The sequence below is a fragment of the Budorcas taxicolor genome, chromosome 23 (assembly GCF_023091745.1).
Source record: "Budorcas taxicolor isolate Tak-1 chromosome 23, Takin1.1, whole genome shotgun sequence".
Lineage (NCBI taxonomy): Eukaryota > Metazoa > Chordata > Mammalia > Artiodactyla > Bovidae > Budorcas > Budorcas taxicolor.
The window spans coordinates 10,304,169-10,376,257 of NC_068932.1; the positions used below are offsets into that span (position 1 = coordinate 10,304,169).

The 72,089-nt window shown below is 37.7% G+C and overlaps 1 protein-coding gene and 1 pseudogene across 1 annotated transcript; both read left to right on the forward strand.

Moving 5' to 3' along the window:
* The first annotated feature begins 1,571 nt into the window (after positions 1-1,571).
* Positions 1,572-53,974, forward strand: LOC128068057 (gastric triacylglycerol lipase-like). Its single transcript, XM_052661208.1, is given in 7 exon segments — positions 1,572-1,580; positions 1,791-1,908; positions 2,947-2,980; positions 2,982-3,041; positions 6,766-6,878; positions 53,232-53,368; positions 53,951-53,974. Coding segments are annotated over 7 exon segments (495 nt in total).
* Positions 53,975-63,303: 9,329 nt separating this feature from the next.
* LOC128068058 (gastric triacylglycerol lipase-like) overlaps positions 63,304-72,089 on the forward strand; it is a 9,294-nt pseudogene continuing 508 nt past the window's right edge.

Genomic DNA, 72,089 nt, shown 5'->3' on the forward strand with positions numbered 1-72,089 from the left:
ACTTATTAGAACCAAGGACTGAGCAGGATGCTCTATATCTACATTGTTACCTAGTCATTCTTCTTTTTGAATAAGTCTAAAGTTTCAGTTCACCTAAGGGATTTTAAGAGCAAACATGTAGGCTCTGAGTCGACCAAAAGTAAAAGGGACTGAGAAATGCATGGACATTACAGGTAAGAGAGCAAGTAGAGAGACCTGGTGCTGCTGAACTATCACTAGATTATATGCACCTCAAAGGCAGAAAACATGCCATTCCTTCATGTATCCCTCAGGCTAAACTTTTTCCTGGTGAAAAAATAGGCCAGGTTTAGAGTAGAAGACTGTGGAGCAGGAAACTAAATTTCTAAAACTTTGAAAAATTATTGGGCTGTGAATGGACACAGCGGAGCATTTCCAAGGTGTGGGTGAGAGTGTGGATATGCTTGCTAGTGCAGGTGTCCTTTGGGGAAACTATTAGAGACAGGTGAAGAATTGCTGTAGATCTTTACAGTGATATGCATCATGTATTACAGTGAGTGAAACATTTAATAGGTCATTTTGAATCCAGATATTTTAAAGCAGAAATACAAAAATTTATTTGTTTTGGCAGTGTTTGAGTAACATTTGGTCTGCCTTTTTGAGGGGATTAATGTGAGTTCTCACATACAAAGCAGACACTAAATCAGGGATCACCTTGTTTTATTCATAAGTTCAACAAAGATCAGTCCAGGTTTTAAAACTCTTTCCCTTCTCTGACAAGATGGTTTTTCATTTTCCTAGGACTTAAAATAATAGAAGCTTAAAATAATAGAAAATTATTATCTCACAGTTCTGGAAGCTAGAAGTCTGAAATCAAAGTCTTTGCAGAACTATACTCCCTCTGAAAGAGGGAGTGAAAGAATCCTTTATTGCCTCTTCCGAGATTCTGGTGGTTTGCTAGCAGTCTTTACCATTCATTGGCTTGTAGCTATATACCTCCCACCTTTGTCTTCTCTATCACATGGCATTCTCCCTGCATGTCCTTGTCTTCATGTGGTAATCTTCTTATAAAGACTGGTCTTATAGTATCTGAGGCTCACCCTTCTCCAGTATTACCTTAACTTAAATAATTACATCTGCAATAACCTTATATACATATGCAAAAACATTCTAGGGTATTGCACGTTAGGATTTAAACCCTTTTTCAGGGGGTGTGGTGCAGAGACACAGTTCAGCCTATAACAAATAGTAAACGGTAGCTCTGAAATCAAATCTACAGGTTGATAGACAAAAGGTCCTCTGAGGAAATATCATGTACACAACTGAAAGAAAATAACCAGGAAAACAGAAGTGTTATAAAACCATCTAATAGGCAAGGCAATAAAACAAGAAGAACCAGAGGATATGGTAACAAACAAAAGCTCTGTGAAGCAAATAGCAAGGCAACACAAGAACCCTGACTTTATATTGAAACATTTACTGCATCACGCTAATAATTTTTTTCCTTAGTAGGTTGAAAATGTGGTGGTTACTTAAAACAGTGTGTGTCCTCCATGTGTTTGGAAATACACTTTGTTTTCCTTGGGGAAAAACCTAATAATCCTGAGGCCAATATGGATGTTGTAAGTCATTACTATCACTAATTAAGAAAACACCTCCAAAGACTGTCACTATTACTTTCATTCATTCTTTTAAAATTTCTTTTATTATAAAATCTGAAAGCTCTCCTTACATAGTATATGAAACCTACCAATATGAAATTCTACCTTAAGAATCATAAAATTGGCCAAGTAAACTCATAAAACTAAACGGTCTGTCTTTTCTCCATTCAGAGTCAGATAATTTCCTACTGGGGTTACCCAAGTGAAGAGTATGAAGTTATCATTGCAGATGGTTACATCCTTCAGCTCAACTGGATTCCTAATGGGAAGAATGGTGCTAATTATTTAGGTAGGATTTCTGTGATGGAAAAAGATGAGTATCTCAAATCTTGAATCAAATACAATCCAGTCAGATATATTCTAATCACAGAATATGAGATTAATTTACTCATAAAAAACATAGAAACTTCTTGAATATTATGCTGAGGGTCTGAATGACACTTGATTTACATTGGATTCTATAACAAAGTGGAGCACACACTGGCCCATGAATTTGATTTGGTGAACTGGGTGGAAGCCTCTGGATAGAAGTCCAACCCAGAATTTTCAACCAGTTTTTCTCTGATATTCTTCAGTTTACCCAAGTGTGGATTATCATTGCTCTTCCTGGTATAATAGCATAGTTCTGGTTCACTCCTCTTTTCTGCCTTAAGTGCTTACAGCAAGCATTAGTCAAGCTTAGGAGGGTATCTTTTTTTTTTCTTTGATTATCTGCACATGAGATTTTAAAGATCCAAAGCATTCCTGTTTCTGGAGATTTCTCTTTCATTTTTTCATGAAGTGTAAACTCTTTATATGGATATATAAAAAATATAAATTGTAAGCCCTAGAAATTAAAATCAGTAACTAAGGAAAAGTGTGCTCCAGGAAGTGGGATAAGAAGAGAACATGGGACCCCATAGATGATGTTGTAGTTCTTTCGCTCTGAAGATTAAGGAAAAATATCAGTATTTGGTGTGTGTGTGTGTGTGTGTGTGTGCACTCAGTTGTGTCTGAGTCTTTGTGAGCCCATGGATTATAGCCCACCAGGTCTCCCTGTCCATGGTATTTCCCAGGCAAGAATACTGGAGTGGGTTGCCGTATCATTCTCTCGGCGATGTTAGCATAAAATAAATATAATGAATTGTTAGCATATTTCTTTTGGATACAATCCAATCAGTCCTAACTATATTAAAGTGACTTGAAGACCTTTGTTATACTTTCAGATATATTTTCTGCTATCAAATATTTTCAATGCTTTCTTTTCAGTCCAAAAGCCAGTTGTGTTCCTACACCAGCACTTGGGTTTCCAATCTTCCAAGCAATAGTCTAGGCTTTCTTCTGGCAGATGCTGGTTATGATGTGTGGATGGGAATGACAGAGGACTACTTGGTCCAGGAAACACTTATACCTAGATCAAGATTCTAAAGAATTCTGGGCTTGCAGGTAGGAGAAAAAAGTTTATTTTATTTTGACATAAAAATGTGTTGAATGTGTTTTTAAATTAGTAATATTGATATAATTTTGTAGAACTCGGAAGGTATTTCAGTGGAATGAAGGTATTTCATTAACAAATGTAGCTTAAATAATATTTTTAAATATTTTAAATGTTTATATGTAAAAGTTATTCTAGATGTTAATTTGTCTGGTTATTAATGAGCCTAAGAATTTCCTGAGGGTTCTGTGGTAAAGAATCCACCTGCCAATGCAAGAGGCCTGGGTTCAATCCCAGGGTCAGGAAGATCCCATGGAAAAGGAAATGGCAACCCACTCCAGTGTTCTTGCCTGGGAAATTCAACAGAGAGAGGACTCTGGAAGGCTATAGTCCATGGGGTTGAAAAAGAGCCTGACACAACTTAGAGGCCTAACAGCAACAAGAATTAAAATGAAAATATGTCCAAAAACATCATTTCCTATTATTCCCCAGATTATAAAGAATTCCCCAGCTTCTCTCCAAAAAACCTGTCCTTTTCATCATAGGGGACTGGAATGCAAAAGCAGGAAGTCAAGAAATACCTGGAATAACAGGCAAGTTTGGCCTTAGAGTACAAAATTAAGCAGGGCAAACACTAACAGATTTTTTCCAAGAGAATGCATTGGTCATAGCAAATACCCTCTTCCAACAACACAAGAGGCGATTCTACACATGAACATCACTAGATGGTCAATACTGAAATCAGATTGATTATATTCTTTGCAGCTGAAGATGGAGAAGCTCTATACAGCCAGCAAAGACAAGACCAGGAGCTGACTGTGGCTCAGATCATAAACTCCTTATTGCCAAATTCAGACTTAAATTGAAGAAAGTAGAGAAAACCACTAGACCATTCAGGTTCAATCTAAATCAAATCTCTTGTGATTATATAGTATAAATGACAAATAGAATCAAGGGATTAGATCTGATAGACAGAGTGCCTGAAGAACTATGAACAGAGGTCCCTAACATTGTACAGGAAGTGGTGATCAAAACCATCCGCAAGAAAAAGAAATGTAAAAAAGTTGTCTGAGGAGGTCTTACAAATAGCTGAGAAAAGAAGAGAAGTGAAAGGCAAAGGAGAAAAGAAAAGATATACCCATCTGAATACAGAGTTCCAGAGAATAGCAAGGAGAAATAAGAAAGACTTCTTAAGTGATCAATGCAAAGAATTAGAGGGGAAAAAGGAATGGGAAAGACTTAGAGATCTCTTCAAGAAAATTAGAGATACCAAGGGAACACTTCATGCAAACATGGGCACAATTAAGAACAGAAATGGTATGGACCTAACAGAAGCAGAAGATATTAAAAAGTGGTGGCAAGAATACCAGAAAGTCTTAATGACCCAGATAACCATGATGGTATGATCACTCCCCTAGAGCCAGACATTGTGGACTGCGAAGTCAAGTAGACCTAAGGAAGCATCACTATGAACAAAGCTAGTGGAGGTGATGGAATTCCAGCTGAGCTATTTCAAATCCTATAAGGTGATGCTGTAAAAGTGTTGCACTCAATATGTCAGAAAATTTGGAAAACTCAGCAGTGGCCCCAAGACTGGAAAAGGTCAGTTTTCATTCCAACCCCAAAGAAAGGCAGTGCCAAAGAATGTTCAAACTACTGCACAATTGCACTCATCTCACAGACTAGCAAAGTAATGTTCAAAATTCTCCAAGCCAGGTTTCAACAGTACGTGAACTGAGAACTTCCAGATATTTAAGCTGGATTTAAAAACAGCAGAGGAACCAGAGATCAAATTGCCAGCATCTGTTGGATAATAGAAAAAGCAAGAGAATTCCAGAAAAACATCTGCTTCATTGAGAACGTTAAAGCCTTTAACTGTAGAAAATTCTTGAAGAGCTGGGATTACCAGACCACCTTACCTGCCTCCTGAGAAATCTGTATGCAGGTCAAGAAGCAACAGTTAGAAATGGACATGGAACAACAGACTGGTTCAAAATTGTGAAAGGAGTAGGTCAAGGCTATATATTAACCCCCTGCTTGTTTAACTTATATGTAGAGTACATCATGAAAAATGCTGGGCTGGATGAAGCACAAGCTCGAATTAAGATTGCTGGGAGAAATATCAATAACCTCAGATATGCAGGTGACACCACTCTCATGGCAGAAAGTGAAGAGGAATTACAGAGCCTCTTGATGAAGATGAAAGAGAGCTGGCTTGAAACTCAATATTCAAAACACGAAGATTTTGGCATCTGGTCCCATCACTTCATGGCAAATAGATGGGGAAACAATGACAGACTTTATTTTCTGGGGCTCCAAAATCATTGTAGATGGTGACTGAAGCCATGATATTAAAAGACACTTGCTCCGTGGGAAAAAAGCTTTGACAAATCTAGACAGTGTATTAAAAAGCAGAGATATCACTTTGCCGATATGGGTCCATATTGTCCATATAGTCAAAAGCCAATATAGTCAAAGCTATGGTTTTTCCATTAGTCGTGTATGGATGTGAGAGTTGGGCCAAAAAGAAGGGTGAGAGGCAAAGAACTGATGCTTTTGAACTGTGGTGTTGTAGAAAACTCCTGAGAGTCCCTTGTACCGCAAGAAGATCAAACCAGTCAGTCCTAAAGAAAATCAATCCTAATATTCATTGGAAGGACTGATGCTGAAGCTGAAATTCCAATACTCTGGCCACCTGATCAAAGAACTGACTCACTGGAAAAGACCCTGATGCTGGGAAAGATTGAAGGCAGGAAGAGACGGGGATGGCAGAGGACAAGATGGTTGGAAGCCATCACTGACTCAATGGCCATGAGTTTGAGCAAGCTTTGGGAGATGGTGAAGGGCAGGGAGGCCTGGCTTGCTGCAGTCCATGGGGTTGCAAAGAATCAGACACAACTGACCCACTGAACAATAACAACTCCAGTTTTCCAAATGTTCATCACTTTGCGAACCCACCACTACTTTTTTGCTTTAGTCTTTTCAGAGAAATATAGAGAAGAGAGGAAAAGGCAAGGGTAAATGTGTCCATGGTTACTTTTTACCACAGTGTGCATGCATGCTCAGCCCCTAAGTCGTGTTTGACTCTTTGTAACCCCATGGACTAGTCCCTACCAGACTTCTCTGTCCATGAATTATTCAGGCAAGAATACTTGAGTGTGCCGCCATTTCCTCCTCCAGGGTTTTATCACAGAAAAGTCAAACAACACAATAGCATCAACTCTCATCAGTTGCCAAAAATAATTTAAGTTTCTACTTTTACTTCTGTATACCTGGACATTATTATAGCATATTGCATATTTTAGTTTTCCTGTCACTCACTTGACAGTGATTTTTGTGCACTACGTATTTTTAAATAGTATGTTTCTTGTAATTCTCTTATGTGAAAGCCATATCTTTCCTATTTATCTTAGAAGTTGGGCTCTAGAACAAGAACACTCTGAAATTTAGTCTATCACTTATTGGTTATACTCACAGACCCATTTACTGTTTCCTCTGTTCTAGAATGTCCATAGTTACTTAGGTCAAAGGTATTTTGTGAGCATGGAATGAAGTGGTGCTTAGAAGAAGGTAACATGGTAGTAGCTAACAAATAGGAAGTGTGAAATCAGTGTTAGTTCTTATGATCCAGGTGTCCTTACAGAGGGCTTTTTAAGTCCATAATTTAAGGTATGAAGATAACTTTCTTATTATAATCAAGACTTAAAACAAGTTTTATTCATTTTGTTTCATGCAATTTGATGAAATGTTAAAATGTGATCTTACAGCCAACATTGATTATATTGTGAAGAAAACAGGACAAAAGCAAATTTATTATGTGGGCCATTCCCAAGGAGCACTTACTCGTATGCTAAGAAATAATGAAATGTGATTGTGCTATAGTCTTTATTTTTTAAATAACAGAAAACTTTTCTTGTTAAAAAGAATTTATTTTAGAAAGTATACTTATTCATTACAATTATTTAGAACATACAGACAAGCCAAAAGAGAACAATATTAAAAGACAGTGAGTATTGTTTTATTATGGCATATAGGTATATGATCCTTTAAAAATGGTTAATGGATATCATCATCTATTAATGTGATCTTTCCAATCATACTGCACATTCTAAACAAGATGTATGTATTAGAATCACCTAAGATTCTCTACAACTGGCATTGCCAAGACTGAAGACTTGGCATGTGTGTTTAAATTTTTTTTTTCCTTTAGTGCTCTCTTTTTTTAAAAAAAAAAAATTTGTTTATTTATTTATGAATGTGCTGGGTCTCTGTTGCCGCACGGGATTTTCTTTAGTTGTGACAAGTGAGTGCTACTCCCTATTTGGGGTGTGTGAGCTTCTCACTGTGGAGGCTTCTGATGTTGCTGAGCATAGGCTCTTGGGCATGTGGGCTGCAGAAGCTGCAGCATGTGGACTCCGTAGCTGTGGCTCCTGGGCTCTAGAGCACAGACCCAGTTGTTGTGGCACACAGGCTTAGTTGCCCTGGCACGTGGGATCTTCCTGGATCAGGGATCCAACCTGTGTCTCTTGCATTGGCAGGTGGATTCCTCACTGCCGAGCCAGCAGGGAAGCCCTTACAGTGTTTTCTTAACAGAAGGTTGATGTGTTGATACTCTTTAGAAAAAGTCTGAAGTTGCTTGGTATGGTTTCTTTGATCAGTGACATTCTGCTGCCCAGTGAGTTTTGTTTGCGCTTTGCCTGGGATCCCATCTAGGGTAGTATGCTACTGCTGCTGCTGCTAAGTCACTTCAGTCGTGTCCGACTCTGTGCTACCCCAGAGAGGGCAGCCCACTAGGCTCCCCTGTCCCTGGGATTCTCCAGGCAAGAACACTGGAGTGGGTTGCCATTTCCTTCTCCAATGCATGAAAGTGAAAAGTGAATGCCTGCAGCCTGCAGCCTGCAGCCTACCAGGCTCCTCCATCCATGGGATCTTCCAGGCAAGAGTACTGGAGTAGGTTGCCGTTGCCTTCTCCGAGGGTAGTATGAGGCATATTAATTTACATCCTGAAAGACCAGATGCTTCAAAACTTTTCAGTTGGACAGTAAAACGTTTCTAATTACTTCAGGTAGTCATTCTTTAAATGTGCAGTGTATTTACTATTTGAAATATACTTTGTTGGCTATTATTTGCAACATTATTTGGTATTTGCAATGTATACACTAAAGAAATCTCATTTCCTCAAAGCTCACAATCTAATAAGGCAAAGTTTGTCTCCCTCATCACTACTGGTATTTTGCTGGGGGTCAGGGTTGGGGCTTGCCTGTGCATAGTAGGATACTCGCACCGCCCTCTTCTGTCCTGGCAGTTATGATAACCAAAATGCCTCCAGACTTTTTCAGATGACCCTTGGGGACAAATCGCCACTATGGAGAACTGCTGCAAAAGGGATGATGCTTTCAGCAGGCTTATAGTCAGTCGAGTGAACCAGAATGAGGAGAGCATAGAGGAGAGAGTTAAATAACTCAGCATAGGAGGCCAAGCTCCTAGGGTTCATAATACTTTATGGGCACCTCAAAATAGTTAATTACTTTCAAAATCAAAAGAGTAAAGGAATATAACTCATTTTGGATTATGTTCATGTCAACACAGTCACAAAACATGGTTTTTACATAGATTTTGGGGTAGGAGTGGGGAGAAAGGGACCTGTGAAGGCAAAAGTGTCTGGGCCTTGAAAGTAATCGTGTGGCCATGGAAGGAAACATTTCCTTCAATCAGAGTTATTAGGGAAGATTTTGTGATAAAAAGAAAGAGTGTTGAACTTCACCTTGAATATGGATGGTTTTTGAAAGAAAGATGGCCCAGCCTCTGTTTTAGAGAAGAGGCCAAAAGAGGAGAGGAGGTATCTAGGCCCTCAGTAAGTGTAAACCACATTTAAAGTGATCAGTGGAGTCAAAAGCAGGTGAAACAGCCCAGAGGGGAAACTGTCCTGTGACCTTGCAATTCTACTCCTGGGCATTTGTAAAGAAAAAAACATTGTAATTCAAAAAGATACATGTACTCCAATGGTCCTTGCAGCACTATTTACAATACCCAAGATATGGAAGTAACCTATATGTTCATCTCAGATGAATGGATAAAGAAGTTGTGATACATATTTACAATGGAATATTACTTAGCCATTGAAAAGAATGAAATAGAGAGACCTAGAGATTATCATACTGAGTGAGATGTCAAATAAAGACAAATATGATGTGGTATCACTTATACATGAAATCTTAAAAAAATGCAAATGAACTTATTTACTGAGCAGAAATGGACTCACAGACTCTGAAATCAAACTAATGGTTACTAAAGGAGAAAGGTGAAGGGGGAATGATAAATAGGAAGGTTGGGATTAACATATACATATTATTATGCATAAAATAGAAAATCAAAAAGAACCTACTATAAAGTGCAGGTAACTCAGATCAATACTTTATAATAAGCTATATGGGAAAAGAATCTGAGAAAGAATATATATAAAACACTGAATTACTTTGCTATACATTTGAAACTAACACAACATAATAAATCTACTACAATATAAAATCAAACCAAATGAAATTTTAAAAAATAATCCTGAAAGCCTAAGGGAAATTCTTCAATGGGAGGAGAAATGGTTCATTTTACCCAGATTTTTTACTAATGAAATAAAACAACAGGTGTCACTGAATATTAAATTATGGATTTAGCAACCACAGGCAGATTGGGAAAAAGACAAACAAAATGAAATTCCAAGAAATTAATCTTGTGTTAGTGTGCAGAGTCAGAGAAGGCGATGGCACCCCACTCCAGTACTCTTGCCTGGAAAATCCCATGGATGGAGGAGCCTGGAAGGCTGCAGTCCATGGGGTCGCTGAGGGTCGGGCACGACTGAGCAACTTCTCTTTCACTTTTCACTTTCATGCACTGGAGAAGGAAATGGCAACCCATTCCAGTGTTCTTGCCTGGAGAATCCCAGGGATGGGGGAGCCTGGTGGGCTGCCATTTATGGGGTCACACAGAGTTGAACACGACTGAAGTGACTTAGCAGCAGCAGTGTGCAGAGTAAATTGTAAAGGAAATCTTTAGAGACCACTTTGGAATATATGGTAAAGATAGCAACCCTATTATATAATCATAGGTAAACTAGCCAAGTAACAACGAAACGTTGAGGCAAGACAGAACTCAAGTAAACTAGTCTATTTTCTTGTTTACTTTCAGCTTTTGGAGAATTTTCAATAAATCCACTACTGGCTGAAAAGATTAAAATTTATTTTGCACTGGCTCCAGCTACTTCTATTAAAAACACAATTTTACTGCATCCTCTTACTTTCACCAAACCAACACAATTAAAGGTTTGTGACTCATTATAGCATATGCTTATAGTTTCCAAAATGAGGAAATGTGAATAATACTGAAGAAGAGAGATGCTTACATAGGCTCCTGCTGGATTAAAATATTCCATTTTCCTCCCTGGCTTGGGTATGTAATGCAGCGTTCTTTGGAATTTGATGATGCATTCTGCATTGTTTTCAGCCTTGCATCACCCAGTTTATTTTACCTTTTTCCTTATATCTATCATCAATCTTTTGAAATCATTATTAGTCCTTTCCTCATATGTAAATCCATAATCGGTATTTCTCTTTCAAGTTTTGTGTGTGTCTGTGTTAGTTGCTCAGTCATGTCTGACTCTTTGCGACCCCATGGACTGTACAGCCTGCCAGGCTCCACTGTCCATGGAATTCTCCAAACAAGATTACTAGAATAGGTAGCCATTCCTTTCTCCAGGGGATCTTCCCCAGCCAGGGATTGGTCTCCTGCACTGCAGGCAGTTTCTTTACTGTCTGAGCCACCAGGAAAGCCCCTTCAAGTTTTACTGTCATGTAATTTCCTTTTAATTTTACACACTGAAATTTCATAAGGTTGTATGGGGTTTTTCCCCTTTCAACTTCCTTTCTGTTTGCTGCCACCTTGCCTCTATCTACGTTGGTCATAACTTTCCTTCCAAGGAGTAAGAGTTCTTTAATTTTATGGCTGCAATTACCATCTGCAGTGATCTTGGAGCCCCCCCCCCCCCCAAATAAAGCCTGACACTGTTTCCACTGTTTCCCCATCTATTTCCCATGAAGGGATGGGACCAGATGCCATGATCTTCGTTTTCTGAATTTTGAGCTTTAAGCCAACTTTTTCACTCTTCTCTTTCATGTTCATCAAGAGACTTTTTACTTCCTCTTCACTTTCTGCCATAAGGGTGGTGTCATCTGCATATCTGAGGTCATTGATATTTCTCCCGGCAATCTTGATTCCAGCTTGTGCTTCTTCTAGCCCAGTGTTTCTCATCATGTACTCTGCGTATAAGTTAAATAAGCAGAGTGATAATATACAGCCTTGATATATTCCTTTTCCTATTTGGAACCAATCTGTTGTTCCATGTCCAGTTCTAACTGTTGCTTCCTGACCTGCATATAGGTTTCTCAAGAGGCAGGTCAGGTGGTCTGGTATTCCTCTCTCTTTCAGAATTTTCCGCAGTTTATTGTGATCCACACAGTCAAAGGCTTTGGCATAGTCAATAAAGCAGAAATAGATGTTTTTCTGGAACTCTCTTGCTTTTTCCATGATCCAGCAGATGAGCACCGAAGAATTGATGCTTTTGAACTGTGGTGTTGGAGAAGACTCTTGAGAGTCCCTTGGACTGCAAGGAGATCCAACCCGTCCATCCTAAAGGAGATCAGTCCTGGGTGTTCATTGGAAGGACTGATGTTGAAGCTGAAACTCCAATACTTTGGCCACCTGATGTGAAGAGCTGACTCATTTGAAAAGACCCTGATGCTGGGAAAGATTGAGAGCAGGAGGAGAAGGGGATGACAGAGGATGAGATTATTGGATCTCATCACCGACTTGATGGACGTGTGTTTGAACAAGCTCCAGGAGTTGATGATGGACGGAAGCCTGGCATGCTGCAGTCTTTGGGGTCACAAAGAGTCAGACACAACTGAGTGACTGAACTGAACTGATGTTTTCCAATGTAGCTATACCATTTGTTATTCTCACCAACAGTTTATGACCATTCCACATCTTGGCATTTATTATTTATCTTTTGATCATAGCCTTGAAAGTTGTTATCAAATATTATATTACTTCAGTTTTGTTTTATTTTGCATTTATTTAATGACTAATGATGTCTTGGGCTTCCCTGATGGCTCAGACAGTAAAAAATCTGCCTGCAATGCAGGATACCCAGATTTGATCCCTGGGTCAGGAAGATCACCTGTAGAAGGGAATGACAACCCATTCCAATATTCTTTTTTTGTTTGTTTGTTTTTATTTTTTAAATTTTAAAATCTTTAATTCTTACATGCGTTCCCAAACATGAACCCCGCTCCCACCTCCCTCCCCATAACATCTCTCTGGGTCATCCCCATGCACCAGCCCCAAGCATGCTGTATTCTGCGTCAGACATAGACTGGCGATTCAATTCTTACATGATAGTATACATGTTAGAATGCCATTCTCCCAAATCATCCCACCCTCTCCCTCTCCCTCTGAGTCCAAAAGTCCATTATACACATCTGTGTCTTTTTTCCTGTCTTGCATACAGGGTCATCATTGCCATCTTTCTAAATTCCATATATATGTGTTAGTATACTGTATTGGTGTTTTTCTTTCTGGCTTACTTCACTCTGTATAATATTCTTGATTGGAGAATCTTATGGACAGAGGAGCTTGGAGGGCTACAGTCAATGGGGTTGCAAAGAGTTGCACATGATTGAGCAACTAAACACGCAAGGGTGTCTTAAATTGTTTCATATGTTTATTGGCCATTTGCTTCTTTAAATGTCAGTTTAAATCCTTTGCTCATTTGTTAATTATTTGTCGATTTATTGTTGAGTTGTAAGACTTCTTTATACATTTTGAATATGAGTACATTATTAAATATATGATTTGCAAATATTTACTCCCATTTTATGTGCTGTCTTTTCTCTGTCGCAATGGTGTTCTTTGAAGCATAAAGGCTTGAATTTTGAAGAAGTCTAATTGATCATTTTTCATTTGTCTCTTATGGTTTTGGTGTCTTATCTAGGAAATCATTACCTAAACCAAGATCAAGAGACCCCCGGTGGCTCCGCGGTAAAGAATCCACCTACCAATGCAGGAGACATGGGTTCAATCCCTGGGTAGGGAAGACTGTCTGGAGAAAGAAATGATAAACCCACTCCAGGTTCTTGCCTGGAAAATTCCATGGACAGTGGAACCTGGTGGGCTAGAGACCATTGGGTTGCAAAAGAGTTGGATATGACTTAGTGACTAAACAACAAACAAAGCAACCCAAGATCAGAAACATTTCCTATTTGCCTTCTAAAAGTTTTATAGTTTTACTTCTTGTGTTTAAATCTATGATCCATTTTAAGTTAATTCTTGCATATGGAATGAGGAAAGAGATCAATTTTATTTTTGATGTAAACATCCATTGGTTTTTGCAAAGAATATTCTTTGCTTATTTAATTGCCCTGCATGTTTGTTGGTAATCAATTGGCCATAGATATATGAGTTTACTTCTTGCCTCTTATTTCTGTTCCATTAATCTGTATCAGTTCAGTTCAGTTCAGTTCAGTCGCTCAGTCATGTCCGACTCTTTGCGACCCCATGAATCACAGCACGCCAGGCCTCCCTGTCCATCACCAACTCCCGGAGGTCACTCAGACTCACATCCTTCGAGTCAGTGATGCCATCCAGCCACCTCATCCTCTGTCGTCCCCTTCTCCTCCTGCCCTCAATCCCTCCCAGCATCAGAGTCTTTTCCAATGAGTCAACTCTTCGCATGAGGTGGCAAAAGTACTGGAGTTTCAGCTTTAGCTTCAGTCCTTCCAAAGAAATCCCAGGGCTGATCTCCTTCAGAATGGACTGGTTGGATCTCCTTGCAGTCCAAGGGACTCTCAAGAGTCTTCTCCAGCACCACAGTTCAAAAGCATCAATTCTTCGATGCTCAGCCTTCTTCACAGTCCAACTCTCACATCCATACGTGACTACAGGAAAAACCATAGCCTTAACTAGACGGACCTTAGTCGGCAAAGTGATGTCTCTGCTTTTGAATATGCTATCTAGGTTGGTCATAACTTTTCTTCCAAGGAGCAAGCGTCTTTTAATTTCATGGCTGCAGTCACCATCTGCAGTGATATTGGAGCCCCTAAAAATAAAGTCTGACACTGTTTCCACTGTTTCCCCATCTATTTGCCATGAAGTGATGGGACCGGATGCCATGATCTTCATTTTCTGAATGTTGAGCTTTAAGCCAACTTTTTCTCTCTCTTCTTTCACTTTCATCAAGAGGCTTTTTAGTTCCTCTTCACTTTCTGCCATAAGGGTGGTGTCATCTGAATATCAGAGGTTATTGATATTTCTCCCTGTAATCTTGATTCCAGCTTGTGTTTCTTCCAGTCCAGGGTTTCTCATGATGTACTCTGCATATAAGTTAAATAAGCAGGGTGACAGTATACAGCCTTTACACACTCCTTTTCCTATTTGGAACATACCACATAATCTTGATTATTTTATGTTTGTAGTAAGTTTTGAAATCAGGAACAGTGTACCCTCCAGCTTTTTTCTTCTTTATCAAAATTGTTTTGGCTGCTTGTGTTTATTTACTCACTAAGTCATGCCTGACTCTTTTGCAACCCCAAGGACTGTAGCCCACCAGTTTCTATTGTCCATGGGATTTTCCAAGCAAAACTACTGGAATGGGCTGCCATTTCCTTCTCAACGGGATCTTCTTGACCCAGGGATCAAACCCACATCTCCTGCATGAGCAGGTGGATTCTTTACAATTCAGCCACTAGGGTCTCTTGTATTTCCACATGAATTTTAGGAACAGTTTACCAATTTCTACAAATAAGGCAAATGGGATTTCTATAGGGATTGAACTGAATCTGTAATTGGATTATGTTTCCTACTTAAATCTATTCTGCTGACTTCTTCCTCTTGACTGGAGTATTTAATCCATTTAGGAGTAATGTAGTTTCTGAGAAATCAAGATTTATTTCTCCCATTTTATTATTGAGTTTCTAAATGTCTCATGCCTTTTTGTTCCTTTATTCATTCCTTACTGATATTTTTGGTGCTATGTAGACTTTTTAACGTACCATTTAATTCTGTTGTTGTTTCTTTTCTTTCTTTTTTGATTAAACAATGACATTGCTGCTTCAGTACATAGACAAATTTATAGAACTAAGGCAAAGGCTGTAGATGACTCCTATTTTCAGTTGAAGGGGAAGACTCGTTTGGTCTTATGATATCAAGCCAGTCAATGATTATGGTTCTCAATCAGAATAAGAAGCAATTTAGCATTCTTATCCTTTCTATTCCACTTGAGATGCTTTAAAAGAACAGCAGCTTCTATAAAATATGGATACTCTCAGGAAGATCAGGAGCAAGTTTTTTGACTTAAGAATTCAATAGTTAATTGCATGTCACAAAACATATTTGTGTAGCACCATGTGAGTCTCAGAATCATGCTGATTTTTCAGGAAATCAGGAACTTCTTGGCCATTTTGTAGCTCTGCTCCTTCATGTCATCAGATGTCAACTTCAGCCAGGTGGTGACAGTGCAGTTGTAAGGCAGAGCTAAATGGGATAGGTGTTTCCCAGGAGCATGCACGTGACCCATGATAGCACTAGTTAGGCAGAGAAAAAGAGCCCATTGTTTCTTTCTTTTTTTTTTTAATCTAATATGGTTTTTAAATTTATTTATATTTTATTTTATTTTATTTTTTTATTTTTTAAGTTTTTTATTTTTTTAATTTTAAAATCTTTAATTCTTACATGTGTTCCCAAACATGAACCCCCCTCCCACCTCCCTCCCCATAACATCTCTGTGGGTCATCCCCATGCACCAGCCCCAAGCATGCTGTATCCTGCGTCAGACAGACTAGCGATTCAATTCTTACATGATAGTATACATGATAGAATGTATACAGAGTGAAGTAAGCCAGAAAGAAAAACACCAATACAGTATACTAACACATATATATGGAATTTAGAAAGATGGCAATGACGACCCTGTATGTAAGACAGGAAAAAAGACGCAGCTGTGTATAACGGACTTTTGGACTCAGAGGGAGAGGGAGAGGGTGAGATGATATGGGAGCCCATTGTTTCTTATCTGCTCTTTTTTGTTTATTTTTTTTGAATCACTTGGAGGTTTACAAATGACATCTTAAAGCAATCAAGTTTAAATTAATACCAACTAAACCCCAGCAGTATATAAACACTTTGAACTAATGTAGCTCAAATAGAAATGAAAGCCACAATGATATATCACCTCACATCTGTGAATTGAAAAGTCTGTAAGTAACAAATATTGGTGAGAATGTGGCATAAAAGGAAGACTAGTACACTGTTGGTGGGAATGTAACTTGTTATAGCCACTATGAAAGCAGAAAGGATGCTCCACAGACAACTAAAAATAGAACTGCAATATGATCCAGCAATCTTACTTCTCAGTAAAAAAAGAAAGAGAAAACATTATTTTGAAAAGATACATGCAACCTCAAAGTTCCTGACAGAATTATTTACAATAACCAAGATAGGGAAGTACCCTAAGTTTCCATCAACAGCTGAATGGATGAGGTTCTGGTAGACACACACAACGGAAAGTTACTGAACCATAAGTAAAAAAATGAAATTCTGCCATTTGCAACAATGTGGATGGGCCTAGATTATGCTTAGTGACAAGTCAGAAAGAGAAAAACAGTTTATGCCCTCACTTGTATGCAATATAATTTAATATAAGTGGAATCTAAAAAACAAAACAAATGAATGTATATACTGTAAAAAAGAAACAAATCCACAGATTTAGAGAACTAGCAGTTACCAGTAAGGAGAGAGAAGAAGGGAGGAGCAAGTTAGGGGTAGGGTATTAAGAGATATAAATTATTATGTATAAAAGAAGTAAACTACAAAGATATACTGTACAGCACAGGAAAATACAGCCATTATTTTATAATAACTTTAAATGGAGTATAATCTAAAATATTGAATCACTATGTTGTACAACTGAAACTAACATAATATTATAAAATATGTAAACAAATTTAAAATAACATAAATTAGTACTAAGGGATGTCGTGTATAGCATGATAAATATAATTAGCATTGCTGTATATCATACATGAACATTGCTAAGGATGTAAATCCTGATCACAAGGAAAGTTTCTGTTTTATTAATTTTCTATCTATAAGAGATGATGTTTACTAAACTTACTGTGTTACTCATTTTATGATATATGTAAGTTGAATCATTATGCTGTACACCTTAAACTTATATAGTTTTTTATGTCAGCTATATCTCAAGAAAACTGAAAGGAAAAACCCAAAATATATTTTTACTGCCTTTTATGAATACGTATATACTTCTTTTCACTGTTCCTCTTTATTTGGTATTGTGAATTCAAGTTACTGTTTAGTGTCTTTTTATTCAACCTGAAGCCTCTCTTTAGTATTTCTTGTAGGTCAGTTCTGTTATTGGCCAATTCTCTACTTTTTTTGTGAGTTTTGGAAATGTCGTTATTTCTCCTTTGTTTCTAAAATATAGTTTTGCTGATTATAGACTTAGTTGATTGTTTTTTCTTTTAAAATTGAATAATGTCATTTCACTGTCTTCTAATCTCTGTTGTTACTGATCAGAAGTTACTTGTTAATTGTGTGAAGAATCCCTTTCCTGTGATGAACTGTTTTCTCTGGCTGCTTTCAGAGTTCTTTGTCTTTTGACAGTTTGACTATGTCTCTTGGTCTGGATCTTTTTGAGTTCATCCTACTTAGAGTTTATTTAGTCTCTTATATGAAGATAAATTTGGAAAATTCTCCACTCTTTTTACAAATATTTTTCTTAACTCTCCTCAATTCCCAAACTCCAACTATGCATTCATTAACATGTTTAATGGTGTCTCATGAATCTCTAAGGATGAATTAGGGCTATTCACACTTGGTTAACTCTGAGTTAGGGCAAATAAAAGCAAATTCTATGAAAAAGGCTTTTCCAAGATTTGTCAGGCTAATCGAATTATATTAGTTCTCTGGAAATTGGGCATTTTGAAAAGCTTCGATCCCATTCACTTTCTTTCAGTGTCTGCTAAGCTGCTGATTTACAAAGCTACACTGGTTGCAAGGCTCCTGTTTTTCAAAGCTACTACAAGTTTGGAAAAACACATAGGCATATCATAAGCTAAACACCTCATAATGTATCATTCTTACCAAGATTCAGGAGTTTTCTTTAAAAGACATTCTATGGATTTTTGCAAGCTCTCGGTTAATTTTCAGAATCATCAAAAAATTTATTTTAGAAGTTTTCATTGCCATTACTGAGGAGTGGGTCTTTTGTAGGTTTTTATACCACCAAGTTGGAAGTCATGCCCCTGGTCAAATTTTGTAAATTATTCCTGTATATACTTGCTAAGAATGTGGCTTTTCTCATGTTCCCAGGCCATGTTACAAATATTTTAAATACATTATGTTGCTTAAACTGCTTAAATTTGTAGTCTTTTTTGGTTTGCATTGTTTACTACCCAGGTATACTGGACATGGAGCCCCTTTCCATGGAATTAATTTCACTCATAATTTAGCTTTGCTCCTTTCACAGGACATACATACAGATTATCTTCTTTCAACATCCCAAAGTTGTGTCTTTGTGCTGTAGGTTTTTCTTTCTACTATCTGTCTTGTATAATGCTCCTTTAAAGGTTATGGTTGCCATATTTATAATTTTATGAGGCTAGTTTTTAATTAATTTAACACCAGGGGCTTCCCTGGTAGCTCAGATGGTAAAGCGTCTGCCTGCAATGAGGGAGACCTGCGTTTGATTCCTGGGTTGGGAAGGTCCCCTGGAGAAGGAAATGGCAATCCACTCCAGCACTCTTGCCTGGAAAATCCCATGGACGGAGAAGCCTGATAGGCTACACCCCACGGGGTCTCCAAGAGTCGGACACAACTGAGTGACTTCACTTCACTTCACTTCATGATGCTATTTTTAAATTAATTTAACACAGGTAAGATTTATATACAACAAAATGCACTGATTTAAAATATATTATCCAGTAAGTTTTGGCTGATGTGTAAACCTATGTAACTACCACCAAAATAAAGCTGTAGAATATCTCCATCATCCCAGAAAGTTTCCATTTGTCCTTAGAGCTCAGGTATTCTGCCACTCCCAGCCTTTAGTCACTTTAACTATATTGATTGTGCTTTTTGTTGCTAACAATTCGTTTTTAAATTTATAGAAATGCAAGTAAGTGGAGTTATATATCATGTTTAAATCTGTGCTTTACTTTTTGATTTACATTTATTCTTTGACTTTTATCTGTATATTTTCTATTTTCCTTTTATTCAATCTCTGAGATAGAATTCAATTATTTGTCTAAAGATAAAATTTTATCTAATTTATTTTGTTTTTAACTTATAAATTTCTCTAAATATACTTCTTCCACTGTCTTCTCCTTGAAGGATTTCAGAGAAAACATATTTTCCTATAATGCATTCCATAATTTACTCTTTGGTATTGTTTGTTGCTATTTTTATTATTACAGTGCTTAATCTGGCTTTTTTTTTTTTGCCTCTCATCCACTTTCTCTGGAAATTTATTTTCTCTCTTTTAAAAAATTCACTTTATAAATCTCATTCTATTACCTTTTCTTACAAAGGACACATATTAAGATGAGCAGGTTTATTTGCTTAACTGTGAATGTTTAAGTGTGGGTGTGTTTTCTTTCCATTTTTGTGTATGTAGCACAGCATCAAAAAATATGTTCTGTGCTCATCAGCTTTATTGTATTCTACTTGCTCTACTTGAGGTGAGATTCAGTTCATTACTCTCAAAGGTACTCTTTTGGTTGAATTTTTAAAAATATGTCTAACATATTCTATTTTACTAGACAATTTTTTTTCATACTGCTGGTACAGTATCACAGTGAACTAACTCTACTACTCAGTAACACGTTGCAAATTTTGTATATTTCATTAATTCTGTCATTCTTGATTTCTGCTGCATGAAATACATTTTTCCATCAAAAGTTTTCTTTCAAATATATCATTTTCAGATCCTGTTTGGTGAAAAAGAATTTTTACCCAACACATACATTAGCAAGTTCATTGGTCAGAATGTGTGCAACCATGTGGTAATTGATGTATGTAGCAAATTAACTATATTGTTCTTTGGAAATGATCCCCAAAATTAAATAAGGTAGGCGTCACTTAATGATTTAAAGTAAAATTTTTTGATGATGTGTTAATGATGTTGTATAGACCCAGGGACAACTTATCCAATTTATGTACATCTTAAAATGTTTGATATACCATATATATAATAAATTAAACTATATTATAATCCAAGATGTATTTTGCACAAAATTTAAAGTTCAATATTTCTGGGATGAAGTTATTCAATATGACTATGTAGATAATTCAAATTATGTTTTTATGTCTTATATGAAAGCATGTTTAAATATGGTATGTAAAATAATTTTAATCTTTTTTCCTCTGTTTGCCTCCTAATAAATCTAGTATCATTATCTAGGCACTGATTCAATTTAAGACCTTTATCTCAGAAAAAAATTTTGATCAAACATTACCATATTAAAAAAAATAATTTAGATTTCTCTAGCAATGGACAGTGTTTCATTCTAAACTGATTGAGGTGAAACAGTTTTACTGTTATGAAAAATACTAATTCTTGTAAAGGAGCTAATGACTGACAAATATATATCTTGTTTTTCTTTCTTCTAGAGTCATATTGATGTGTACATATCACAGAATCCAGCAAGAACATCACTTCAAAATGTGCTAGACTATTGTCAAGAATGACTTTTCAAATTCTGCCACTTAGTATTTATGGGACTTCTAATACTTATTTAAAAAGCATGGGGGGTGGGAAGCAATGCTGGGTGATGTGTTATATTTTTTAAATTGATTTTGGAGACTAGAGTAAGAAAAGTTATTCCAGAGCTTAAATCTCAATCAGATAACTTTTGTTTAGGGTTGTCAGATTTAAAAAATATACAGGACACTCAGTTAAATTTTATTTTCAGATAAACAAATAAATTTTTAGTATATCTACTATCACATTCCAAATTTAGCTTAATTTAGAATCCTGTATTTTATCTGGCAACCCAAAATTTATCCCATAATTAAAGGAACAGTTTGAGTTTTTAGTAGAAAAGGGAAATGTTTCATAAATATATCAGTAATATTTCTGTCATTTCTTTTCATAGTCTCGTTGAAATAATTGTATAAGTCATCTCCAACCAGATGACAAGTGGCAAATTTCTTAAACATTTCCCTCTTCTTTCCGTTCAACCCTTCTTTCTTTTCCCTCTCTCCTTGTCTCCCTTTCTTCTCCATCTCTCTCTTTTTTGTTTGAAAGCTCTCCTCCTTTATGAGTCTTAGTGATTCTCTGTTTGTTATTGTAGCCAGGATATTGTATCTTTTTTGAGGAGATAGAAGGGAACTCCTTTGATATCAAAAATAGATAATGGCCAGGGACTGAAGATTAGGGGGATGTTATAAAGACAGAATTGTTACTTTTATGTTCAAAGGTGATAGCTTTCTATTCATTTCAAATTGGAAAACTGGTACAAATGTATTTTATGTCAACTTACCATCAGTTTTCCCTGGCGGCTCAGTTGTAAAGAATCTGCCTACAGTGCAGGAGACATAAGAGATGTGGGTTTGATCCCCGGGTCAGGAAGATCCTCTGGAGGAGGGCATGACAACCCATTCCAGTATTCTTACTCTTTCAGAAGAATTTCCCATGTGATAGCCAAAATACTAGGGCCAAAGTGACCTCACATTACTAAAATCATTTGCTAAGGTATAAGCTGATATCTACATACAGGGTGTGAGTGCATATTATTCCAAGGTACATACCCTTGAAATCTGTAGATGAATGATACTCTTGGATGTCATGTGCCTTCTTTGCCCTGAAAGTTTTTACTCCACTTACCTATAGTCAACAAATCAACATTTGTCCTTAGAAGAGAAGTCTCATCTCAAAATCTTGGTTGCAGGCATCTGTTTAGGACACTTCCACTGCCTAGCATTTCCACTTTGTAGAAAAAATAGTTCCTGAACTACTCTTGTATCACAATTATAATAGAATGCTACTAAAGCCCCATTTCACTCCTTCCAATTCTGAGGCAATTCTTTTGCACCAGAAATCTTTGTCTTACAGTATTTGAAAAATTAACTTTTCTTGGAGTATCATGAGGAAACTTTTACTAAAAGGAAATTCTATATAAAGGATAAAAACTTTTCCTGAATATCAATTCTGTATGCAAATATTAATTGAATTATTCTGTTTGAAAATGTATTTGATAATTGAATTGTAAAGCAACAAAGCAGCTTTTATACTTGTAGTAAATTAGTATTCTATATTTTATGTGCTATAGGAATTAATTTGGATCTTAGTGACTTGAAGTAGCTGGATCTTAAGCAATATTTATAGACTGAAATTTAATTTATACCACCAAAATAAAATATAATACAAAACTTAATGTTATAGTAAGTTTACATTTTAACATAACGTGACAAGCATTCATTTGTCTGTGTGAAATCATAATTATAGTTTTTCATCTGTTTATTAGGTCCTTCCTTAATAGGTAGTATAAGTTACTATGGTTCAAACATTGCCAAAATGTGTGTTTAATGTCCTTATTACTTTTCTTGAAAGTATGATATTTTTACCAAATTGTCTGCGTCTAGTTCTCTGGGAATATATTTTAGCAGTCATTCATCCAGGAACACACAGTATTGTGGCAGAAAGACTGGACTTATATATGAGAAACATTAAATCTGAGTCAATAGATCATATTGTAAAATGAAGCAATTAAACCCACTAGTCTCCAGCTCTACTTATTTTGTAAGATTTTATAAGTAATAGTTTATTTTTGTCTTTATTTAAGGCTGTTATTAAAGTTACATTTCAAGCATATAACTGAGGAAATACAATTCTAAATATTTTACATTATAATCAGGCAAGGTTATGTTTTCAAAATTTGATTATTTGGCTCTTAAAGGACAAAAATTAAGATATAGTAAAGATTTAACAAACCACTTGTTTTTAAAAGATAATGCAATGTTTTATGATTTCTAGAAAGATGATATAGATAGACTTAAGGATAGGTTCAAAATAATAAGGCATAACTGTATTACAACAGTACCACACATGGTAAAATCCAATGTATTATGCCATTTGAACCTCACAGAAACTTTGTGATATTCAGCAGATGTTTGTTATTATTACCATTTCACACATGAAGAACCCAGGTACACAGAACTTCTAATTTGTGAAAATCATTTTACTATGATGGAAGGCTTACAATAGTCCATTTCTGTCTGACAATGGTTGAGATTCCACTGATAATTTCTGTGGACCAAATAACAGGTAATTACTATTATAGTTTTAAGGAGAAAGAAAATAATCAAGTTACTATTCCTCATGTGATATGTTATTAATATACACTTTACTATTTCTCATTTCCCTTTAACCCACTCCTCCACTGTACCATGTGGAGAGTATGAAAGTTCTGTGGAGTGGTGGACAGGACATTTAGGAAGTTCTAGGAGATGTTAATGTTCTAGTATTCCAAAGAATAGCAAGGAATCCCAAAGAATAGCAAGAAAGCTTTCCTCCAGTGATCAATGCAAAGAAATAGAGGAAAACAATAAAATAGGGACAACTAGAGATTGCTTCAAGAAAACTAGAGATACCAAGGGAATATTTCATGCAAAGATGGGTGAATAAAAGACAGAAATGGTAGGGACCTAACAGAAGCAGAAGATATTAAGAAGAGGTGGCAAGAATACATAGAAGAACTGTACAAAAAAGATCTTAATGACCCAGATAATCACGATGGTGTGATCACTCACCTAGAGCCAGACATCCTGGAATGCAAAGTCAAGTGGGCCTTAGGAAGCATCATTACAAAAAAAGCTAGTGGGAGTGATGGAATTCCAGTTGAGCTATTTCAAATCCTAATAGATGATGCTGTGAAAGTGCTGCACTCAATATACCAGCAAATTTGGAAAACTCAACAGTGGCCTCAAGACTAGAAAATGTCAGTTTTCACTTCAATCCCAAAGAAAGGCAATGCCAAAGAATGCTCAAACTACTGTGTGATTGCACTCATCTCACACACTAGTAAAGTAATGCTCAAAATTCTCCAAGCCAGGCTTCAACAGTATGTGAATCGTGAACTTCCAGATGTTCAAGCTGGGTTTAGAAAAGGCAGACGAACCAGAGATCAAATTGCCAACATCCGCTGGATCATAAAAAAAAATCAGAGTTCCAGAAAAACATATACTTCTACTTTATTGACTAGGCCAAAGCCTTTGACTGTGTGGACCACAACAAACTCTGGAAAATTCTTAAAGAGATGGAAATACCAGACCACCTGATCTGCCTCTTGAAAAATCTGTATGGAGGTCAGAAAGCAACAGTTAGAACTAGACGTGGAACAGAATGATTCCAAATAGGAAAAGGAGTATATCAAGGCTGTATATTGTTACCCTGATTTTTTAACTTATATGCAGAGTACATCATGAAAAATGCTGGACTGGATGAAGCACAAGCTGGAATCAAGATTGCTGGGAAAAATATCAATAAACTCAGATATGCAGATGACACCACCCTTATAGCAGAAAGTGAAGAACTAAAGAGCCTCTTGATGAAAGTGAAAGAGGGGAGTGAAAAAGTTGGCTTAAAACTCAACATTCAGAAAACGAAGGTCATGGCATCTGGTCCCATCACTTCATGGCAAATAGATGGGGAAACAATGGAAAATAGTGAAAGACTTTATTTTGGGGGGGCTCAAAAATCACTGCAGATGGTGATTGCAGCCACAAAATTAAAAGATGCTTGCTCCTTGGAAGAAAAGCTATGACAAACCTAGACTGCATATTAAAAAGCAAGGCTAAAGGAGATCAGTCCTGAATATTCATTGGAAGGACTGATGCTGAAGCTGAAACTCCAGTCCTTTGGCCACCTGATAGGAAGAGCTGACTCTTTGGAAAAGACCCTGATGCTGGGAAAGATTAAAGGCTGGAGGAGAAGGGGATGACAGAGGATGAGATGGTTGGATGGCATCACCGACTCAATGGACATGAGCTTGAGTAAACTCCGGGAATTGGTGATGGACTGGCAGGCCTGGTGTGCTGCAATCTGTGGGGTCGGCCAAGAGTCAGATACGACTGAGTGACTGAGCTGAACAGAACTGAGAATATGTTAAGAAATTGGAAGCCAAAGTCTCCAATTTCATTTACTGTGAGAAGATTCTCCACTACAATCATCTTTATTTTGTACTAGAATTAGATGTTTACAATCAGATTTATACTGAAATCATTGCAATAATAAATGAAGCTCAATAAGGTTAAAATTTTTACTCCTATTTTCCACCTCTTTGAGTTTTCTCACTTCTCTGTCCACAAAGTTTTCTTTCTTGTCTCTTTGTTTGTTTGTTTAAATAATCTTGGATTAAGTCAGAATCATTTTGCTTAATCATATGCATTTGTCCAAAGAAGTATATTAAGGGCTAATAAAATATTTCATTCATTTTGTCATGCTTTCCATGCCATGATGATTTCAGTATTTTTGACAAGAGAACTGTTTGAAGAGTAAACACATTTCTTACCAGCAATAAAAAGAATCTTGAAATATTTATGGAGAAAGAATTCAAGTTTTATGGTATGCATTTGGGCACCATGGTGCCTTGAGAATTGACTGCAAAAATGCCTGCTATTCTTTTGGCAAATAAGCCAAATGAGACCTCATTAATTAGTCCTCCTGGCTAGAGTTCAATGAAACCAGGTCTCTGTCCCACCATCTTTATGGACTAGGAACTGTTTTGAAGAAGCTGATTATATTAGTGCTTTTTAAAATGGAAAGGAGTGGAATATTTATGGATCACTTATTCATTATGGAAAATGCTCATCCTAGCACTAGTAGTTCCACAGAGAAGTTTGTCCATCAGTAATTATATTAAAATATCAAAAACTCAAGCAAACATAAAGTGTCAGAAATTGATATGACTATTTATTGACTCAGGATTTAATTCATTTTCAGTTATGCATTGGTCTAACTAAATCTGAGTCATTAGCATGTTATGCTGTAGAACTTAGTCATTCTATATGTATTGAAAACCCAAAATTAATGTGACATTACAAAAATACTTTGGTTCCTTTCATTTATCAGTCTCAAAATACTGTCCAATATCCAAAATGTTGTCCAAAATGTAGATGGACAATAGCTACATTTGTTGTTGTTCAGTTTCTAAGTCATTGACTATTTAAATTTTAACCAGAATTAAGTTAAATTAAAATTTCAGTTTCTCGGTCTCCTTAGCTGCATTTCAAGTCCTCAACAGCCATATGTGGCTACTGGGTACCATATTGGAAAGCATAGATATACGTTTCTCTATTGCACAAAGTTCTCTTGAAGCGTTTATAACAAGAGTTGCAAACGACCTGAGACTATTGCTACTGCCATGACAATTCAAGTTGTCATTGACAGTAACTTAGGTACTGAACGCTTTTCCAAAATGACAGAGTCTTAATTTTTATAAATCCTCGCAGGAAATATGCAGATGCCCTCATGGAAGTCACATTGTGTCATGCAACTTAATGCTGATTGTGAAAGTATTTACCCTACATTATATATTCAATGCATAGTAATTGGTAGAATTGCGATGATGTTCTAAAGACAATAACCATGCTCTAGGGCTTCTGAGAATTAAGGAGACCTGTTGTTAGTATTCATCTCAAATTAGAATTCTGTTTAGATCTAGAAATTCCCTTACAAAGCAGCTTCATATAGAATTCAACAGGAAATGAAGGAAGAATGTTTGAATATGGAGAAAATTTTTATAAACATTTTTATTGATTTGTAAAATAGCAAACAGGAATGCAACGATATTTATTATAGGGACAATACAAATGGGAAGTGTTCAAATAAAAGTTGAACTTTGAAAAGCAATAGAGAAAAACAATTTTCCAAAATTGGCATATATGTGCTAACTGGGACAAAAATAAATAAAATTTTGCTCATCATGGGTTGACTATCAGAGTGGGAAATTGAAAGAGAGAAGTGATGAAAAATTAGAATGACATAGGAATAAAAGGAGAATCTGCAGAAGTTCAATCATTTAACAAATAATAGGTCACTTGAAGTGAAATAGTGAAAGTATTTGGTGTGTGTGACTCTTTGAGACCACATGGACTGTAGTCCACCAAGTTCCTCTGTCCATGGAATTCTCCAGGCAAGAATATTGGAGTGGGTAGCCATTCCCTTCTCCAGAGTATCTTTCCAACCCAGGTATCAAACCCTGGTTTCCTGCATTGTGGGCAGATTCTTTACTGTTTGAGCCACCATTAATATTTGGCATTATACTAAACAGTTGGGGTACATCTGAGACCAAACAGATGAAGATCCCTACTTTCAGGGGACTTAAAAAAAACATTTTATTTTGTATTGGGATATAACACATTAACTATGTTGTGATAGTTTCAGGTAAACAAGTAGGGACTCCGTGATATATACACATATATCCATTCTCCCCCAAATTTCCCTTCCATCCAGACTGCCACATAACATTGAGCAGAGTTCCATGTGCTATGTGTTGGTTATTCTTCTTAAATATAGCAATGTGTACATGTCCATCCCGAACTCCCTAATTATTCAGAGAACTTTTATACAGAGGAAAAACAATAACATTTACTGAGGACGAAAATGTGTTAGGTGCATTTGAAAATTTTTTTTATGGTAAATAACACATAATTAAAAAAAAACTGTAAGATAAGAACCATCGCTGTCTCTATATTATAGATTGAGAATTTGAGGTAAGGGAAGGAAAAGTAACATCATGGTGTTCTTGGACTGCTGGAGAAAAAATGCCATAGTCTGAGTGGTTTAAACAGCAGACATTTGCTTCTCATAGTCCTGGAGGCTGACTGGTCTAAGATCCAAGTGCTGACTAATTCAGTTTCTGGTGAGGACCCTCTTCCTGACTTGCAGATAGCCACCTTTTTGATGGTGTCCTCGCATGGAAGAAACAGAATTAGACAGCAGCTTCTCTGGTCTCTTCTTGTAACAGAACTAATTTCATCATGAGGGCCTAAACCTTATGATCTCACCTAAAGCTAATTACCTCCCAAAGGCTTTGAATATGGCAGTGAAGGGTCAACATACGAATTTGGAGGGAGACACAGGTCAGTCTATAGCAATTAATTTTGCCGAAACTCTCACAAGTTGTCAGTGGCAAGGCCAGCATTCAGACACAAAGAGTCTGACTCCAGAGAATTATCATTTTTTCACAGTTAAAAAACATTTCCATTCATTAGGGCTCAGGGCTTCACCATTACATTATAGAGAACAAGTTCATGATCAATATTAGAATCACACTTCTAGACCTACCATTTCAAATTAATACTTATTTGTATTTGAGCTATAGAAAATATAGATCAAAATGTAAATAATAAAATATAAAATGTATTCATATTGCAATTTTAATCTTTGTCAAGCAAATCACTTATGCTCTATGAAGTTCCAAGTTAAAAGAATTTTTTTTTCATTTCACGTATGAAGCAAATTGACCTTATTAAAATACCAGTTAGGATCCTAGTATACTCAAGATGGCCCAAACAGTTGGTCAGGTTACTTTTAAGAATAGTCCTAAATAAGACATTTTCCAGTTATTGTTTCATTGCTGCTATGAAGTAAGCCTCTCTTGAAATCTTCTGAGGGCAAGGTGGAACTACTCTAAAAAATGTTAGCATCTCATTCATTGGTGAAACAATTAGCCCGCTACTCTTGATTAATTATACTAGAAATAACATAAGGAGCCATTATCCATAATTTTTCTCCTAACTGGATACTTCTATACTGAATAACAGTTCCCACCTCTGATTCTCTCTTTAAACACACTTGCTTACTTCTCAATTTAGCATCTCAGTAATTCAATACTTTTTACTTAGTGGCATTAAGTGAAAGTGAAGTCGCTCAGTTGTGTCCGACTCTTTGCGACCCCATGGACACCAGGCTCCTCCGTCCATGGGATTTTCTAGGCAAGAGTACTGGAGTGGGTTGCCTTTTCCTTCTCCAGGGAACTTCCCAAGCCAGGGATCGAATCCAGGTCTCCCGCATTGTAGACAGTCGCTTTACCGTCTGAGCCACCAGGGAAGTCATTAGTGGCATTAGGAGCATATTATTGATGCAAGACCCTGATGCTGGCAAAAACAGGGCAGGAGGAGAAGGGGTGACAGAGGATGAGATGGTTGGATGGCATCATCCACTCAATGGATATGAGTTTGAGCAAACTCTGGGAGATAGTGAAGGACAGGGAAGCCAGGCGCGCTGCAGTCCATGAGTCAAACACGACTGAGTGACTGAACATTGCGTTAATAAGGGGTGGATTTATAGAACCACCTTTGAGAGTTTTTCATATAGTTTGTATTTCTGATTACTTATTCTCAAGACTTAAAACAAGGAGAAAAAATCTGGGATTTTTCTCCCTCCTAACTCAGGCTCTTGACCCCTTACCTTTTATGTTGTTCAATGCATTTAATCCTGAAATTTTGTCCATCAGTTTGTGGGGAAGAAAAAACAGACAGAGGAAAGAGGGAAAGGAGAAGAGAAATTAGGTAATAGCTAATGCTGAAGAACAAAGATGGAGAAAGGTCAAAAAAAGAAAACTTGCAGTATTTTAGATATGAGAAATTAGGATTCAATATACTGTTAGAAAAATATAAGCAGAATTCCCATTCCCTTAGATTCACTTGCAAACTAAATTTATCTGTTATCCACAAAATAAGCAAAGTTAACAACACCAACTCAGAAGCTACTGATTGTACTTACTCCTCAGGCGAAATGAACAATTTACTAGGATGCTCCTTATCTCAGCCAACTAAAGAAAGTCACTTAATTTGAATAAAACCCAGTTAGGGTTCATAAAAACACATGTCATCATCAATAATGAAGTGGTAGGATACTTTAATATATTCCCTTATATACTGGGGAAAAGGAAAAGTGTGGAGAATACCCATAATAACAAACATCTTTTCCTTCATTTACATTCTGTTGTTCAAAGAGTTTCCCAGATGCTAGCTTCTGATTCTTAAATTAATGTCACTGCCTGAGTTAGTTGAAGACAATCCAAATTTGTCATTGGCTTGGTTGGAGGGAGGGTGGACTTGGAGTGGATATTTCACACCCCAGTTGGCCCTCTAAGATGGAGCCTCTTGATTACTGATGTTAGAGCCCAATAGAAAGATGGAGTCTGTGTTTGGAAAGTTTGAGAAGGTGGTTGGGGAAAAACATGTAAATCTGTTATGGTAAATATTTTAAAGAAGCTTCTTGGTCTATCGTAGCTCTACTTCTTATAGAAAATATTTATATTCATTTGATAAGCTTATATAGAATACATGATACTGATATTCATTTAATAAATGTTTATCAGGCTAGACATTGTTCTGGGTGTAAAGGACAAAAGACAAACCCCTTGCCCTCCTAGAAGTTATATTTTAGTGGTGAAGACTGATAATAAAATATAAACAGGTATATACATATATATAGTAATTAGGTAATATCACTGCTACTGATAAAAATATAGTAGATACAGGAGCAGGAAGGACACAAGACACTACGTTAAGCAGAATGATCAGGAAGGGCCCCTCTAAGCAGGGAGCTGACTAAAGTGAGGGGATTCCACTGCATGTGAGTGTCCTGGTCCAGTGGGTCTGATCTGTCACAGATAAGACTAGTCCTGTACACTAGTATGGTAGCCTGGCACAATTTCATGGATGCTGGCAGAAGACAGGAAGCCCCCATTGCAAAGATAAAGGACTCTGTTACTCAAAGTACAGCAGACCTCATGACCCTTATATTCCCTTGATCTTCAGGCTCATAGGGATACTGTGGAGGCAGACCCAGATGAACATAGCATATACAATGTGTCCATGTCACAGTGAGGATTCCAGGGCTCAGCAAACCCCGTCTTATAAAGGGGATATGTGCTAGCAAACCTATCCAGTATCTGCCCCAGAGATATATATATTTTTTTATCATGCCCATCTAGAACAACCCTGCCCTCTACCTGAAGAGAGATAATACTTCTGTCTTCTGAGGCTGTTTGCTATACAGACATCCTTTAAATGAACAAAACCTGATCTGAGAAGTGCAGAAAAATCCTGAAGAATAGGCTTTCAATGTTAACTTCTGATATACATCAAAAAGACTTTTACAGACATAAATTGTTAGGTGTTCTTGATTGAACAGGTCTGGAGTGAGTCTAAAAATTTGTATTTATAACAATTTCTAAAGTGACATTGATGCTTCTGGTCAGAAATACTAAGAGTATCACTGTTCTAAGTCTGTTAAGCAGACAAATTTTGTTGTGTTATTGTTGATTTGCTTTCCTTTGTCTATGCTTTATAGTCAGAAACTTGCTACATACTTCCACCCATTGTTCTAAATACCTGTACCCTTTATTACCTTTATTTCATTGGCTCTGGTAAGTAACATACCTCTTATTAGAGACAATTCTTATATCACATAATGGGGTTCAGTTTAGTGGCTTTCCTATTTCCACACCCGACACACTTTAGCTATTATCAACTTCAGTTTATCCAGATATGAAACAAAGAAATGATTGAGATAGTGGAGAAAAAAATTTTCTCTTGGTATTATCTTTATAATATTAATGGTAATTTCATGTCTAATGTTGATATTAGTGACTTCCCAGTCTATAGCTATAAGATGCACTGATTGAAGTACAGATCTGCAAGGGAGAAAGAAAACTTTCCTCTACCAAACTAATATAACAGATTAAAAGGAGAAAGCTAAATTTAACGTGTAAATATCAGAGATCCACAGTGAGAATGAGACACAAGGACAAGGCAGATAATTGGGGCTTATATGCCATCTTGAGCTAAAGAACAGGACAGGGGCCTGGGGCTTCAAGTGGGGGCAGGTGACTCGTGAACAAGAAGAAGGCAAGGTGTTTGGTAATTTTATGTTTGTGCTGCCATACAGATAGTCATTCAGATAAAAAGTTATCTCTTAGCAATAACTCTCTTCCTAGACCAGGCCCACATTTCAATAGTTTTAACTAGTTAAAAGAAGGATAGCATTTCTTCTTGAGTCTTCTGAGTCCCAACTGCCTTCAACTCAAAGTAGTTTACATGCCCAAATGGCACATTTAAGGAGGTTTGTTCTGAAACTCTTCAGATCATTTTAGAAGTGATGATTATTTTCTGTCTGCTATAACATATTCCTGGTTTCTTCAGATATAAAGACATTTTGAGGTCAAACGAGTTTTAAATAACCTATTAGTATTCAAATAATTCAGATTATGCACAGGTTCAGAAATCAATGAATGCTATTAATACAGAAATGTGCTTAATGGTAATATCAGAATTGCTACAGATCTAGCAGTGTTTTAGTGTTAGCGCCTCTAAAACCATTTTATGAAATGAATTCTGGAAGTGGTCAGACAGGGACAAGAAGGCAGTAACCTTATGAGAAAAATACTTACTGTTACTTAGGATTTTCCCAACCCAGGGATTGAACCCACGTCTCCTGCATTGGCAGGCAGATTCTTTACCATTGAACCACCAGGGGTCTCTTGGTAAAGTAGTATCATATTTTCATATTCACAATCTATTTTCAAAGGAAATTTATAGGAATTATTTGTTGTTGTTCAGTCGCTAAGTTGTGTCTGATTTTTTGCGATTTCATGGACTGTAGGGGGCCAGACTCCTTTGTCCTCCTCTATCTCCTGGAGCTTACTCATGTTCTATGGAGTCAGTGATGCTGTCGAACCACCTCATATGCAGTTACCCAGATTTGCCACTAGAGGGAACATTTGGAGATTTGCTTCTGTTTTTCATCTTAATCTTGGGTATTTACTGTGTTTAGATGGTTCTTGTGCTCATTTTACTCAGCATGTTAAACTTATGTGTTAAAAATTATGCAGAATTTATCTTAAAAATCAGTAATTAAATCTTAGAGAATCTCACAAGCAGAAGGTAGGGAAAGGGAAAACAAGTACTTTCCTAAGTACTTTATAATGACATCACAATTCCCACAAAAATGCTACAAAATTGGTAGTGAAATGAAAGTGAAAGTCGCTCAGTCGGGTCAGACTCTTTGTGACCCCATAGACTGAATTCTCTAGGCCAGAATACTGGAGTAAGTAGCCTTTCCCTTCTCCAGGGGATCTTCCCAACCCGGGGAAGGAAGCCAGGTTTTCCGCATTGCAGGGGGATTCTTTACCACCTGAACCACAAGGGAAGCCCAACAATGCTGGAATGGGTAGCCTATCCCTTCTCCAGCAGATCTTCCTGTCCCAGGAATCAACCCGGGGTCTCCTGCATTGCTGGCAGATATTTTACCAATTGAGCTATCAGGGATTTTAAAAAAGTGAGGACGCTGAGGATAAATTGTGTGTGCAAAATCACAAAGCAAATAGAGGAGCTGAAATTTAAATTTAGGCCTTTTCTTAAAGAAAATTTCTCAGTCATGACTCTTTGTGACCCCATGGACTATACAGTCCATGAAATTCTCCAGGCCAGAATACTGGAGTGGGTAGCCTTTCCCTTCTCCAGGGGATCTTCCCAACCCAGCGATGGAATCCAGGTCTCCCACATTGCAGGTAGATTCTTTACCAATTGAGCCACAAGGGAAGCCCAAGAATACTGGCATGAGTAGATCCCTTCTTCAGCAGATCTTCCCGACCCAGGAGTTAAATGAAGTAAAGTTAAGTGTTCTTAACTGGTAAAGATTCTTTACTCAGTTGGTAAAGAATCCGCCTGCAATTCAAGAGACCCCAGTTGCCTCGAAAATTTTCTTTCAATTCTCTGTATTTCCTGTCACCTATTTTTTCTCTAGTTCTCTCTATCAACAGCTCCGGAATTCACTTCACGCCTTATGTGTCTCCATAGATGACAGCGCTGGCAGGAACTCTCATTAGCTATTCAGTAGTTGTTTGAATAATTGTAAAAGCCTTCCAGGTATTTCCATGCATTCGTGAGCATCCTAACCTTTAGTTTCCAAGGACACGGTTGTCCAAACTACACAGTACAAAGACTCTTTATATTACTTGTAATCCATTTGTTTATTTTTATGGTACTAGCTTCTTTAGAAAAGCAGTGTGATCTCATTGATCATGCAATATATTCCCATATATTTCCAATCTTGTTTCCTAGTTGGCATTGACAAGAAATCTAAAACCTGTGAATTTTTTGAACCATTGAAGTAAAATGTTCAGTGTATTTGTTTTCTGATTAGATACTCATTTGAAGTTTCCTGATAGCTTTTAATATCTTAACTCGTTTCTTTTGTCCTGCAAGTAAGCATAAAGTTTCCACACCAGCAAGACTATAATAGCAATAATCACACTGGTTTCTCATGCCTGAATTGGTTCCCTTGTGAAGCTTTAAGATGATTAGGCCCATGGCAAAAGGACTTCTCTTATGTCATACTTATGAATCTTTCCATTTAAATAAGAATAGGACAGTTGTTTACCTGCCACCTCACATCCTGGGAGAGAGAAACAAAACTTTACTCCTTGGACTGCAAATGACTGGCTTCATGATTCAGAGTTTCATCCCTCTTTAAATGTGAACAACTTCTCTGGAAGAGAAAGGGGACAATCCCTATCACAGAATGAAAGCAATTGATTCCAAGGAAATAAGATTTATTACTCATTGAATGGGAATCTAGCTAGGTCTAACACCCTTAAATTCCAGGGCTTATCCTTTAATTCAGGTTGAAGTTTTATTTGCTCAGGAAGTGCTGAGAAGAAGTCATACTGACTAAGAAGAAACATGTGTACTTCTGCACAGTACCTTTTGTGCATTGAACAAACTTGACTATAGAATCAGACAGCCATACATATATTAGGTTAGAGATAAGTTAACGACCATCTCCAGATACAACTTTTAAATGTGATAAGCAGTTTAATCTTCATCTGCTGAGCACTATCAGTCCAAATGTTGTTCAGTTGCTAAGTCATGTCCGACTCTTTGTGACCCTATGGACTGCAGCATGCCAGGCTCCTTGTCTTCCAGTATCTCCCAGTTTACTCAAATTCATATCCATTGAGTCAGTGGTGCTATCTAACAGTCTCATCCTGTGCCATCCCCTTCTCCTTCTGCCTTCCATGCAGATTGCATAGGACTGTATTATGCTGTAAGGACACACTTGTCATGCCTCAACTTTCTGCTAAGCATCTCTTCTATAAATCAGAATATCAGTAAATTAAAAATAGATGTTATTAACCTCTTGATATGTTAACTTTCCCCCAAATATAATAGTTCACTTTTTTATTCTTTCACATGACTTCATTAATCACCATTCTAATATATCTGTAAGTCATACAATTCAAATTACAGTCTTTAGAGTTTATAGGGATGGTGCTATTTGTAGCTCAGTAAAATGTTTTCTCTGTCAGCTTGACTTTTTAAAAGTGAATGAATAAGTTCCATGGATTCATGAAGACTGTAGTCTCTTTATATTAAGAGATTAGGTGAAAATATGTGCCTAGTGGAAACTAGGTCTACAAAGAACACCGTAATAAATGTTTAGGAGTTATGCTAAGAGCTTCAGAGAGGGAGAGAACTAAGTAAGCGGTGCCTTTGCTAGGGCCAGTTAATCCAAACAGTATTCATATGTGCTGATTCAAGAAAAAAAAAAAGTTCAAGACCAGGAGTTCCAAAGAAAAATAAGACCAAGGCCCAGTCTCCATAACACCCTTGAGTTACACCTTTGGAATTAGTGTGAGGATCATTCTGTTAAAAAAGTCTCTCTTGTTCTCTTCTTTTCTTTTACAAATATCTTGAAATATAATTAATGTACATTAATCTATACATATTTAAAGGGTACAGTTTTGTGAGTTTTATTATATGTATACATCCAGAAAACTAACATTCTAGTCACACTAGAATGAGACCACACTCTCATCACCCCCAAAAAATTTCCTCATGCATCTTGCTAATTTATTCCTTAATTTTGTCATTATAGATCAGCTCTCACTTTCTGTAATTTTGTATAAATCCAATAATAAAGTATATACCTTTTTGTCTTTTAAAAAATGTCTTGTGTTTATTCATATTATATTCAGAAATGCAAACAAAACACAACTTCTTTATTTTAAATTAACAGATGCAATGCTCACCTGAGTCCCCTCACCTCCTGAGTATCTGAGTAAAGAAGGATGGCAGAGGCAAGTACAAAATAATAAATTTATTCCCATATGACATTTGTGCACTATAATTGCATGTATTTTAAATTTACATATTTTCTTTTAGGTTGTTCTGTTCTCTCAGATCTATCTTTTCCCCTGCTCCTCTCCAAATCTGAGTGGTCTCCAAGCCAAACCTGGAGTGACTCTGAAAGTCACAAAATTTAAAATTCAAGATCCTCATTTGCACAAGACCCTTCCAGGGCTCTCTAATCTACTCACAAGGTAATACATTTTAATGAAATTTGCAAAATCCATATATATCAACCACAACTGATGAAGACTACTGAATGCTTCCACTCTAGTTTCCTCTCTGTCACTGTTCCCTTTTGCTAGCTAGTGCTAAGTATGGCGATGGGAAGTTTTGCAATTTGCTTATGGACACTTAGCTGATACATATAGTCTAAATAGCCATCATTTCTGTAGTTTGCCATCATTTCTGTGTAAGTAAATTATTGCTAACAATCTTTAAACACTTCTAGGAATAATGTAGTCAGTGTCGAGAGTACTTAAATATTTAGAGAGACTTGAACTGTCCTGAAATTTGAAGGCACACATATGACAGAACATTGACAGAGGGCTTTCCAGATTTAACAACAGTGGTAAAAACCTCACAGCATTATTAATTATAAGGTGTGAAGTTGAAAATAACTTTTCTGAAGCTAAAACGTTAATAAATCAATTTTAAAGTGATAATCTTTATTCATATATAATTGGTATAATATTACAATTCAGTTCAGTTCAGTCACTCAGTTGTGTCCGACTCTTTGCGACCCCATGAATCGCAGCACACCAGGCCTCTCTGTTCATCACCAACTCCCGGAGTTAACTCAGACTTACATCCATCGAGTCAGTGATTCCATCCAGCCATCTCATCCTCTGTCATCCCCTTCTCCTCCTGCCCCCAATCCCTCCCAGCATCAGAGTCTTTTCCAGTGAGTCAACTCTTCATATGAGGTGGCCAAAGTATTGGAGTTTCAGCTTTAGCATCATTCCTTCCAAAGAACACCCAGGACTGATCTCCTTCAGAATGGACTGGTTGGATCTCCTTGCTGTCCAAGGGACTCTCAAGAGTCTTCTCCAACACCACCTTCAAAAGCATCACTTCTTTGCGCTCAGCTTTCTTCACAGTCCAACTCTCACATCCATACATGACTACTGGAAAAACCATAGCCTTGACTAGATGGACCTTTGTTGGCAAAGTAATGTCTCTGCTTTTGAATATGCTATCTAGTTTGGTCATAACTTCCCTTCCAAGCAGTAAGCATCTTTTAATTCCACGGCTGCAATCATCATCTGCAGTGATTTTGGAGCCCCCAAAAATAAAGTCTGGCATGTTTCCACTGTTTCCCCATCTATTTTCCATGAAGTGATGGGACCAGATGCCATGATCTTTGTTTTCTGAATGATGAGCTTTAAGCCAACTTTTACACTCTCCTCTTTCACTTTCATCAAGAGGCTCTTTAGTTGTTCTTCCCTTTCTGCCATAAGGGTGGTGTCATCTGCATATCTGAGGTTATTGATATTTCTCCTGGCAATCTCAATTCCAGCTTGTGATTCTTCCAGCCCAGTGTTTCTCATGATGTACTCTGCATAGAAGTTAAATAAGCAGGGTGACAATATGCAGCCTTGACGTACTCCTTTTCCTATTTGAAACCAGTCTGTTGTTCCATGTCCAGTTCTAACTGTTTCTTCCTGACCTGCATATAGGTTTCTCAAGAGGCAGGTCAGGTGGTCTGGTATTCCTGTCTCTTTCAGAATTTTCCGCAGTTTATTGTGATCCACACAGTCAATGGCTTAGCTTCAGGCATATAACATAATGATTTGATTTTTGTATGTATTGTGAAATCATCATCGCAGTAAGTCTCGTTAACACCACTCAGAGAGTTACAAATTTTTTCTTGTGACAAAAAACTTCTAAAGTCTACTCTGTTAGCAACTGTCAAGTATACAGTACAATATGATTCATTAGAGTCACCATGCTGTACATTACATAGCCATGACTCACTTTATAGCTGGAAGTTTGTATCTTTGACCTTATTCAACCATTTCACCCACACTCAGCTCCCCCCCGCCCCCGAAAACTACCAATCACTTTCATCTATGAGTTCAAATATGGGTTTTTTTTTCACATTACTTATAAGTGGGATCGTATGACTGACTTTACCTGTTTGATACATATGTGTGCATATATATATGCATATTTCTTTTCCAGTTAGTGTTTTTATTTTCTTTGATGAATATTCAGAAGCAATATTTACTGAATTATTATTTTTAATATTTTGAGGAAATTGCATGCTGTTTCTCATACTGGCTACACTAATTTATATCTCTACCAATGGTGCATAAGCATTCCCTTTTTGCCACATCTTTTCCAAAACTTGTTATCTCTTGCCTTTTGATAATAGTCATTCTAAAAGGTGCAAGTTAATGACTCATTGAGCCTCTAATTTGCATTTCCCTGATGATTAGTGATGTTGGACACCTTTTCATGTACCTTTTGGTCATCTGTATGTCTTCTCTGGAAAAACTTCTACCCAAATCCTCTGCCCATTTTTTAAACTGAATTAGCTGTTTTCTGATTATTGAGTTGTGTGAGTTCTTTATACATTTTGGATATTAACCCTTTATCACATTATTTGTAAATGCTTTCTCTTATTTGGTAAGTTGCCTTTTCATTTTGCTAATGATTTCCTTTGCTGTGAAGAAACTTTTTAGTTTTCTGTAGACCTGCTTGTTTATTTTAACTTTGTTTGCTTGCCTTTCTGGTGTCAAGTACAAAATAAATTACTGTCAAGATTAATGTTAGGAGCTTACACCATATATTTTCTTCTAGGCCTTTTGTGCTTTTGGGGTCTTATATTAAAGCCTTTAATCCATTCTGTGCCAATTTTTATGTATGGTATAATATGGTAGTCTGTTTTCATTCTTTTGCATGTAGCTGTCCAGTTTTTCCAACACTATTGAAGAGACTCTCCTTTTTCCATTGCATGTTTTTGGCTCTTTGGTGTAAGTTAATTGACCATGTATGTGTTAATTTCTGGACTGTCTGTTTTATTCCACTGACCTCTGTGTCTATTTTTGTGTCAATACCATACTGCTCTGACTACTACAATTTTCTAATATACCTTGAAATCACGGAGCAAGATACACCTGGTGTTCTTTCTCAAGATTACTTTGATTATTTGTGTTTTTAATGTTTCCATAAAAATTTTTGGATTCTTTGCCTTATTTCTATTAAAAAGTTCCATTGAAATCTTGATAAGGATTGCGTTGAAGCTATAGATTGCTTTAGGTAATATGGAAAGTTTAACAATATTAATTCTTTCAATCATTGAGCACAGATTTTTTTTCTTTTTGATAAAGGCTTTAGGGTTTTCTGTATTTAACATCATGTCATCTGCAAACAGTGAAAGTTTTACTTCTTTATGATTTGAATGCCTTTGTTTCTTTACTTCACAGATTGATTTTGAGATCCATCCATATTGTTTCATATAATAGTAGCTTGCTCATTTTTATTACTAAGTAGAATTCTATTGCATGGATATAGAAGTATTTTGTTTGTATATAGAAGTACTACACTCTGTTGGTTGTAGTAACTTTGAAGTAACTTGACTGTCTTGAAATAAAGGAGAAGTACAGTAAGTCCCTTACATATGAACCTTTCAAGTTGTGAACTTTCAAAGATGCAAATGTGCATTCACATGTCCTATCACATGAGTTAGTTCACATGTCTGGTGTATATTGTCACATGGGTACATCCTTTTCAAGTGTTTGGGCTTTTGTGTACTTTACTCTGCAGTACTGTATAAAGTACAGTATCTTTATTTCAAGCCCTGGAAGTCTGGAAGCAAGCATAAAAGCAGTGATGATGTAGCTGGCACTGCTAAGAAGCACCAAGCCATAACAATGGAAACAAAAGTGAAAATAACTGAGAGAATGGAATGAGGCGAAAAGATGGTAGACATCACTCAGTCTTATAACACTGGACTCCTTGCCATGCAACAGGAGGAGTTTATTATTGAAGACTTGCTGGAATTAGAGGACCAGAGAAAGGATGAAGAGAGACAAGAGGAAGAAGTAACTGAAGAACCAAAGAGATTCACGATGCTGGAAATGGCAAAGGGATTTTATTTGAGGAGGTACTGTTGGTTTTTGAGGCACAGAACTCGAACAAAGAATGGTACATGAAGGTTTCAGCAGACATTCAGCATGCAATCCAGTGCTACTGTGTGCTCTGTGGCAAGAAAGAAAGAGCTACTACCCAGACATCACGGGACTTTTTTTTTCAAGAGGGTAGATGGAATTGAAGCCAGCAAAGCATCAGAACCTGTGCCATCAATATCAGGTGTGAATGAAATTGCAGCTTGCCCTCTGTCTCCTATTGCTAATGATCCTTCAGTTCTACCATCTCCCACCTCCTCTCCCTCCTCCAATCAGTAACCCTTCTTGCCTGTTTACTCGATGCCATTCCTGTATGCCAGCTGTTCTACTATACTTTTAAAGCCACTGTACTATAGGATTTAAAATGCTTTCTTTATATTTTGTGCTTGTTATTTATGTGGAAAGTAATAGAAACCTATTGCAGTATAGTCTTATATAGCCGATTGTTAGTTGGGTACGTGGGCTAACTTTGTTGGACTTACAACAAATAAGTTGGACTTACTAATTCCCTCTCAGAACGAAACTCATTTGTATGTAAGGGACTTACTGTACTCAAACTTGCTCTTCTTTCACTTTCTTTAAATATTCTAGGGTTTTTGCTTTTTATGTAAGGTTTAGTATTTGTCATCTTTCATAACAAACTGATAAAATTTTTACTGGGATTATATTGAATGTATAGAAGGAAATGGAGAAGGAAAATGGCAACCTACTCTAGTGTTCTTGCCTTAGAAATCCCATGGACAGAGGAGCCTGGCAGGCTATAGCCCATGGGGTCACCAAGAATTAGAATAGCCACTAAACAACAACAATAAAGAAGAAAGAAAATTGAGAAAAGTTGACACTGTAATAATACTAAGGTGACATCAGTATCAAGATGTCCCTCCTGTTTGTTCCTCTTTTTAACAACTAAAATGTAATATCCATCATAAACAGAAAAACCTCTTTGGGAGTTGTAGAATCCAGCAGCATATGCTGAGGGACCTAGGAAATGTCTGACTCATTTGTGCAGCTGGTAATAGGCAGACACCACCTCCATATGGGCTGTGGAACCAGCAGGAGTCAATAAAACTTTTCCAAATCTTCACTGTCACCATTGGGTAAACCTGGGGAATGCCACCATGGGCCAACATCTATGGATGAGGACTTTGTAAAAGTCGAGCCATTTGGAAGGGGAATTCCAGCACACCACTAGAGAAAAATAAAATACAAATGTGGACACACTAGAGAAGGAAAAAGGAAATTTTCCAGTGCTGCCACTGTACTGTATGTGCACTTAAAATTTTGTTAAGAGGGTAAAGTTCATGTTAAGTGTTCTTCACACGATAAAATAATATTTCAGTAAATAAGTAACCCTACATTCTGTTTACATTTGTAAGATTTGGTATTAGTTATTTTATGTCTGGCAACAGCTGTCAAAATTTTATGATAAAAATGTATTTCTCTCAAAATTTGAAAACTATACTAGTGGGTCTTACTGTTTTAAGATAAAGATGCTTCTTTATGAATTAAAGTGCTCCTAACCAAGTGCAGGTAAGGCTTTCCAGGTGATGCTATTGGTAAAGAACCTACCTCCCAAAACAGCAGGTTCAGTCCCTGGGTCGGGAAGATCCCCTGGAGTAGGACATGGCAACCCACTCCAGTATTCTTGCCTGGAGAATCCTATGGCCAGAGGAGCTTGGCAGGCTACCATCCATGGGGTTGCAAAGAGTCAGACACAACTGAAGCTATTTAACACGCATGTGCACGCAAGTGCAGGAGAAAGCTGGGTGATTCCTAGAGTCAAGGAAAATTCAGAGAATGAGAATGTAGGAAGGCGGAGTTTCAGCAAGTGATAAAGCAAAGGTAATGAATCTCGAAGGACATTTTGGAAACAAGTCATCTTATGAGTTGACTATGCAATATTTGACTTGCTATTTGGCAAATATGGTAACTCACTGGAAACTCAGTGACTGCACATTTTTAGGAAAGGTCACCCAACACACACACGTGTACACCCATATATATATGTGGATAAACAGTGAGAGGGAGAAGGAAAAAGAGAATTAAGTTTTTCATTTACCTTCAAGAATGCAGAAAGCATTTGGTTTGGTGACAGTGAGGATGACCCTCTGGCATTATAAAGTTTATTATGCTTCAGAATTAATATATGTATATGTGAAGTTTATTTCTATCTTAGGAAGAATACAGATTTCCTTAAAATTTTCAACCTTGATTTTATGTATATAAATTTTTTTTAGGAAGTTTCTCCCCTTTTTTTCTACTTTTTTGGTGTTTGATTTCAGGGAATTTGAAAAAAGAAAGGACAAAATAATGCTCTGAATGTGTAACAGGAATGAGCAGCTTTGCTACTAGGCTCTATCTCCTTATTATCCAGTTTCTAACTTGAAATCTGACTTATTCTCAACTCAATAAGGGGAGAGTAGTACTCTAATAGAACATCTATAATAAGAGACAAAGATCTTGAAAATATATTCGAAAGTTATTAGAAATGTATGTGATGCCTTTCAGGAAAAATCATTTATTCTAGCAATTCCAATAACAAAGGAATTTTTGTGGTGTTTATAGTTATCAAAAAGGCCAAGTTGATAGAACTGATCAGAATGTGTCCCTCACAGTAACCAGTATCCTGTTAGCTTATGAACAGTCACCCTCTTTTGCTCTCCCAAGTTCACCCCTACTTGTTACCTTCCCTTCTGCCTTTTCTCCTAGTATTCCTCTGCTGTCAAATCTGTGGTCTTTGAACTGAGCTCTTTACAGCCTGTTCAAAACAACAGACAAATACACTAACTTTTTCCTTTAGGACAAGTCCTAAGATGCCTTTGATGAGGTTCATGCCGTGAGTAAGAAAGAATTTTTGTGTTAATGTTTGCTAGGAAATGGTAGCTCTGACATCAAGTATACAAGGGGAGGTGGATAGATTAAAATATCCTTTGGTGAAGTAGAATCATGTACAAAACCAAAAATAAATGACCAGAATAGCAGAAGTATTGCAAAAACAATCTAATTGACAAGATGATGAAAAAGGAAGAACCATAGGATAGATAAGGCAATAAATGGAAACTCTGTGAAGCAAATAGCAAGACAACTCATGACTTTATGCTATAACAATGACCATGTCGTGCTAGTGACTTTTCTTCCCTAATAGGTTCAAAATGTGGTGGCCTCTTGTAACGATGCATTTCATCCACATGTCAGGAAATGCATTTTGTTTACTTGGAGAAAACACAAAAAACCCTGAAGGCAAGATGAATCCTGTAAGTTATTTCTATCCCTAAACAGCAACAACAACAACAAAAAATGTTCCAGGGATATTGGCACTATTATTCCTATTAACTCTTTTAAATATGCTTTTATGATTATATCATAAAAACTGAAAGCTTTCTTAACATACTATATATTATCACAAACAATAAGAAATTCTACTTTAAGAATCATAAAAGTGGCAAAATGAATTTATAAAGCTAAATATTTTGTCTTTTCTTCATTTAGACTTAGATAATTCCCTACTGGGGTTACCCAAGTGAAGTACATAAAGTTATCACTGCAAATGGTTTCATTGTTTCACTCTAATGAATTCTTCATGGGAAGAATGATACTAATAATTAAGGTAGGATTGTTGTGAGGGGAGGAGAAGGCAATGGAAACCCACTCCAGTACTCTTGCCTGGAAAATCCCATGGATGGAGGAGCCTGGTAGGCTGCAGTCCATGGGGTTGCTAGCAGTTGGACACGACTGAGTGACTTCACTTTCACTTTTCACTTTCATGCATTGGAGAAGGAAATGGCAACCCACTCCAGTGTTCTTGCCTGGAGAATCCCAGGGACGGAGGAGCCTGGTGGGCTGCCATCTATGGGGTCGCACAGAGTCAGACACGACTGAAGCGACTTAGCAGCAGCAGCAGTTGTGAGGGGAAAAGATGAGTGTCTCAAATCCTGAATCAAATGCTGCCGGGGTCCAGCCCCAGTGGATCCAGGGTAATTTGAAGCAGGGCCGTAGTCAGCATCCTAGGAATTAATTGCTTAACTAAAGATATAGAGGGAGATTAGAAAGAAATAATGTAGTAGGAAAATTAGTGGAGAAAAAGAGGCTGAATAACTTGGTTTATGTGGGATACCAATAAAGCTTCGAGAGAAGAAGCTTGCACCACCTACGTAGGCCACCGGCACCCACTTGAATAGTGGAGAGTGCCCCTCCTTGGGCTTCCTCTCGTGTGGATCTTAAAAGCCAGGGCAAAATTAGCAGGCTTGGCGAGCACCCACGCTCCAGATGGGAATTCAGCCAGAAAAGCGGAGAACAAGAAAGAAGGACACGGGGGAATCAGTCTTTCCAGAAACTGATCCGATTTCTTTATTTTTAGGTTTGCCTATATACATTTTCGGGCTCCAAAATCACTGCAGATGGTGACTGCAGCCATGATTTTAAAAGATGCTTACTCCTTGGAAGAAAAGCTATGACCAACCTAGACAGCATATTCAAAAGCAGAGACATTACTTTGCCGACTAAGGTCTGTCTAGTCAAGGCTATGGTTTTTCCAGCAGTCATATATGGATGTGAGAGTTGGACTGTGAAGAAGGCTGAGTGCTGAAGAATTGATGCTTGAAGACTCTTGAGAGTCCCTTGGACTGCAAGGAGATCCGACCAGTCCATTCTGAAGGAGATCAGCCCTGGGATTTCTTTGGAAGGAATGATGCTAAAGCTGAAACTCCAGTACTTTGGCCACCTCATGCGAAGAGTTGAATCATTGGAAAAGACTCCGACGCTGGGAGAGATTGCGGGCAGGAGGAGAAGCGGACGACAGAGGATGAGATGGCTGGATGGCATCACTGACTTGATGGACCTGAGTCTGAGTGAACTCCGGGAGTTGGTGATGGACAGGGAGGCCTGGTGTGCTGTGATTCATGGGATCGCAGAGTCGAACACAACTGAGCGACTGAACTGAACTGATATACCTTTTGTTACACATAGAGACAAATGGAAAATTTAAAGTCACACAGGGGTCAGCAGTCCTGACCTTTATCAAAATTAGGTGCTTCATATAAATGTATACAAAAAGGTCTTAGGGGTTTTATATCACCTTCTGGCCATGAGGCCTGCTGACATTTTATGATCCTTTCTTTCTGATAATGGTCAGTCAACCAGAAACTTATTTTCCAGGGGTGATTTTTCTTAAACCAGGCACCACCCTCTGAAGGTGCCAGATTAAGTTGCATTCCTATAGGGTGAGGGTGTAGTGGGTTACAATTAAGAAAGGAATTTACTTAGCCTAAGGTTAACATGATTAATCTTAAAGGTTAATACTTATTTCTCCTATATGCTAGTTATATTCATTATAAGGGCAGGGAATATGGAGATTTAGCAGCAAATATTGGCTCAACAAATGAAAAACCCTTCACCAATATAATTCCTAATCAACCCACTATACTAATAATTTCTAACTTCTTAAAAGAATCTGCCTTTAGTAAGTCTAAAACATCTCATGCCTCTCACGGTTGGGAGGCTGTAAACAATCACATGTGGCCAGACAAACCTGTACAGGCAGGTAAGATAACCTACAGAGGAGTTTGTAAGTTGAAACACTCTTGTCACACCCCGGAATTTTCATTAACTGGAGCTGTAGGTTAACTCCTTCTTCAAGAGAGGTGATGGGGGAGAGCCCCCCATAAAGTCAGAGGTGTAGGTGAGAGCAAAAAACAGTAAAGTAGGCAGACTCTGGTTTTGTGGGTAGATGCTCAGGAACAAGGGGTTTCCTGAGGCTCAATCCCGCCTTTGCATATGCCAAAGCCTCCTTCCTTATGACATTTGCCATGGGCGGAGTTCCTCACGCTGGCTCCCAGCAAAATGCAATCCATTTAAACATATTCTTAGCACAGAATATGAGATTAAGTTACTCATAAAAAGACAAAGCAAAACCTTAAACCTCCTGGGACCTCTGAGAGTAAGCTGAGGATCTTAGTGTCACCAGATGTACATTGGCTTCTATGATGTAAAATACCCTGACCTGTGACTTTATTAGTCTGGTGCAAAAGTAATTGCGGTTTTGTATTATTGAATTTGCCATTTGATACTGGAAAACATTCTTAAATGTGGTTATGTTATACACCATTTTAATGCACATTTCTTGCTTTATGTTTTTTGCTAATGAATTGTTGCTTCCTGTTTATTTTATATGTATTCTACTCTATGGAAATGATATTAGACAAAAAAGAAAATTCTAGCAACTTTCTTATTCAAGGTCAGAATGGGTCATAAAGCAGCAGAGACAACTCGCAACATCAACAATGCATGTGGGCCAGGGACTCCTAGTGAATGTACAATGCAGTGGTGGTTCAAAACATTTTGCAGAGGAGATGAGGGCTTTGAAGTTGAGTGCAGTGGCTGACCATCAGAAGTTGACGACAACCAGTTGAGAGAATCACTGATGATGACCAGTTGTAGCTGATCCTCTTACAACTACATGAGAAGTTCCCCAAGAACTCAGTGTCGACCATTCTATGGTTGTTTGGCACTTGAAGTAAATTTGAAAAGGTGAAAAAGCTTGATAAGTGTGTGTCTCATGAGCTGACTGCAAATCAAAAAAATTGTCACTTTGAAGTGTCCTCTTCTCTTATTCTATGCAACAACAACAAATCAGTTTTTGATTGGATTGGATGTGTGACAGAAAGTGGATTTTATATGATAACCAGCGACGACCAGCTCAGTAGTTGGACTGACAAGAAACAAAGCTAAATGTGCACCAAGGAAAGGGTCATGATTGCTGCTTGGTAGTCTGCTGCCTGTCCAGTCCACTGTGGTTTTCTGAATCCTGGCGAAACCATTACATCTGAGAAGTATGTTCAGCAAGTCAATTAGATGCACCTAAAATGGCAACACGTGCAGCCAGCATGGATCAACAGAAAGAACCCAATTCTCTGCAACAATGCCTGACCACATGTCACACAACCAATGCTTCAAAAGTTGAATGAATTGGGCTACGAGGTTTTGTTTCCTCTGCCATATTCACCTGACCTCTTACCAACTGACTAGCACTTCCTTGAGCATCTTGACAACTTTTTGCAGGGAAAATGCTTCTACATCCAGCAGGATGCAGAAAATGCTTTCCAAGGGCTTGTCAAATCCCAAAGCAAAGATTTCAATGCTGCAGGAATAGACAAACTTACAGGAATAGACAAATTTTGTTGGCAAGAATGTGTTGATTGTAATGGTTCCTATTTTGATTAATAAAGATGTGTTTGAGCCTAGTTATAATGATTTAAACTTCAGGGTCTGAAACTGTAATTACTTTTGCACCAACCTAATAGTTTATTGTGCTGGGTGGAAACTCAGAGTCTCTGAATAGAAGACCCACTTAATTAACATAATGCTGAATTTCCTTAGAATATTATTTTTAATAGTTGATTGAAGTGTAGTTGGCATACAATAAACAACACATATATAAGTCTACAATTTGATATGTTTGTCATCTGAGAAACCACCACAATTAAGATGACATATTCAAAAATATTCAACTCAACCAAGCAAACATTTAATTTTCATATGAAATTAAAAGCCTATATCTAACATATGAAAGCCTATATCTAACTTCATGCTTAACTGAGAATAAGGAACAAGTTTATAAAGATTTTAAACAATTTTCTTCCTTAGGTAAGAGACCTGTTGTGTTTCTGCAATGTGGTGTGCTTGCTTTGGCTACAAACTGGATTTCCAACATGCCCAACAACAGCCTGGGCTTCCTCCTGGTGGATGCTGGTTATGACGTGTGACTGAGAAACAGCAGAGGAAACACCTGGGTCCAGGAAAATTTATACTATTCACCAGTCTCAGCTGAATTCTGGGCTTTCATCTAAGAAGGGAACAATTGAAAATATTAATAAATATTGTGCTAAAAAAACACATGGGTATCCACCCCTTCCAAACCATTCTTATTTTAACACATCACATTCCAAACAGGAGTGTCATTTTCAATTTAAGCCTTTCTTGGATTCCCCTTTACACCTCCTTTCAAGGGTAGTGTTTCCTCCCAGTACAAACTGTATGTGATCCCAGTATACAGTATTTGTGGATTCCATAAACATACATTTCCACATGGAGTAGGCAAAATGACTGATGCAAGAAAAGTTGCTGCCTCTAGAAGATTCTGGTAGGAACATCCACTTGGACTTAAAGGAGATTAAACCCAGTTGGTTCATGAACATCATCTGTCATCATCAATAATGAAGTGGAGGAGGAGACAATGAAATTCAGACATGAATTTGCTTTTCATTCATCATACAGTGTAATGACTACAACAACCCAGTGATGTAAGAGGGATTGAAGAGGGCAGATTGTTCAGGACTTTTTTGCTGTTGTAGGGATTTCTGCCTTCACTCTGCGTGAAAAGGGAAACCACAGAAGAGTTTGCATAGAGGAGTTACATGACCTGACATGTTGACAGGAGTCCTCCAGTTGCTGAAGGGAAATGGTGCTGGAGAAGGGAAACCAGTCAGTGGACTCACTGTAACCCAGGGGACAGATGATAGTGACCTAGAAGAAGAGGGGGTTAATTGTGCAGGTGATGATACATGGTTAGGTTTTAGAGGTATTTTCTAAGTATATTTAGGAGAGGGAAACTATGGATTTGCTTATATATTGGATATAGAGTATAAGAGAAAGAGGAGTCAAGGATGACACCATGATTTGTGACCAGAGCACCTGGAGTGATGGAGACACCATTAGCCAAAATGAGGGAGACAGTGAGAAGAGCTGATGTGGTGGGGAGAGCAGAGGCTCAGTTCCAGACCCAAGCATTACATGCTACTGGAGATTCAAGTGGAGAGTCAATCAGTCAATTGTAGATACAAATGCAGAGTTTAGGAGGGAAGACTGGGCTGAAAACACAGAATACGTGTCATCAGTACATGAGCCAGGATGCAATAACTGAAGTAGTGACTTCAGAAAGAGAACAAAGGGGTCCAAGCACTAAGCCCTGGGCCACAATTGAGTTAGATAGTTAGGAGGAAACAGGTGAAGATGCTCGAAAATAATGATGACAGTGGTATAAAGGAAGCCAGGAGAATCTGGTGTTCTAGAAGACAAGTGGAGAAAGTGTTATCGTGAAAGAATGTTGTCAATCGTTGAACAGGCTTTGTTAGTATGTGAAATGAAGTCTGACAACTAACTGTTGGTTTTGGCAGGCTGAAATTTCTAGGGGAATCTTTATAACAGCAACTTTGGTGAAATGGTTGGTACAAAAGCACAAGCAAATGAATTTTTTAAGAGACCATGAAAGAATCTGTAAAGGGAAGAAATAAGGAGGAAGGAGAAGGAGCAAGTAGAGAGAAATAATGGTGTATTTTTTTAATGCTGATCCTCACTGTTAGCCAGTGACATTACTTCCTACTACAATTCTAAGCAATCAGAATATCCATATTTGGGCACACACAGGGAAGTGGATGAAATTGGTGAAATTGTGGAAATCCTCTTCCTACTGCTTGTTCATCCTAAAACAAGAATCTCACTGGTAGAATTTTAATCAGAGAAAAGAGCCAGTGAGGAAGAGCTTTCCAATGTTTTTGCCATTGTGCAAAATGTTAAGTTTCTAAGGAGATACTGGGGTTTTGTTTTGTTTTTAGAAAAGCACTTTTAAGCAAAAGGTGAAGAAACAGGATGAGGCAGAGAGAAAAGTTTGACAATGATGCAGTCCCCAAAAGGCCTCAGCCAACTCTGTATGAGAAGGCTTTGGGGAACCTTCACTAGTGGAACAAACTGGCTGGTCCTTTATTCACTTCTGAACCAGTCATGAAATGCAGGGTGTCCCATTAAGGGAGCACAACCTTCAGTTCCCCTGAACAAATGCAAATTCAAAGCATTTCCTGTGGCTTTTGGTGAATAAATCCCTCAGACTTGGAGAGAAATTTGGGCAGTGAAGCACAGCATCAAAAGCACTTGATCAACAACAGACTCAAATGCTTTGTTAAAAGATGGGAAATGTTCTAAATTACTAAAATGTACACCATTTGTTTCCAAAGCTTTCCCCAAATTTAGCAATTTTGGGTGGAAATCTACCTCAACTTATGATCAACTCCATTGCTTTTAATAATGGAACACAGTGAACATAGTTTAACCTTTTATTGATGATCTAGTATCTTAAAAACATTGCATTTAGCAGCAATGCAACAATTTCCTTAGGATTTATTGACTTAGAATTGCTTGTCCTGACACCAAATATCCAATCTGCCACTCTTTTGGGTATTTAAATTTTGAACATTCTTTCTCACAAGTGGACAGTTCCTCATTGTGTCCCCATACTCATAAGTTTTGGGAAGTTGTTTCTGCCTTCTAATTTATGTCTTCCAACCAATCTGCTGTGTGTGTGAAAGATAAGTATCCTTGATAGAATTGTGTCTAAGAGGGGATTAAATTTATTCTGAGATGTACATATTGACACCCACTCAGGCTACTTGTGAGTGATTCTTACTCACTCTGGGTGATTTGCAGGCTGTTATCTTCAGAGTTAGGCACCAGATAAAGAACTCATTAATAAGCACAGTGCTTGTGGAAAGACTGTTCTTCCTCCAATGGAATCAGGCTGCATATTTTATAATTGATGAAGCTGTCTACATTAGAAATTTTTTCTTCCAGGCCCTTCTTGAGTCTCATTGGTATATCATTATCAACTCTAGGAGGGGATTGTCCCTTGTAATTCAACTGTAAAAATTTAAGTTAATGGTTCTTTACAGTTCAGTCTATTTATATTATACTGTTCATGAAACCAATTGAAAGCAGACAGAGGTTGAATATTTTTACTGTACATAGCCATTGGAATTATCTTGGCTACTCATTTGTCAAGTATTCACTAGGTGACAAGTATCCTAGAAAGTATTTTACAAAATTCATTTCAATTACTTCATAAATAACCTCAAGAACCATTTATTATTGTAACTATATACACGTTTTGTTTTAAAGTTAAATTACAGTTCAAGGTCCAGGAAAATAGAGAGTAATCAAATTATGGTGACATAGGGTGTCACCTAGATAGACCTGTTTCTGTATGATTTTTGCATCTTTTCTGTTTGATTCTGGTTATTACTAACGCCAAATATCGAGAATTTTGTAAGCGGCTTCCATATATTTTCTGCTGTTTTAATATCTTTTTCAGAATTGCACTTGTAATAAGTGAATGTATGATTTCCCTGGCTCAGACCGTAATGCGCCTGCCTTCACAATCTGGGAGACCTGGGTTCGATCCCTGGGTTGAGAAGATACCCTGGAGAAGGAAATGGCAATTCACTCCAGTATTCTTGCCTGGAAAATCCCATGGACAGAGGAGCCTGGCGGGCTACAGTCCATGGGGTTGCAAAGACTCGGACACAACTGAGCGACTTCACTCATATTTTAGATGAGGAATCTAAGGCACTTAGAGTATAAATGACTTTTCCAAGGTTACAAAGCTACAAACCATAAAAGCAGGTTTCAAACTCTGGTCAGATTTCAAATTTGAGCTTTACCCTTTCCACTTATTATCCTACTCATATTAAATATTAATTAATTGTATTGTTATTATGAGGTAAGATAACTTTAAACTGACCAAAACCTGCATGAAACATAAATGATAATGTTTTGTTACCATATGAGTATTCTAAGGTTGGCGTATTTTCTAAAGACAGATAGAAGAATGATAACTTTTAAGTTCAAGCCTTGGGGTCAGGACTGCGCCACAACCGTGGCATGCACTGGCCTCACCATGCCTCTCATTGTGGTGAGTGTGTTCTGGGGCTTTGTTGGCTTCCTGGTGCCCTGGTTCACCTCTAAGTGTCCCAACTACAGAGTTATTATCACAATGTTAGGGATCTGTTCAGTTTGCTGCTATCTCTTCTGGCTGTTTGCAATTCTGGCCCAACTCAACCCTCTCTTGGGACCACAGCTGAGAAATGAAGCCATCTGGTACCTCAAGCATCACTAGCCTTGAGGAAGAAGTCCTGCTCACCAGTGCTTAGTCATTGAGGTCAAGAAGAGAACCCTGTAGATGCACAGTTACCTCCATACCCAGACCCCCTTCCTTGACACACACATTCGAGACATTAGCTGCCTTAAACATTCCCACCACATTTATAAATCTTGGTCTAAAATGTAGCACTTTTTTTCTTTTTCTTAATGTATTTATTTTTAATTGAAGGATAATTACAATATTGTGTTGATTTCTGCCAGACTTCGACACAGATCAGTCATAGGTATACATATGTCCCCTTCCTCTTGAGTTTCCTTCCCGTCTCCCCCAATCCCCTTTCCTGTCACTTTTTTACACTTGGATGGATGACGTCTCTATGTAATCTAAACTGTGTTGTCTCCATAAAATGTTTATGTCCTCTTTTGAAATAGAAAGTGCTGTTCTTCTGAGAAATAACATTACTCTCCTTAGAACTTGTGAATCTGAAGATGGTTTCTACCTCCTCACAACATGTGATTCGTTGAAATGCTTTAAAAATTGTTACAAGACAATGAAACTCCAATGGGGCAGTCAGGAGGAGAACATGTTCAGAGGGAAAATCTGTCTCATCAGAATTATACCAAAGTATATTTTCAGGAGGAATTTCTCATTTCTGCCATCTTTTGGAATGTATTATTTTTCTACTTTGTATGGGAGAAAAAAAGGGAAAATGAAAACTTCCAGCCTCAAGTCCCAAGAGAAGCAACAAAAATCTGATCACTTTTGTCAGTTTCTGGTTATCTCAGGTGGCATTTAGTAACTCCAAAGTAATATCACACACATAAAACATGCACACACACACACCTTTTCAAGTGTTCCTTGTTGTTCTGCTTCAGGTTTTATTGCCTTTTCTACCAATCCCACACTAGCTAAAAAAATCAAAACCTTTTATGCATTAGCTGCAGTTGCCGCAGTGAAATATAACAAAAGCCCACTTAGGAAACTTGCATTTATTTCTTCTTCCATTTTCAAGGTATGTGATTCTCTGGGTCTAAGATATCAAATTGCTCATTTATTTCAAAGTGATGGAAAGCGGAAAAAAAAAAAAAAAAACCTGGTGGTCATTGTGTTTACATCCCAAAATAGAAATTATTGTATTATTGTATTATTTCTTGAATACCACTGACCATGTTTGAATGCCCATGATAGTTTATGAGATCCCCTGTAATTTTTTTCTTCATGATTGCTTTGTGTGTTAGCAATGACTGGGAGTGTTTTTGCTCCTTTGTGGATCTTTAGCAAGCATCCACACAAGTCTGTCAAGGCTATAATTCTACCCCAAGAAAAGGAAATAAAAACAACACAAATCACATAAGTCTAAACCACCTGCTCCAAGATAATTGAGAAGAGGAAGGATAGGATAGAAAAGGAAAGGAAGGGAAAAGGAGAGAGAGGGGAAAATCTCAGTGGTAGACAGGTGATAGAGGCCAGGACTCAGAGGCCCCTAATCAAATACTCTTGTCTTTCCAAGCCTTTTCCTAAGAGCTAGACAAATGAATGAGTCTTTTCTGCCCCACAATATTTGCAAATCTTTCAAGATGTTTTTATTTTTCAGATTATATTTGATAACAAAATATAACCTTTTATAAAAAGCAACAGAATTGCTCTACTCACACAAATTTTGAACAGTTTCTCCCTACTGAAGTGTGTTTCCAAGACATACTGAATCTCCTTTACAAAAATGCCTTGTTTGCCGTTACTGGATTTGACTAGGAGAACTTAAACAAGGTTTGTATTCATTGAAATTTCTATTCTGAATTTTTAAGCAACATTTTTGATTACTTGTCTCATCGTCACTTATAAATGGTGCTTTAGAAGAAGTAGAAGTAGCCTCAGAATTCTATTCATAATGTGCAGATAAGCCCAAGACAAATCACAAGTCATCGTTCCCAGATTTAACACCTCCAGGTCCCCTCCACTACCCTATTGCACCACAAAAGAAACAACATGTCTAAAAAGTATATAAAAAGCTCTATTCACTTTTGACTACCTGAATAATTAGTCAAATTCAGAGAGAGGACACATAGAGCTAAATAATTTGACAAGCTTCTCTGCAGGGGAAAAAAATGGTCTAGGCATTGAATAAATATTAGTTCAAATATTTTTAATGCTGATGAAGTGAAAGTGTTAGTTGCTCAGTTGTGTCCAACTCTATGTGATCCCATGGATTGTCTCCTCTGTCCATGAAATTTCCCAGGCAAGAATATTGGGGTGGGTCGCCATTCCCTTCTGCAAGGGATCTTTCTGACCCAGGGATTGAACCCAGGTCTCCTGCACTGCAGGCAGACTCTATCATCTGAGGCACTAGGGAAGCTCTTTAATGCTGATAGTCATGCCTATAAACTTTTTAAAACTTAATTCAGAGAGACTATCTATAAAAGACCTTTCCACACAGTTTGTCTCCTACTTCACTTGCTTTGCATTGATTTGATGTTTAAAAAATCTATGACAAAAAGCAGCATCATAAAATAGTCAAGAGTATTATTGTTGTTTAGTCACTAAGTTGTGTCCAATTCTTTGTGACCATACGGACTGTAGCTCAAGGGATTTCCCAGGGAAGAATACTGGAGTGGGGTGCCATTTCCTTCTCCAAAAGATCTTTCCAATCCAGGTTTCAAACCTGCATCTTCTGTACTGGCAGGCAGATTCTTTACTGCTGAGCCAACCGGGGAAGCCCAGTTAAGAGTATAGATTCAGGTTAAAATCCTCAATTAAAATCCAGTTTTTGGAGTCCAAGGAGAATGTCTGAAGAAGAACAACTGACTTATGCTCAGAGACTACTATTTTTAAAGATTCTCAGCTGACCCGTGTCCACACGAAGCCTGCGGAAGTGCTGGCCTAGTTCATGCATGGGAGTTGTTTCATCGCAAAAGAACAGAACTACACCAAGTCAGGTTACTCCTTTTTATCATCGGTGCTGTATTGATGGAGAAGTCTAGAGGCTACTGTAAAAATAACACTGAAAACCAGAAGCAGGAGGCTTAAATCCAAAGCCTGAAAACATTAGAGAACTCTTGAATTCAGGGAACATTAAGCAATAGGAGCTCATCAAATGCCTTCATACCTACACCGAAACCAAGCTCCACCCAAGGGCCAACAAGTTCCAAAACAAGACATACCACGCAAATTCTCCAGCAACACAGGAACACTCCCCTGAGTTTCAATATACAGGCAGCTCAAAATTATTCCAAAACCTTTGATGTCTCATAACCCATTACTGGTCACTCCATTGCACTCCAGAGAGAAGAAACCCAGCTCCACCCACCAGAACTCCAACACAAGCCTCCCTAACCAGGAAACCTTGACAAGCCACTGATACAACCCCACCCACAGTGAGGAAGCTCCATAATAAAGAGAACCCCACAAATTACCAGAATATTAAAAGGCCACCCCAAACGCAGCAATATAACCAAGATGAAGAGAGAGAGGAATACTCAGCAGGTAAAGGAACAGGAGAGTTGCCCACCAAACCAAACAAAAGAGGAAGAAGTAGGAAATCTATCTGAGAAGGAATTCTGAATATTGATAGTGAAAATGATTCAAAATCTTGAAATCAAAATGGAATCACAGATAAATAGCCTAGAGACAAGGATTGAGAAGATGCAAGAAACGTTTAACAAGGACCTAGAAGAAATAAAAAAGAGTCAAAATATAATGAATAACGCAATAAATGAGATCAGAAACACTCTGGAGGCAACAAATAGTAGAATAATGGAGGCAGAAGATAGGATTAGTGAAATAGAAGATAGAATGGTAGAAATAAATGAATCAGAGAGGAAACAAGAAAAACGAATTAAAAGAAATGAGGACAATCTTAGAGACCTCCAGGACAATATGAAACGCTCCAACATTTGAATTATAGGAGTCCCAGAAGAAGAAGACAGAAAGAAAGATCATGAGAAAATCCTTGAGGAGATAATAGTTGAAAACTTCCCTAAAATGGGGAAGGAAATAATCACCCAAGTCCAAGAAACACAGAGAGTTCCAAATAGGATAAACCCAAGGTGAAACACCCCAAGACACATATTAATCAAATTAACAAATATCAAACACAAAGAACAAATATTAAAAGCAGCAAGGGAAAAACAACAAATAACACACAAGGGGATTCCCATAAGGATAACAGCTGATCTTTCAATAGAAACTCTTCAGGCCAGGAGGGAATGGCAAGACATACTTAAAGTGATGAAAGACAATAACCTACAGCCCAGATTACTGTACCCAGCAAGGATCTCATTCAAATACGAAGGAGAAATCAAAAGCTTTACAGACAAGCAAAAGCTGAGAGAATTCAGCACCACCAAACCAGCTCTCCAACAAATTCTAAAGGATATTCTCTAGACAGGAAACACAAAAAGGGTGTATAAACCCGAACCCAAAACAATAAAAGAAAATGGTAACGGGATCATACTTATCAATAATTACCTTAAACGTAAATGGGTTGAACGCCCCAACCAAAAGGCAAAGACTGGCCGAATGGATACAAAAACAAGACCCCTCTATATGCTGCTTACAAGAGACCCACCTTAAAACAAGGGACACATACAGACTGAAAGTGAAGGGCTGGAAAAAGATATACCACGCAAATAGAGACCAAAAGAAAGCAGGAGTGGCAATACTCATATCCGATAAAACAGACTTTAAAACAAAGGCTGTGAAAAGAGACAAAGAAGGCCACTACATAATGATCAAAGGATCAATCCAAGAAGAAGATATAACAATTATAGATATATATGCACCCAATATAGGAGCACCGCAATATGTAAGACAAATGCTAACAAGTATGAAAGGGGAAATTAACAATAACACAATAATAGTGGGAGACTTTAATACCCCACTCACACCTATGGACAGATCAACTAAACAGAAAATTAACAAAGAAATGCAAACTTTAAATGAAACATTAGATCAGTTAGACCTAATTGATATCTATAGGACATTTCACCCCGAAACAATGAATTTCACCTTTTTTTCAAGTGCTCATAGAACCTTCTCCAGGATAGATCACATCCTGGGCCATAAATCTAAACTTGATAAATTCAAAAAAATCGAAATCATTCCAAGCATCTTTTCTGACCATAATGCATTAAGATTAGATCTCAATTACAGGAGAAAAACTATTAAAAATTCCAACATATGGAGGTTGAACAACACACTTCTGAATAACCAACAAATCACAGAAGAAATAAAAAAAGAAATCAAAATATGCATAGAAACAAATGAAAATGAAAACACAACAACCCAAAACCTGTGGGACACTATAAAACAGTGCTAAGAGGAAAGTTCATAGCAATACAGGCATACCTCAAGAAACAAGAAAAAAGCCAAATAAATAACCTAACTCTACAGCTAAAGCAACTAGAAAAGGAAGAATTGGAGAACCCCAGAGTTAGTAGAAGGAAAGAAATCTTAAAAATTAGGGCAGAAATAAATGCAAAAGAAACAAAAGAGACCATAGCAAAAATCAACAAAGCCAAAAGCTGGTTCTTTGAAAGGATAAATAAAATTGACAAACCATTAGCCAGACTCATCAAGAAGCAAAGAGAGAAAAATCAAATCAATAAAATTAGAAATGAAAATGGAGAGATCACAACAGACAACACAGAAATACAAAGGATCATAAGAGACTACTATCAGCAGTTGTATGCCAATAAAATGGACAATGTGGAAGAAATGGACAAATTCTTAGAAAAGTACAATTTTCCAAAACTGAACCAGGAAGAAATAGAAAATCTTAACAGACCCATCACAGGCACGGAAATTGAAACTGTAATCAGAAATCTTCCAGCAAACAAAAGCCCAGGTCCAGACGGCTTCACAGCTGAATTCTACCAAAAATTTCAAGAAGAGCTAACACCTATCCTACTCAAACTCTTCCAGAAAATTGCAGAGGAAGGTAAACTTCCAAACTCATTCTATGAGGCCACCATCACCCTAATACCAAAACCTGACAAAGATGTCACAAAAAAAGAAAACTACAGGCCAATGTCACTGATGAACATAGATGCAAAAATCCTCAACAAAATTCTAGCAATCAGAATCCAACAACACATTAAAAAGATCATACACCATGACCAAGTGGGCTTTATCCCAGGGATGCAAGGATTCTTCAATATCCGCAAATCAATCAATGTAATTCACCACATTAACAAATTGAAAAATAAAAACCATATGATTATCTCAATAGATGCAGAGAAGGCCTTTGACAAAATTCAACATCCATTTATGATAGAAACTCTCCAGAAAGCAGGGATAGAAGGAACATACCTCAACATAATAAAAGCTATATATGACAAACCCACAGCAAACATTATCCTCAATGGTGAAAAATTGAAAGCATTTCCCCTAAAGTCAGGAACAAGACAAGGGTGCCCACTTTCACCGCTACTATTCAACATAGTTCTGGAAGTTTTGGCCACAGCAATCAGAGCAGAAAAAGAAATAAAAGGAATCCAAATTGGAAAAGAAGTAAAACTTTCACTGTTTGCAGATGACATGATCCTCTACATAGAAAACCCTAAAGACTCCACCAGAAAATTACTAGAGCTCATCAATGAATATAGTAAAGTTGCAGGATATAAAATCAACACACAGAAGTCCCTTGCATTCCTATACACTAATAATGAGAAAGTAGAAAAAGAAATTAAGGAAACAGTTCCATTCACCATTGCAACAAAAAGAATAAAATACTTAGGAATATATCTACCTAAAGAAACTAAAGACCTATATATAGAAAACTATAAAACACTGATGAAAGAAATCAAAGAGGACACTAATAGATGGAGAAATATACCATGTTCATGGATCAGAAGAATCAATATAGTGAAAATGAGTATACTAGCCAAAGCAATTTACAAATTCAATGCAATCCCTATAAAGCTACCAGCCTTATTTTTCACAGAACTAGAACAAATAATTTCAAGATTTGTATGGAAATACAAAAAACCTCGAATTGCCAAAGCAATCTTGAGAAATAGGAATGGAACTGGAGGAATCAACTTGCCTGTCTTCAGGCTCTACTACAAAGCCACAGTCAACAAGACAGTATGGTACTGGCACAAAGACAGACATATAGATCAATGGAACAAAATAGAAAGCCCAGAGATAAATCCACACACATATGGACACCTTATCTTTGACAAAGGAGGCAAGAATATACAATGGAGTAAAGACAATCTCTTTAACAAGTGGTGCTGGGAAAACTGGTCAACCACTTGTAAAAGAATGAAACTAGATCACTTTCTAACACTGCACACAAAAATAAACTCAAAATGGATTAAAGATCTAAATGTAAGACCAGAAACTATAAAACTCCTAGAGGAGAACATAGGCAAAACACTCTCAGACATAAATCACATCACCATCGCAGATTCATGTTGATGTATGGCAAAACCAATACAATATTGCAAAGTAAAAACATAAGATAAAATCTGAAAAAAATAAAAATATTAGCAAGATCCTCTATGACCCACCTCCCAGAATATTGGAAATAAAAGAAAAAATAAACAAATGGGACCTAATTAAAATTAAAACCTTCTGCACAACAAAAGAAACTATAAGCAAGGTGAAAAGACAATTTTCAGAATGGGAGAAAATAATAGCAAATGAAGCAACTGACAAACAACTAATCTCAAAAATATACAAGCAACTTATGCAGCTCAATTCCAGAAAAATAAACGACCCAATCAAAAAATGGGCCAAAGAACTAAATAGACATTTCTCCAAAGAAGACATACATAGGGCTAACAAACACAGTAAAAGATGCTCAACATCACTCATTATCAGAGAAATGCACATCAAAACCACAATGAGGTACCATTTCACACCAGTCACAATGGCTGCAATCCAAAAGTCTACAAGCAATAAATGCTGGAGAGGGTGTGGAGAAAAGAGAACCCTCTTACACTGTTGGTGAGAATGCAAACTAGTACAGCCACTATGGAGAACAGTGTGGAGATTCCTTAAAAAAACTGGAAATACAACTGCCTTATGACCCAGCAATCCCACTGCTGGGCATACACACCGAGGAAACCAGAATTGACAGAGATACGTGTACCCCAGTGTTCTTTGCAGAGCTGTTTATAATAGCCAGGACATGGAAACAACCTAGATGTCCATCAGCAGATGAATGGATAAGAAAGCTGTGGTACATATATACAATGGAGTATTACTGAGCCATTAAAAAGAATACATTTGAATCAGTTCTAATGAGGTGGATGAAACTGGAGCCTATTATACAGAGTGAAGTAAGCTAGAAAGAAAAACACCAATACAGTATACTAATGCATATATATGGAATTTAGAAAGATGGTAATGATAACCCTGTATGCGAGAAAGCAAAAGAGACACAGATGTATAGAACAGTGTTTTGGACTCTGTGGGAGAGGGAGAGGGTGGGATGATTTGGGAGAATGGCATTGAAACATGTATAATATCATATAAGAAATGAATCGCCAGTCTAGGTTCGATGCAAGGTACAGGATGCTTGGGGCTGGTGCACTGGGATGACCCAGAGGGATAGTATGGGGAGGGAGGTGGGAGGGGGGTTCAGGATTGGGAACACGGTGTACGCCCATGGCAGATTCATGGGGATGTATGGCAAAACCAATACAATATTGTAAAGTAATTAGCCTCCAAATAAAATAAATAAATTTAAATTTTAAAAAAGAAAGGAAAAAACCTTCATATTAAAATATGATATACATACATGAACAAAAAAAATAAATAAACAATTGTTTCTCCCCAGATTTTAAAATTTTATTTATTTTCAGTTAGAGGATAATTTCTTTTAAATGTTGTGTTGGTTTCTGCCATACATCAGCATGAATCAGCCATAGGCATACATATGTTCGCTCCCTCCTGAACCTCCCTCCCACCCCCTACCCCATCCCACCACTCTAGGCTGTCACAAAGCCCTGGTTTGAGTTTCCTGATTCATACAGAAAATTCCCACTGGCTATTTTATATACAGTAGTGTATTGTTTCCATGCTACTCTCTCCATTCATCCCACCCTCTCCTCTCCTTCTTTACATCCATAAGTTTTTCTCTATATCTGTCTCCATAGCTGCTCTGCAAATAGGTTCATCAGTACCATCTATCTAGATTCCACATATATGGGTTAATATGCAATAATTGTTTTTCTTTTTCTGACTTACTTCACTCTGTATGACTTCCCTGGTGGCTCAGATGGCAAAGCGTCTGCCTACAATGCAGGAGACCCGGGTTCAATCCCTGGGTCAGGAAGATCTCCTGGAGAAGGAAATGGCAACCCACTCCAGTATTCTTGCCTGGAAAATCCCGCAGACAGGGAAGCCTGGTAGTCTACAGTCCATGGGGTCGCAAAGAGTCGGACACAACTGAGCAACTTCATTTTCGCTTTCACTCTGTATAATAGGCTCTAGCTTCATCCACATCATTAGTGCTGACTTGGATGAATTCCTTTTATGGCAGGAATACACAGAAGAACTGTACAAAAAAGATCTTCAAGACCAAGATAATCACGATGGTGTGATCACGCACCTAGAGCCAGACATTCTGGAATGTGAAATCAACTGGGCCTTAGGAAGCATCGCTATGAACAAAGCTAGTGGAGGTGATGGAATTCCAGTTGAGCTGTTTCAAATCCTGAAAGATGATGCTGTGAAAGTGCTGCACTCAATATGCCAGCAAATTTGGAAAACTCAGCAGTGGCCACAGGACTGGAAAAGGTCAGTTTTCATTCCAATCCCAAAGAAAGGCAATATCAAAGAATGCTCAAACTACTGCACAATTGCACTCATCTCACATGCTAGTAAAGTAATGCTCAAAATTCTCCAAGCCAGGCTTCAGCAATACGTGAAACGTGAACTCCCTGATGTTCAAGCTGGTTTTAGAAAAGGCAGAGGAACCAGAGATCAAATTGCCAACATCCACTGGATCATCAAAAAAGCAAGAGAGTTCCAGAAAAACATCTATTTCTGCTTTATTGACTATGCCAAAACCTTTGACTGTGTGGATCACAACAAACTGTGGAAAATTCTGAAAGAGATGAGAATACCAGATCACCTGACCTGCCTCTTGAGAAACCTATATTCAGGTCAGGAAGCAACAGTTAGAACTGGACATGGAACAACAGACTGATTCCCAATAGGAAAAGGAGTATGTCAAGGCTGTATATTGTCACCCTGCTTATTTAACTTATATGCAGAGTACATCATCAGAAACGCTGGGCTGGAAGAGGCACAAGCTGGAATCAAGATTGCCGGGAGAAATATCAATAACCTCAGATATGCAGATGACACCACCCTTATGGCAGAAAGTGAAGAGGAACTAAAAAGCCTCTTGATGAAAGTGAAAGTGAAAGTGGAGAGTGAAAAAGTTGGCTTAAAGCTCAACATGCAGAAAACGAAGGTCATGGCATCTGGTCCCATCACTTCATGGGAAATAGATGGGGAAACAGTGGAAACAGTGCCAGACTTTATTCTGGGGGGCTCCAAAATCACTGCAGATGGTGATTGCAGCCATCAAATTAAAAGATGCTTACTCATTGGAAAAAAAGTTATGACCAACCTCGATAGCATATTCAAAAGCAGAGACATTACTTTGCCAACAAAGGTCTGTCTAGTCAAGGCTATGCTTTTTCCAGTGGTCATGTATGGATATGAGAGTTGGACTGTGAAGAAAGCTGAGTGCCAAAGAATTGATTCTTTTGAACTGTGATGTTGGAGAAGACTCTTGAGAGTCCTTTGGACTGCAAGGAGATCCAACCAGTCCATTCTGAAGGAGATCAGCCCTGGGATTTCTTTGGAAGGAATGATGCTAAAACTGAAACTCCAGTACTTTGGCCATCTCATGTGAAGAGCTGACTCATTGAAAAGACTCTGATGCTTGGAGGGATTGGGGACTGGAGGAGAAGGGGACGACCGAGGATGAGATGGCTGGATGGCATCACTGACTCGATGGACATGAGTCTGAGTGAACTCAGGGAGCTGATGATGGACAGGGAGGCCTGGAGTGCTGATTCTTGGGGTCACAAAAAGTCAGACATGACTGAGCAACTGAACTGAACTGAATATTCCATTGTATATATGTACCACAGCTTCTTTATTATTTCATCTGTCGATGGACATCTAGGTTGCTACTATGTCTTAGCTATTGTAAATAGTCCTGCAAGGAACATTGGGTCCATGGGTCTTTTCTCAATTATGGTTTTCTCAGGGTATATGCCCAGTAGTAACATCATTGGGTCATACAGTAGTTTTATTTCTACTTTTTTACGGAGTCTCCATACTGTCTTCCATAGTGGTCATATCAATTTTCATTCACACTAATAGTGTGAGATGGTTCCTTTTTCTCCACTCTCTCTAGAATTTATTATTTATAAAATTCCCTCCACCCCAAGTTTTGAAAACTATGTTAGTGGGTCAAACTGATGTTTTAAGATAAATGCACATCTTCATGTGTGAAAGTGCTCCTACCCAAGTGTGGGAGAAGATGATGGCTAGAGACTGAAATACTCAGAGAATGTGAGTAAGGTGGTGAAGTCGCTCAGTCGTGTCCGACTCTTTGCGACCTCATGGACTTCTCCGTCCATGGGATTCTCCAGGCAAGAATACTGGAGTGGATTGCCATTTCCTTCTCCAGGGGATCTTCCCGACCCAGGGATTGAACCCGGGTCTCCCGCATTGGAGGCAAATACTTTAACCTCTGAGCCACCAGGGAAGCCCCAGAGAATGTGGAGAGAGCGATATATATATCTTATGTCTTATATATATATAAAGAGAGCGAGAATTAAATAATTCATTTGCCTTCCAGAAAGCATTCATTTTGGTAATAGTGAGTGTGACTCTCCAGCATTATAAAGTTTACTTATATACTTCAAAATTAGGATTTTGTTTTGTTTCTGGCCATGCCACTCAGCATATATCAACCAATCCTGACTCCCCAATCATGGACTGAACTCATGCCCTCTGCAGTGGAAGCACAAAATTCTAACCACTGGACAACCAAGGAAGTCCCCAAATTAATATATTTATGTGTGAAATTTATTTATATCTTAGGTAAAATATAATTCTCCATTAAAAATTTAAACCTCGATTATACTTTATATAGGACTTCCCTCATAGCTAAGTTGGTAAAGAGTTCACCTGCAATGCAGGAGACCTGGGTTCAATCCCTGGGTTGGAAGATCTCCTGGAGAAGGGAAAGGCTACTCACTCCAGTATTCTGGTCTGAAGAATTTGGTCTGGGTCACAAAAATTAAATCCTTGATTATACTTTACATAGAGATTTTTCTTAGGAAAGCTTCTTGTCTCTTTGTCAACTTCTTTCGAGTCTTGGCCATGGAATTTGGAAAAGGAAAGACTAAGCAGTGCTCTGAATGTTTAACAGGAGCAGCCTGCTTTGCCACTGGCTCTAGCTCCTAATTTCTAACTTGGAATGAAATCTGACATTCTCAAATCAATAAGGGGAGAATGGCACACTATTAGATTTCCTATGAGAAGACAGAAGGTGTTTGAAAATATATTCAGTATTTATTAGCAATGTGTATGAGGTATTCTGAAAAATTCATTTTACTTTAGCAATTCCAATAACATTCAAGGAATGATTTTGGTGTTGGAGACTTGACCAGATTAGGTCACTCACAGTCACCAGTCTTGGTATCCTATGTATGTCATCCTCTTTTGATCTCCCCATCTCAACTCCAACTGTTAACTTCCCTTTGGCCTTCTCTCAGGCTACCTCTATTCAAAACCTGGGGTCTTTGAATTGAGATCCTTGCACTGTTTAGTTTAAACAGCATAAACTAATTTTTAGTCCCTTAAGACAAGTCCTCAGAAGCCTTTGATGATGAGGTTGATTACAATCACATTTGGATATGAGGGTTTCATGAGAGAGTAGGGGAAGCTATAACCCTGAAACTGAAAAAACTGCCGAGTTGTGAACAGCACACAATGCAGCCTTTCCCAGGTGGAGGTGGGAGCAGGATTATGTGAGTGCAGGCGTCCCTGATGAAAAGTATCCATTAGGAAGAAGGGAAGAGTTGGTGCAGATATTTGCAGTAGGAATAGAGAACCATCAGGGCACTTAAAGGTTTGAAAATGAGCAGTGGCCACTGATTAAGTCATTTTCATCATGTGGAGTACAATGAGTGAACAAAACAGCTATTCAATAGGCCATGTTTGAATCCAGATACAGAAAACAATAATACAAACATTTATCTGTATTATCAATGTTTGAGTCACATCTGACCTGCCATTCTGAGAGGATTAAAGGAAGTTCTCAGATCCTGAATCACTGACTGCTTTGTTTGTTTTATTCACAATTTAAAAAAAAAAAAAAAAAAAAAACAGATCATTCCAGGTAGCAATTTTCTTTCCCTCTTTGGAAAGACGGTGTATCCATTTCCTAGGTCTGCCTTAACAAACTACCACAAAATGCATGGCTTAAAATAACAGAAAATTATTGTCTTATCTTCCTGGAATTTGGAAGTCTGAAATCAAGGTGTTTGAAGGGCCATGCACCCTCTGAAATCTGTTGGAAAATCCTTCATCACCTCTTTCTTGGTTATGATGGTTTGCCAGAAGTCTCTTTTGCTCCTTGCCTGGCAGCTGAATAGCTTCAGTCTCTGCCTGTATTATCATATGGCATTCTCTCTGTGTGGCTCTATCTTCAAAAGGCCATTGTCTTAAAAGGCCCTGAGTATTGGCTCAGCTTAATGTAAATTATTTCTTCTGTAATAACCCTATTTCCAAATGCAGTGACATTCTAAGGTATTAGGGGTCAGAGCTTGAGCAAGTGTCTTTTGAGAGGCATTGGGGGTAGGGAAACACAATTCAACCCATAACAGATAGTAAAATGTAGCTATGTAAAAAAGTCCTCAGTAGTAGGTTAATATATGAAACAATCTTTGGGGAAACAGAATAAGGTACACAATGAGAAGAAATAATGAGAGTAATAGAAGTGTAAAAACTGTATGATAGATGTGGCGGTAAGGCACAGCAGAACCGGAAGATAAGGTGACAAATGGGATATCCGTGAAGCAAATAGCAAGGCAGTAAATACTATGACTTTACAATGAAACATGCACTGCATCGTGCTAATAAATTTTTCCTTGATAGGTTCAAAATGTGATGGCTATGTGTTTTATCCACATGTTTGGAAATGCATTTTCTTTACTAGGAAAAAAAGCCATTAACCCTGAAGCCAATATGGATATTGTAAGTTATTTTTATCATTAATTTAAAAAATATTTGGCACTATAATTTTCAATCATTCTTTTAAAATTTCTTTTGTGATAAAATCTGAAAGTTCTCCTTACATAGTATATGTTATATCAACCCATAAGTTTGACTTTAAGGGTCATAAAAATGGCCAAATGAACTCGTGAAGCTAAATGTTTTGTTTTTTCTCCATTCAGAGTGAGATAATTTCCTACTGGGGTTACCCAAGTCAAGAGTATGAAGTTACCACTGCAGATGGCTACATCCTTCAGCTCAACCGGATTCCTCATGGGAAGAATGATACTAATCATTTAGATAGGATTGGAGTGAGGGGAAAAGTGAAAGTCATTAAGTCCAAGTCAAATACATTCCAGTCATTCTAATCATAGAATATGAGATTAAGTTACTTGTAAAAAATGAACCTTGAATTTCTGAGATTAAGTTGACAGTCTATTAACACTTAATTTACATTGATCTCTATGATGTGAAAATGAAGTATGTATGTGCTAAGTCATTCCTGTAATGTCCAAATCTGTGTGATCCTAGGACTGCAGCCCTCCAGGCTCCTCTGTCCATGGGATTCTCCGGGGAAGAGTACTGGAGTGGGTTGCCATGCCCTCCTCCAGGACATCTTTCTGACCCATAGAGTGAACCTGTGCCTCTTATGTCCCTTGCATTGGCAGGTGGATTCTTTACCACTAGCGCCACCTGGTGAAGCACACACTGGCCAATAAATTTCATTTGGTGTACTGGGTGGAAATTCAGAGTCCCTGGATAGAAGCCCCAGGACTTTCAACCACTTTTTTTGTCTGGGATTCTTCACTTACCCAAGTGTGTATTAGCACTGCTTTTCCTGGTATAACAGCAGAGATCTGGTTCAGTCCTACTTTCTGCCCAAGTTCCCAGAATGTGGGTGCTCAGTCACTTCAGTCATGTCTGACTCTTTGCAACCCCATGGACTGTAGGTCATCCAGAATTCTGTCCACAGAATTCTCCAGGCAAGATTACTGGAATGGGTTGCCATGCCCTCTCCAGGGTTATCTTCCTGACCAAGGGACTGACCCCACATGTCCTGTGTCTCCTGCATGGCAGGCAGATTATTTACTGTTGAGCCACCAGGGAATCTCAAGTGCTCAGAATAAGCAGATGCTATTCTAAGTTCAGGAGGGTAACTTTTTTCTTTAATAATCTGCACATGAATTTTTAAGACCCCAAACATTCCTGTTTCTGGATATTTCTTTCAACTTTTCATGAAGTGTAAATTCTTTACACATAGAAAGAATGTTAACTTGTAAATCCTAGAAATTAAAAACTTTCACTAATGAAATTTAACTTAAGGAGGTCTGGCAAAAAGAAGACATAGGACCCCATAGAAGTGGCTATTCTTTTGCACTGAGAATTAGAGAATAGCATTTCTATTATTAGTATAAAATAACCTTAATAAATTGTTAACTCATTTCTTTGCCATACAAACTAAACAATCCTAACAATAGCTGGTGCTTTGAAAACCCGTGTTGTACTTTCCAATAGACTTTCTTGTTTAAAAACATTTTCTTTGCTTCTTTTCAGTCCAAAAACCAGTTGTGTACTTGCAGCATGGTCTGTTTGTAACTGGCAGTATCTGGATTTCCAATCTTCCCAACAGTAGCCCGGGCTTCCTTCTGGAAGATGCTGGGTATGATGTGTGGATAGGGAACAGCAGGGGAAGTAGGTGGTCCCAGAAACACTTATACCTGAAAACAGATTCCAAAGAATTCTGGGCTTTCAGGTAAGGAAGGAAAAAATCTGCATTGTTGTATTTTGACTTTAAAATGTGCTTTTTAAATTATCATATTTAAATAAATTTCTAAAACTGAAATGAAGGTATTTCATTTAAAATATGTAACTTGAAAATATTTTTAAGGATTTATATAGAAAACTGCCCTAGATTTTTTATATTGTTATTAATGAGCTAAGAATTAAGATGAAAATTTGTCAGAGACATTATTTCCTCTTCTTCCCTCAAATTGAAAGTGAAAGAAAATGAAAGTGTTAGTTGCCCAGTCATGTCTGACTCTTTGCAACTCCATGGACTGTATAGCCCACCAGGCTCCTCTGTCCATGGAATTCTGTAGGCAAGAATACTGGAGTAACTAGCCATTCTTTTCTCCAGAGGATCTTCCCAACCCAGGGATCAAAACCGGGTCTCCTGCATTGCAGGCAGATTCTTTGCCATCTGATCCACCAGGGAAGCCCACCAAATATTAATCATGTTACCAACATATCCACTACATTTTACTTTGTGTGTCAACACTGCTATTTTTAGGGGGGAAAAAGTGGAGGAGGGAGGAGAAGACAAGAGTGAAAAATGTACATGGTTACTTACTTTTTGCAATGGAAAAGTAGAATAATGTAAAGCATCTGCTGTCACCAATTGCCAAAAAAAAAAAAAAAAAAATTGATTTTCTACTTTCACTTCCATACCCCAGCAGCGGTTTTTGTCTGCTATTTTTAAATAGTATATTGTTCGTATTTCTCTTATGGGAAAACCATAAAATGCAATATCTTAGATTTTAAGATCTAAAGCAAAAGCACTCTGAAATTTAGTCCATCACTTATTGGCTGTGCCCACAGGCACAGTTTCTGTTTCTTCAGCTCTAGAATGTGTGTAGTCATATACTTACCTCAAAGAAATTTTGTGAACTAGGAATGAAGTGGTGATTAGAAGCAGGTAGCATATTGCTTGGAGAAGGCAATGGCACTCCACTCCAGTACTCTTGCCTGGAAAATCCCATGGGCAGATGAGCCTGGTAGGCTGCAGTCTGTGGGGTCGCTAAGAGTCGGACATGACTGAGCGACTTCACTTTCACTTTTCACTTTCCTGCATTGGAGAAGGAAATGGCAACCCACTCCAGTGTTCTTGCCTGGAGAATCCCAGGGACGGTGGTGGGCTGCCGTCTATGGGGTCGCACAGAGTCAGACACAACTAAAGCGACTTAGCAGCAGCAGCAGCAGCATATTGCTTGCTTGTTTAGTCACTAAGTCATGTCGGATTCTTTGCAACCCCATGGACTATAGTCCACCAGGCTTCTCTGTCTGCGGGATTTCGTAGGCAAGAATACTGGAGTGGGTTACAATTTCTTTCTCCAGGGATCTTCTGGACCCAAGGATTGAACTACTGTCTCCTGCATTGGCAGGCAGGTTCTTTTCCACTGAGGCACCTGGGAAGCTCTAGGTAACATATTGTTGTTGTTGCTCAATCACTAAGCCATGTCTGACTCTCTTTGACACCATGAACTACAGCAGACCAGGCTTCCCTGTCCTCTACTAAAACATGGTCCATTGGAGGAGGGAATGGCAAACAACTCCAGTATTCTTGCCTGGAAAATCCCATGGACAGAGGAGCCTGGCAGGCTACCGTCCATGGGTCGCAAAGGGTTGGACATGACTGAGTGACCAACACACACATTCTTGCCACGAGAACCCCAAGAACTGTATTAAAAAGTCACATATTAGCAGGTAACAAATGTGAAAGTGAAAGTGTTAATCACTCGATCACTCTTTGTGACCCCATGAACTCCTGTGTCCATGCACCGCAGTCAGATTCTTTACCATCTGAGCCACCATGTTAGCCCTGGTAACAAACAAGATGTGTGGAATTAGTGCTAGGTCTCATGACCCTTCTAAAGTCCATTAAACAGAGGATAAGTTTCTTATTCTGCTCAATATGCTTTAATAGCTAAACAGGAAAAGAATCTGGAAAGAATAGACACATGTATATGTATAACTGAATCATTTTGCTATATACCTGAAACTAACATAGTATTGTTAATAAACTACACTGCAATATAAAATTAAAATTTTATTAGAAAACATAATTTTTTAAGTTTTACAAAATTAAAACAAGTTTCATGCATTTTTGTTTCACGAAGTTATGATGAAATGATAAAATGTGATCTTCTAGCCACCATTGATTTTGTTGTGAAGAAAACAGGACAAAAACAAATTTACTATATGTAGGCTATTCTCTGGGAACAACTATAGGTATGGTAAGAAATATAAAAACTGATTATGGTATAATTTTTGTTTTAAAGATTTAACAAAGAAAACATTTTTTTGAAAATAAATAATTTTAGAGATCATACATATTAGCTATAATTATTTAGAACATACAGACAATCTGAAAAGGAACACATTTAAATGCCAATGATACTTGTTTTATTATGGAGTATACGTGTATAGTCTTTCTAGAATAAACCAAATGGATATCATCACCTATTAACATGATCTCTCTAATCATACCACATGTATTAAAGAAGATGTATATGCAGAGAGTCACCTGAGACTCTTTGTAGCTAGAATTTCTAAGACTGAGGACTTGGCATGTGTGTGTATTTTTTTTATTTTTCCTTATAGTGTTTTTTAAATAGAAAGTTGATGTGTTGATACTCTTTAGGAGAAGTCTGAAGTTTGGTTGGTATGACTTCTTTGAGCAGTGACATTCTGCTGCCCAGTGAGCTTTGTTTGCACTTTGCCTGTGGGTAGTATGAGGCATATTAATTTTCATACTGGGAATTCTATAAGGACTAAATGTTTCCAAACTTTTCAACTGATATGTAAAAATTAATTAATTCATTGTTTCAATGTACAGTGTACCTACTATTTGAAATATACTTTGTTGCCTGGCATTTGCAATGTATATTGTATGCTAAAGAAATCTCAAGCTTGTGATCTAAGAAGGCAGTTTGTCTTCCTCATCACTACTGGTATTTTGCTGTAGGGGATGTGGAGGGTGCGCAGTCCTGTGCATAATACGGTGTTTGCTAGTAGCTCTGGTCTCTAGCCCCCAGATTCTAGTAGTACCCTCTTTGCATACTTGGAGTTGCAACAATGAAAAATGTGTCCAGATTTTGCCAAATGTCCCTTGGGGGTTGCAAATCACCACTATTAGAGAACTACTACAAAAGGGATGATATTTCCAGCAGGCTTATGGTCAGTCAGATGAATAGGAAGGAGGCTAGCAGAGAGGAGAGTTAAATAGCCAATTAAGCATGAAAGGCCACTCTCCTAGGATTCATGATACTTTAGAGACACCTCAAAATGTTTCATTTCTTTTAAAATTAGAAGAATAAAGACATGCAATTCATTTCAGATTATATTCATCTTTATATCAGTCACAAAATATAGTTGTACATAGATTTACGTGTGCATGTGTGTGTGCAGGTATGTGTGTGTCTGTGTGTGTAGGAAGGGACCTGTGAAGGCAAAGGCATCTGGGGCATTGAAAGGCATCATGTGACCATAGAAGAAAACATTTCCTTTGAACACAGTTATTAGGGAAGATTTTATGAGGACAAAAAAAAGAATGGTAAACTGGATCTTGAATGTTGATGATCTTTTGAAAGACAGATGGCTCAGCCTCCTTTTCGGAAAAGAGGCCAAAACAGTAGAGGATATATCTAGGCCCGCAGTGTGTTTAATCAGATTCAAGGATATCAGTAGAGACAGAAGCA